This window comes from Desmodus rotundus, chromosome 1, assembly GCF_022682495.2.
Source record: "Desmodus rotundus isolate HL8 chromosome 1, HLdesRot8A.1, whole genome shotgun sequence".
Lineage (NCBI taxonomy): Eukaryota > Metazoa > Chordata > Mammalia > Chiroptera > Phyllostomidae > Desmodus > Desmodus rotundus.
In genome coordinates, this window is record NC_071387.1 from 54,575,735 (window position 1) to 54,647,823 (window position 72,089).

At 37.8% G+C, this 72,089-nt stretch overlaps 1 protein-coding gene across 4 annotated transcripts; it reads left to right on the forward strand.

The window, feature by feature from the left end:
* Nucleotides 1-202: 202 nt before the first annotated feature.
* On the forward strand, nt 203-49,438 carry IL33 (interleukin 33). Of its 4 annotated transcripts, XM_045193760.2 has the most exons (9): nt 203-305; nt 32,457-32,564; nt 37,892-37,987; nt 40,342-40,467; nt 41,203-41,313; nt 42,622-42,729; nt 44,320-44,370; nt 45,229-45,326; nt 46,711-49,438. In XM_045193760.2, exons 2-9 carry the CDS (start codon nt 32,480-32,482, stop codon nt 46,912-46,914), a joined length of 879 nt encoding a protein of 292 aa, XP_045049695.1. In that variant the 5' UTR covers nt 203-305; nt 32,457-32,479; the 3' UTR covers nt 46,915-49,438. The 4 variants fall into 4 exon arrangements, with proteins under 4 accessions (XP_045049695.1, XP_045049697.1, XP_053780402.1 ...); XM_045193762.2 differs by lacking the exon at nt 37,892-37,987 and having other exon boundaries at nt 204-305; XM_045193761.2 differs by lacking the exons at nt 203-305; nt 37,892-37,987 and adding an exon at nt 32,658-32,800 and having other exon boundaries at nt 32,484-32,564.
* The last annotated feature ends 22,651 nt before the right edge of the window (nt 49,439-72,089 follow it).

Genomic DNA, 72,089 nt, shown 5'->3' on the forward strand with positions numbered 1-72,089 from the left:
TACACGTGAGATGATTTTGATGTGAGCTGAAAGAAAAAAATACCCTACAGAATATAAAATCCATTAATTGCTGGAGTAATTTTAAGATGAAGGTGGAGAGAAAGCTGGGGTTCTTATATGTTGGCAGAATTGTTCATTCTATTGCCTCTTTAAAGGCAATTCAAAACCTGAAATCTCATCCACTCAGATCTCCTCTCTGCGGCCGCTTGGTTCTCATCCAAATGTTGGGTAATAAATAGAAGCTGCAAGCTCTCTGAACACAGAGCTGCAACTTTTCAGGGGAAAAATCAAAACAAGATTACAAGGTAAGAATAAAACCACTATTCTGATAGATTTTGGTCAGGCTTTGCAAAATAATATCTTGGGAATCATGAAGAACTGTTTTTTATTTGTATAAAATAAATTAAGCTGATTTGATATTATTATTGCAAATCACAGTATAAATTGATGATGATAGTTGCTACTAACTTATAATTCCATTTTAATTTTCTCTGGGTGGTTTGGAAAATTGAGTCTAGTTGCTAAAATTGAGTCTAATAGTTTTTATAGGAGATGTCCCTCTCTCCCATCATAAAACTTCACAAAGGAAGTTGATAATTCTATTTCATACTCCTAAAGCTTATCCAAGACAAACAACTGTTTAGGTGCTATTCCCTCAAAACCATCTGCTAAAAAATAAACCATTTGTGAAAAAAAATGAGGAATTGAAATTCTAAATGGGTGAATGTAAAAACTCACTAGTTTTGCTACTTTTCTTAAAGATTTTCTTTTAAAGTTCCTATAGCCCTCTTTATTTCTTGCTGTCTCATGGCATTTTTTTCTTCTTCTTGACATTTTCTAAGCCTTATCTTTCCATGCATGAATATATGCCTCCAGGCTATTTTAATAAAGAAAAGGGCACAAAATCCAAAAGCATGGTGGCTGCACACAAAGACCTGCAGAAGGTCTTTGGAGACTTGAGAGTGGAGTGTACAGGATGAGAACCAGATGAATCTTTCTGACTCCCTCCTCAGCACTGTGCTTCAGGTTGAATCGTACCTGTATGACACTGTGAATGCGTTCCCAACATCCTAGCCTATTGCTTCTCACTTCATCTTTCAAGCACTTGATATTTCTCTTTTACTGTCAACCCTGAAAAGGCACAGCTCAGAAAAATTCAGAATTCTCTACTTCCCAAAGTTGGAGGTGCTTGAACTGAATCACATATCTTGGTAGTATACTTTAAATAATTAAGATCTCTGCACAGGTATCACCCTCAAATTTTACATTTTGTGTGTTCTTCTTTGAAAGAGTCCTGGATTTTCTACTAATCCTTGAATGGTAGCTGAATAATTCATTTTCTCAGCAATGCGTTGACCTAGTTATTTCTCTCTTTCCCATCATTAACTCACAATATCAACAGCCAGAATGTACCAGTTTCCCCTTCCCATTTATACCCAGGGAAGAATTCTGAGGGAAATTTTCACTTAGGAGTTGAAATAGGGTTGAAAGTAAGGGAAGAAATTGAGGGATGGGAGCTGCCACTCCTGGCCAGGGTCTATAGGAAGTTAAAGAAGCAGAGATTGCAATTAACTTCAGGGAATGTGCCTGAGCTTCAGTGGTAAGAAGTTTTGCTCTATGGATGAATTAAATCATTTTAAGAAAACACTGCAGGGGTGGGGGGATGTGGCTAGGAGGCTGGTGGGGGTGTGTAGGAGAGTGGGATTTGCCAGCAGCATCAGGGAAAGAAAAAATACACATCAGGGAAATTTTATGCTAGTAAATCTGATATCATGAGGTCTTTTTTGAAGATAAAAGTGTGACTATGTCAATATCAATGTATCTCTCATTCAACAAGTTGAAATTTTGGCACGCACAGTGGGAATTGAGAATATTAATCAATATTCACCTTTATTATATCAGTTTGCAGCAGGGACATTTAGAAACATTAAGACCAAAATTAATCTTGAACAACAGAAAGAAACCTTAATTCTGTCAAAAACTAAAAGGATGCTTGGTTCAAGGACTTTAGGAAATTGTGGAGCCTGTATCCGCTTTTTGGTTTCCCTCTGGGTTCTCTAGTGCTGACGTTCACATGCAAGAGGAACCTTTAAAGGGACACAGCCTTAGAGGACAGGCAAAGTTCATTGGTGGTTGGGGTGTGGGTAATGGTGAGTAAGGAGGTTGGGGTACTTCCTCTCTGTCACAGAATCCTGACAAGATTCACATACTGGCCTTGCAGTTTTTGATCGATCATGCTATATCTGTGAAGGGTTTTGTTTTGTTGTTGCTTTAAGTGAAGGGTGCGATACAGTGTAACAGTAAAAGCACAGATTTTTAGTCACACAGTCCTCAAATCCGTCATCTATCATTGTCTAGCTCGATTATTTCGGATTTTATGTAACTTTCCTGTGCCTGAAGTTTTTTCTCTGGTGCTAAATGTAAAACAAACAAAACAACAACAAACCACCCTGCACTAGAGGGTGCTGTGATGATTATGAAGGTAAAGCAAGTCGGAAGCAGTCACTAATGGTAATTGTTATTAATCACTGAACAGGTACTAAATATGAGATACATTTCCTACATTATCCCATTTAATTTTCATAGAACCTCAGTGAGATAAATATTGTCTTCTACATTTATAGAATTAAACAATGCAATTTGGAAAGATTGTACTAACTCAAGATGACATAATCAGTAAATTTTAGACTAGAGAGTAAAACCTAGATTCTAGTTCCATGAAGGAAAAAGAACCACGAAGAGGGAAGATCCAAGATGTGGTGGAGTAGGTAGAAGCTACACTAACCTCCTTCCAGGACCAAATTGGAATTACAAGTAAATTAAAGAAAAATCATATGGGATAATCATTTGAACACTAGCTGGAGAGAAGCCTTATAACCAAGGATATATGGAAGAAACCATATCACCACAAAAAGACTGGTAGGAAGTGTGGAGGTGCAAGCAGGTTGGCTGGGTTCCCACTGGTGGCAGCTGAAGTTCCAGATGGATATTTCAGTAGCCAAGTGTGTGGGGTTCCCCCTAAAAAGTGTGGGTTTTATACCCCAAGCTGGGCTCCACAGCCTAGAGCACCAGAATAGAGAAAGGAACCTAAATAACATCTAGCTTTAAAAAGTAGCAGAGTTTTTGTCTGCCAGGGAGAGATGGCTAAAGACACAGGGAGCCTCTTAAAGGGCCAACATACAAAATTTTGTTTGTAGACACTTAGCCTGGGCTCTGGCAGAGGGAGGGCAGAGCAGACCGGAGCCATGTGAGGAGAGTGGAGTTGGTGGCTTTGGGGAGAGAGCTAAAAGGTCAGCCGTGATGATCCCTATGCTCAGTCATTTCCCATGCTGCAAGTCATCTTTCTCAGGCAGAGCACTCCCCTCCATGGAGAATCAACCTGGGGATGGGGAGCAATAGCCCCATCTGTAGAAATCTCTCTTGCCTTACACTGTGGAGCTTAACCCCAGCTGCTGAGGATGATAGCTAGAGACTCTTTCAGTGATAAAGCCTAACAGAAAGTCTGCAGGCGGAGGCAGATCTGTGAAAGCTCTGAGACTTTAGCTGACCTTCTCCCAGGCCTAAAGCTGGTAAAAGCCAGCTGTGATGCACAGCTTTACTCTTTCTTAACACACCCAGGCCCAGCAGAGAGAGCCACAAGCTGTGGATCACTGATAGCTCCAAAAGGTTACCCAGGGCCAGGCCCAGGCAGCATCTGAAATAGGACTGCACCAGAGTCTTTGCAGATCTATTTAATATATAGAAACAAACACAAAGAGGCAGCCAAAGCAATTTATCAGATACAGAGTTTAAAGTAATGATTTTAAGGTGCTCAACAGCAAGAAAAAAGACAGAAATCATAAAAAAAATGACCAGTCTGAAATAAAGAATGCAATATCTGAAGTAAATAATACACTAGAAGGAATAAACAGTGGGTTAGATGAAGCAGCAGATCGAATCAGTGATTTGGCAGACAAGGTAAAACAAAAACAAAAACAAAAACAAAAACAAAAACAAAAACACCCAAGCAGAGCAGTAAAAAGAAAAAAGAATTTTGAAAAATGAAAAGAGTTTAAGGAACCTTTGGGAAAACATGAAGCAAAACAACATCTACATCATAAGAATACTAGAGGGAGAAAGAGTGAACAAGGGATTGAGTACCTATTTGAAGAAATAATGACTGAAAACTTCCTTAACCTCGGGAAGGAAAAAGACACACAAGTCCAGGAAGTGCAGAGAGTTCCAAACAAGATGGACCCAAAGAAGTCCACACCAAGACACATCATATTAAAATGGCAAAGCTTAAAGATGAGAGAATCTTAAAAGCTGCATGAGAAATGCAGTTACCTACAAGGTAGTTCCCATTAGACTGTCATCTGACCTCTCAACAGAAACATTTCAGGCCAGAAGGGAGTGGCATGAAACATTCAAAGTGATGAAAAGCAAGGACCTACAACCAAGAAATAACTGTCAACAAAGAAATACAAAGGATTGTAAGAAAATATTATGAATAACTATATGCCAACAAATTGAACAACCTGGATGAAATGGATAAATTCCTAGAAACATACATCTTCCAAAACTAAATCAGAAATTGTAATGAAATCTGAATGCAGATTATGCCTAGTGAAATTAAAGCAGTTATTAAAAAACTTATAACAAACACAAGCCTTGGACCAGATGGCTTCACAGGTAAATTTTATCAAACATTCTGAGAAGAACTAACACCTCTCCTTCTCAAACTATTTCAAAAAATTCAAGAGGAGGGAAGACTCCCAAGCTCATTTTACAAGGCCAACATTATCCTAGATCTGAAACCAGACAAAAATACTACAAAAAAAGTAAGTTATAATATTCCTGATGAATGTAGATGCTAAAATCCTCACAAAACATTAGCAAATTAGCAATACATCAAAAAGATCATACACCATGATCAAATGACATTTATTCTAGGTATGCAGTGTTGGTATAACATTCTCAAATTAGTAAATGTGATGCACCACATAAACAAAATGAAGGATAAAAACCATATGACCATTATATTACATGCAGCAAAAGGATTTGATAATATCCAGCACCCATTTATGATAAAAAAAAAAACTTTCAGCAAAGTGGGAATAGAGGGAATATGCCTAAACATAATAAAGATCATATATGACAAACCCACTGCTACCATTATACTCAACAGGCAAAAACTACAAGTGTTCCCCTTAAGATCAGGAACGAGACAGGGATATCCCCTTTCACCTCTTTCATTCAACATGGTACCGAAATTCTAGCTGCAGCAATTCTCACTTCTTCTTCTTTCTAAGAAGAAATAAAAGTTATCCAATTAGTAAGGAAGAAGTAAAACTGTCATTATTAGCAGATGACATAATACTGTACATAGAGGACCCATAAGATTCCACCAAGAAACCAGTAGAACTAATAAATAAATTCAGTAAAATAGCAGAGTAAAAAATTAATATCCAGAAATCAGTTGCATTTTTATATGCCAATATGTACTATTAGAAAGGAAAACTAAGAAAACAATCCCATTTATAAGTGCTTCACAAAGAATAAAATTCCCAGGAATAAGTTTAATCAAAGTTGTAAAAAGCCTGTACTCAGAAAATTATGACACTGAAGAAACTGAAGAAGATACAAATAGGTGGAATCATATAACATATGCACAGATAGGAAGAGTTAACATTATTAAAATATCCATACTACCCAAAGCAATCTACAGATTCAATGCAATGCCTACCAAAGGTGTATTTCAGAGAACTAGAACAAATATTTCAAAAATGTATATGGAACCACAAAAGACCCTGAATAGCAATAGCAATCTTAAGAAAGAACAAAATTGGAGGCCTCATGCCACTTGATATCAAACTACACTATAAGGCCATAGTAGTCAAAGCAGCGTGGTACAGGCATAAAACAGACACATAGATCAATGGAACAGACTAGAGAGCCTGCAAAGGAAAACATCAGCAAAATAAAAAGGCAACCCACTAAATTGGAGAATATACTTGCTAAGACATCTAATGAGGGGTTAATACAGAAAATTTATAAGAACTTATAAAACTCAACACCAAAAAAATCCAATTAAAAAATGGGCAAAGGACCTGAATAAACACTTCTTCAAAGTGGACATACAGATGACTAATAGACATATGAAAAGATTCTCAACCTCACTAATCATCAGAGAAATGCAAATTAAAACCACAATGAGATAACATTTCACACCTGTCAGAATGACTATAATCAATAAATCAATAAACATCAAGTGCTGGTGAGGATGTGAAGAAAGAGGAACCCTTTGCACTGTTGGTGGGAATGCAGACTGATGCAGCCACTGTGGAAAGCACTGTGAAGTTGCCTCAAAAAATCAGACATGTAACTGCCTTATGCAATTCCACTTCTGGGAATATATATGAAGAAACCTGAAACGCTAAATTGAAAGAATATAAGCAACCTTAAGTTCATTGCAGCATTATTTACAAACACCAAGATTTGGAAGCAACTCAAGTGTTCATCAGTATATGAGTGGATGAAAAAACTATGTTACATTTACACAATGGAATACTACTTGGCTGTAAAAAAAAGAAAGAAAAAGAAAATTTTAATCTTTGTAACAGTATGGATGGACCTGGAGAACATTATGCTAAGTGAAATAAGCCAATCAGAGAAAGACAAATACCATATAATTTCACTCATATGTTCAATCTAATGAACAAACTGAACTACCTAGCAAAGTACAGACAGACTCATAGACTCATGGATAGATAGCAGGCTGATAACTTTTGGAGGAGCAGTATTGGGGGTAGGGGGATTGAGCAAAAAAGAAAAAGGACTCATGGACACGGACAACAGTGGTGATTATGGGGGGAAGAGGGGTGGGTGAAATTGGAAGAAGGTATAGAGTAGGGGTGTCAAACTCATTTTCACTGGGGACCACATCAGCCTCATGGTTGCCTTCAAAGACTGAAATAATTTTAGGACTGTATAAATGTAACTACCCCTTAACTATTAAGGAGTTGAAATTACATTTGGCCCTTTGAAGGCAACCACGAGGCTAACGTGGCCCCCTGTGAAAATGATTTTGACACCTCTGGTATAGAGGGCAAAGGGTGCTAGGAAAAAATAAAATAAAAATGGTTAAACTAAAAATAAATAAATAAATAAATGTTTAATGAACTAGAAGAAAAGAACCATGAAGAGAGATGAATTCCAAACAACTTCATTTAGTGCATCTCTGATCCTCTTTGAGAAGCTATTTTCCATTCAAAGTTTCCATTATTCTTAAACATAAAAATATTAGTGAGATGACATTAAAACAAGACATCTATTTTCTTTAGGGCTACATTCATTGCCATCTGAGGGAAACTGTACCCTGCCAGCCCATTCTCATGAGTAACTTTTATTTGCCATTTCCATTGGTATTGCCAGAACCAAGGGGAGTGCACCAACAAAATTGGCTGGGTGCTTCACTGTTAATTAGCACATTAGTCTACATCCAACATCTAATTCCCCTTCACTTTCAACACCTGATAAATTGGATGATCATCACAATTTCCCTAGCAACACCAGTGTATCCAAGACCTTTTGAAATTATAAGAACATTTTGCTCATTACTTCTCTTGGATTTCCTAGCAAAAATTCAATATTTTCTTAAAGAGTTTGACAGAACATTATAGTTTTTCATGTCTGCTGTGTTCAAATCTAAACCACTCTAACTTCTTAGCCTACTGGCTCTATCAATGGCAGTTAAGAAATGTTATTTTATCTCCTGAAATGAGGCTCAACAGATTAACTGAACTGACTTATTCTCAGGACTGAATGAAATATGGAGCAGTCTACCAATTTAGCTTCTGAAATGTAAAACTTACTTAAAATTTCAAAGGTAGGACTGAAGGAAATCAAAATTTTGCCACACTGAAGTTGTCCTTTGGGATATTGATTTTAAGCTGTTTAATAAGAAACAAGACTCAGAAAGAACTTTTGACCCTCCCTCCTTTCTGCCCAAGAGATTTAGATAGAGAAATCTGCTTTAGAAAGGGAGCCATGGCTCTATCACCTGAAGAATCTTCACCCCAGCAGGAAGACCCCAATCCTACCAGCTAGATACCCCCTGTGTCTCACTGTTTCTGAATTGACTAACAAGAATATCCTGCCATGTACGTTCTGCTCTTTCTCAACTACCTATAAATTGCCCATTCTCACTTCTTGAATACAGTACCCTGTCGTTTCCTTTTCTCCTTTGCCCCCAAATATCTTTTATACCCAATTTTGTCTCACTGTCTTTGGAATTTTCATACTTATATGAATTCATCATGCACATGTATTAAAGCTTTGATTTTCTCCTATTAAAAAAAAAAAGAAATGCTATTTTAAAAGTTCTATTTTCTTTATAAAGAGGAGATTATATGCCTTTTCCCATCTATATAAGAATGCCCACCCTGGCTGGTGTGGCTTAGCAGATCGAATGCCAATCCACGAACTAAAATGTTGCGGGTTAGATTCCCAGTCAGGGCACGTGCCTGGGTTGCGGACCAGGTCCCCAGTTGGGGGCGTGCGGGAGGCAACTGATGGATGTTTCTCTCCCTGTCTTTCTCCCCGCCTTCCCCCTCTCCAAAAATAAATAAATAAAGTCTTAAATTAACTATAAAGTTTCCTTAGAGTGCCAAAATTTTAATTAAAAAAAAAATGCCCAAACTTGTAGAGAATTTTTTTTTGATTGATTTTAGAGAGAGGGAGGAAGAGAGAAACATTGTTTGTTGTTCCACTTATTTATACATTCATTGGTGATTCTTGTATGTGCCCCGACCCCTGCAGAAAACATTTATAAGAATTTATTTGAGCCAAACGGACAACAATGCAGAGAAGCAAGATCTCAAATGCTCCGAAGAATTAGTTTTGCAATTTCCTTTATACCTTTGGAATTAGGGAGGGAACATAAGGAAGATTACATAAAGGTGGAAGAAAGCAGGTGGGGATTAAATTACAGGATAGTTAAAAAGATTATGTGCTCTGTCTCAAAGGCAGTTAAACATTGAGAGGGGTATTGCTTCTGGCATTTCAAAGGTGTGTTAATCTAGATGCACAAGAATAATGGACAGGCTTAAAACCTTTTGCTAAAGAAGTTATAGGCCTGGGGTGAGATTACCCAGCATAACCTGCCCTGTTAGGAATTTATGATCACCTCACCCTGTGAGATTACTTTCGGTTAGCTTTATTATAGCTCCTCTTTTCTTGTCCACATCCCTGTGTTCTTTTCTTGTCCACATCCCTGTGTTCTTAGGGGCTTATTACACCCAAACATGAATTTCCCTCTAACCTGAATATATTAATTCCAAAGTTTTGCCTCCTGAGGTTTTCTCTTTTTCCATGATCTTTTATACATAAATTATGTATTACTTGTCCACATTCTTTAACAATCCTGTTTAAACAATACTTTATCAGTAGTCAGCATGATTACTTCATACCAGTAAAGTAGTAGCAGCCGTAGTGGTGGTAGTAGTAAGTTTCCTTGAGCAATATTTCTTTCTAATATTTTAAAAATATTTTTAATATATTTCAGCCACAAACATATGTGTGAACATTCATTCTAATATAATTTGGTGGCTATTTTCAGCTTCCTTTTTAAAAAATTACTAACTTTTATGAGTATTATCTGAATGTATATATCGCATTACTTTATCAAAGAGGATGCATATCTTCTTTTATTATTATTATTTTATTGCTGTTCAATTACAGTTGTCTGCCTTTTCTCCCCACCCTTCCACCCCACCCCAGCCAAACCCACCTCCCTCCCCTGCTTCCACCCTCCCCCTTGGTTTTGTCTATGTGTCCTTTATAGTAATTCCTGAAAACCCTTCTCCCCACTATCCCTTCCCCACTCCCCTCTGGCTATTGTCAGATTGTTCTTAACTTCAATGTCTCTGGTTATATTTTGTTTGCTTTTTTTCTTTTGTTGATTATGTTCCATATTTTCTTTACTGATTTACTCATGAGCCATATGGTTTTTGAAACCATAATAGTAATTGCCATTATGTGGTGGCCATTTAATAGATAAAGTGAAAGTCATTAACTCAAAGAGTATCAGCTATTTTACTAAGAAATATTAGAGGGTTCCATGTCAAGGACATGACCTGTAATGCTTACGTCCATAGCTGTCCAATTATTGTTATTTATTATGTGAAGTGGGAGGAATTCTCCTTAGTACTTTAACGTCCTTCACACCGGGCTCAGCATTTAAGAAGTATTAAAGTCATTTCCATTGTGATGTGCCAGGTGGGGGGTGGGGGAGTGCCAGGTGTTTATAAATTTTTATATCTCTTAATTCATTAGAGTATAAAAATTAGATAGAAGTCCATTTTTCACAGTATCCAGTTTTCTTTTCTGGTTATTTGTGGCAAGTGCTCCTAAAAGAGCATCTAGGTTTAGACTCATTGGCTCTCCCTACTATCCGGGTAGAACTCTGCAGTGACTGGTATAACCTCCAAGGTTGTGGTTCATTGTTAGTTCCAGATAACTTTTTTTTTCCAGATAACTTTTATACCTATTATATGCAAGGACTCTTGTTGGCAAAGGAAGAGATACCAGTTACATTCGTTTGCTCTGCATTGTTGGGTCATACCTGTTCAGAGAAGGAAAATGATTAAATCTTATCTTGGAGAAAAATAAGACACAGAAAACAGTTTTTAGCAGTTTTTTTCACTTTAGTAGTTCTTACCTCAAACCCAACTACCATGTTACCAAGGCTGAACCTACTTAGAATCCCATGTACAAATGATGAAATCAGCAATTTGGGGAACAAACAGCTGGAGCAGCTCATAAGTAGGCAAGTTGGGAGACAAAGGTTTGCCACACTGCTGTGGTAGGCTCGCTTCTTGCCCTCGCAGTAAAAGATTAAAGGTCAGCAAGCCTATTACCATATTTTGCCATGTATAATGCACAAATTTTTGCCCAAATTTTTGAGGGAAAAATCTGTTCTTGTGTTTTGTAATTATTTGTTACATAAAATTTCTTGTACCATAATATGTTCAAAAATAAGTGCTAAAATTCCTTTATAATACAAAGTAAGTATCTCAATATAAATAAATAATTGAATTAAAAATTAAAATGAAAGGGTTTTTTTTGTGAAAGTTTGAACCAAAAATGTGGGTGTGCATTATACATGGCAAAATAAGGGTAGTATGTAAGCAAAGTTTATTAGTGATACATCATGGAAGAGAACAGGCCTAGCTGAGGTGGGGGAGAAAGGCACAGGCACTCCGTCTCTTTGTCCTGAGGACTTAACATGATTTGTGGGGTGGGGTGAGGGAATTGCATATCAATTTGGTGAGAGAAGGTGGTGCATACTCCTCCAAGGCAAGGGCATGACCTCCTAAGCATAAGTATGGGTGGAGGTCTATTAACTCAGGTTTTTATCTTGCTCCAGACCACCTCTTGTTATCCTGTTAAAAACAGATACCTGGCTGGAGGCAGTTAATCGAAATTATTTATGAGCTTTTTCTCATAATAATTTCTCATAAATGAGCTTATTTATGCAAGTACTATGGACCCCCTCCCATCCCTCTTCCTTCTCCTAAACTTCTATCTAACAGTACCAGGGTGGGCAAGTTTCCAGACATCTGAGCTGTATTTCCTGTTCATTCACAGGGCAGCTGTGTTCCAACTTTTAGGGGAATTAAATATCCGTGGTGTGGATTGTGCATTAATTTATCCAGATCTATGACCAGGAACTCTCACATTGAAAAACTTCCATACTGTTAACTTTTAAATGTCTTCTAAAACTCATATTCAGTATCATCTAATGCAAGATGAAGCATTTAGCTGGGTGGTAATCCTATTTTTGGTTGTAAAAAAATCTCATGGTCTATCCATGGGTAATGTTCAAAATGTTCAATAGTTGGTGTGGCATAAGGATAGATAAATAAGGAAAGAACCAGCCACACTGAGCATGTGTTCATTTCCTTTCTTATCATTTTCCAGTCAGCTCCATTCACTCTTCTTTAAATACATATTTTTTATTTTTTAGTTACAGTTGGCATACAATATTATATTAGTTTCAGGTGTAAAACATTTATATAACTTACAAAGTGATGACCCCAGTAAATCTAGTGCCCACCTGACGCCATACATAGTTATTACAATATTATCGACTATATTCCTTATGCTGTACTTTCACAACCCATGATTATTCTGTAACAACCAATTTGTACTTCTTTTTAAAAAAAGATTTTATTTGTTTATTTTTCTAGAAAGAGGGGAAAGGAGGGAGAAAGAGAGGTAGAGAAACATGTGTAAGACAAATATAGTTCAGTTGCCTCCAGTGTGCCCCCAGCTGGGGACCCTGCCTGAAACCCAGGCATGTGCCCTGACTGGAATCGGACTGGCTACCTTTCATTCCGCATGCCAGCACCCAATCCACTGAGCCTCACCAGCCAGGGCTGTACTTCTTTATCCCTTAACCTTTTTCACCCATCCTCTCAACCCCCTCCTTTCTGGCAATGATCAAAATGTTCTCTATCTATGAGTCTGTTTCTGTTCTGCTTGTTCATTTAGGTTTTTTAAAAAATAATTTACATGTAAGTGAAATCACATGGCATTTGTCTTTCTCTGTCTGACTTATTTCTCTCAATACAGTACCTTCTAAGTCTGTCCATATTGTTGGAGATGGCAAGATCTCATCAATTTTTTTTATGGCTGAGTCATATTTTATTCTATATATGCATCATTTCTTTATCCATCTACTGCTGGATGCTTAGGTTGCTTCCATATCTTGGCTATTGAAACTAAGGTTGAAGTGATCGTACGGATGCATATGTCTTTCTGATTCAGTGTTTTGGGTTTCTTCGGATAAATATTCAGAAGTGGAATTGCTGGGTCCTTCTTTGTGTCTAGTTATAGCTTTTGTTTTAAAGGTTATTTGTCTGCTATAAATATTGTTACTCCAGCTTTTTTGTTTTAATTTGATAAAATATCTTTTTCAATCTCTTTACTTTTAACCTATGATTGTCTTTTGATCTAAATGGGTCTCTTGTAGACCACATATGTAAGGATCTTGTTTTCTTATCCATTCAGCCACCTTAGGTCATTTGATTGGAGTGTTTGATACATTTGAATTTAAAGTAATTGTTGATAGATATGTATTTATTGCTATTTTATTATTCATATTTTTATTTCTTTTTATTTTGAAGAAATCTCTTTAACATTTCTTGTAGTACTGGTTGGAAGGGGTGATGAACTCCTTTAATTTTTTCTTGTCTGGGAAGCCCTTTATCTATCCTTAATTATAAATAATAGCTTTGCGGGGTAGAGTAATCTTGGTTGTAGGTTCTTGCTCTTTATCACTTCGAATATTTTATTGCAATCCCTTTTGGCCTGCAAAGTTTCTGTTGAGAAATCAACTGACAGTCTCATGGGAACTCCCTTGCAAGTAATTATCTGCCTTTCTCTTGCTGCTTTTAATATTCATTGTCTTTAACTGTTGACATTTTAACTATAATGTGTTTTGGTATGGGCACTTTAGGACTCTGGGCATTGCCTGGACTTGTGTGTCTATTTTCTCACCAAATTAGGGATGTTTTCTGTCATTATATTTTTAAATAGGTTTTTGGTTCGTTGTTCTCTCTGTTCTTCTTCTGGTACCGCCATGATGTGAATGTTGGTACGCTTGATGTTGTCCCGGAGGCCCCTTACACTATCCTCATTTTTCGGATTCTTCTTTCAATTTGCTGTTCTGATTAGGTGTTCCCTGCTATTGTATCTTCCAAATTGCTGATTCAGTTCTTTACTTCATCTAAACTACTCTTGATTCCCTCTAATGTATTTTTCATTTCAGTTATTATATTCTTTATTTCTGACAGGTTTTTTTATGTTTTATATCTCAGTTTTTATGTTTGCTATCCCTTTGTTGAAGTTCTCAGTGAATTCATCTACTCTTCCCTCAGTTTACTGAGTATCCTTATAACTAGTATTTTGAATTCTGCATCTGGTAGATTGTTTATCTCCATTTGATTTACTTCTTTTTCTGAAGTTTTGTCCTATTCTTTCATTTGGGACATGTTTCTTTGTCTCCTCATTTTGGCAACCTCCCTGTGTTTGTTTCTATGTATTGGGTAGAGATGCTACATCTCCCAGTCTTGGTGGAGTGGCCTTAGGTAGTACACCTATTCTTAGGTGTCCTGCAGAGCTCAGTGGTGCACCTTCCCAAGTCACCCGAGCTGGGCATTCCAGGTGCAACCCTCTCCCTGTCCCCCCACCCTACATATGAGCTATGTGGACCCTCCTGTTATAGTTAACACCCCTTTAAAAATTTTTTTGAAGACTCACCCAAAGACAATTTTTCATTGCTTTTTAGAGAGAGAAAAAAGGAAAGAGAGAAACATTGATGTGAGAGAGAAGCATCAATTGGCTGCCTCTGGTATGCACCCAGACTGGGGATCCTATGTGCCCAGAACAGGGATCATATATACCTAGACAGGAGGATCAAACCCACAACTTAGGTGTATTCCCTGACTGGCAGTTGAACCCACAGTCTTTTGGCTATGGGGTAATGCTCCAACCAAGTGAGCCACACTTGCCAGGACTATTGAGCCTTGATTGCTGTTGGCACATCAGTGGGAGGGACTGACCCCCTAGGCTGATCAGCTATGAGGAGTGGCTGCTGCTACAGCAAGGAGCTGATGTGCAGGGACCAGTGAGTTCACCCCTTGAGTGTGTCACTTGTGGAGGTGGTTGGGTGGTGCTCCAGTGTGTTCTGAAGCTGTCCACCCGGTTTGCTGGCTCTGCACCCTCCTGGGAGGTGTAGGGCAACAACAGATGCTACCTGTGTGCCCTGCCTGGGGCCACCCAGCATGAGCTACAAAGTGATTTGCAGATGGCTGCTACTTGTGCTGGGCTTGAAGGTGCCCAGGAGAGGCCAAACTGTAAACCAAGGCCAGCTGCTACTAGTGCCAGGCCTTGGGCCATTTCACAAGAAGTATGGGGTACACCAAGGCCAGATGCTGCTTGTTTATGGTTCATGATCCTTTGAGAAATTTTAGGAAAGTGCACCATGAGCCAAGGCAGGCCATTTGTATGAAAAAGCCACTGGATGTGATTTGGGTGAGTCCACAGCTCAGGTGGGTAGGGGGTCTTAGGAAATGGAATCTCCAGGGCAGGCAAACAATGTTAGCCAGGTTGGTGGAGACTCAGATATGGGGCCTACCTGTAGTAGCGATGCTCAGAAAGGAACACTGGCCTCTGTCAGCACTTTTGTTTGGAAGAAAACCATCCTTCCAGCCCTTGCCTCAAAGCTAGACGATTCAGTTCCTCCTGTATATCCCTGGTGCCTTTTGAGCTGCTGCTCCAGCACTGGATCTCAGAGTGAGTAAATCTGAGTAAATCTGTGTGCTGGTCCTTTAAGAGGACCTGCCTAGCACTCTGGAAGACCTCCATCTCACTCAGCCACAATCCCCACTGGTTTTCACAGCCAGAAGTTATGGGGACTTCTCTTCCTGGTACTGGAACCCTGGCCTGAGAGTCCTGGTGTGGGGCTGGGAACCCCTCATTCCTCAGAGGAAACCTCTGCAGCTGACTTACCTCTCCTATTCCACATCCCCACCCCTACCACCAGTCTTGATGTGGCTTCTTCTGTATATCCTTAGTGAGAGGACTTCTGTTCAGCTAGATTTCAGGTAGGTCTGAATGTTGGTTATTCTGTAGTTTAGTTGCAATTTTCATGTGGTCATGGGAGGATGTGAGTGCCACATTTACCTACCCTGCCATCTTGAATAAGAATCTCAATTCACTCTTAAACACAGATGTTGATGCTCCTTTGATTGTTTCAACCATGAAATAAAGTGTTTATTTAATTCTGTCAATGAGTCTCCTTGACCATCATGCTTCAGATTGTTGAATCCATATATTTTGGAATCCATGTAGTCTCTCTTTCTTTTATCCTAAAATAAATTTTATTAACATATAAATATAACACACACAGAATATTGCACAAATTATGACTGTGCAACTTAATGAATTGTCATCAAGTGAACAAACCTACATAACTGCATAAAAGAGTAAAGAATTCCAGAAGCCTCTTCATGCTTCTCTCTACCTCCAGAATAGCCATTAGTATGCATTCTAATGTCATATATTCAATTTGCCTGTGTGGGTTCTGAACTATTTATAAATTAATCCACACATTATATACCCTTTTGTGTCTGGCCTCTTTCACTCAACAGTATGTTTGTGGGTTGCACCTGTGTAGCTGGTTTATTTTCATTGCTAGTTATAATTCCTCTAAATAAATGTGCCACAATTTATTATAATGTCGATAGACATTTGCATTGTTTCCAGCTTAGAGGTATATATGACTAAGACTTCTATAAACATTCCCTTACATGTCTTTTGGTGACATTTTAATGCCTTTTTATTGAGTATATACCTTCAAGTAGAATTGCTGGGCCAAAGACAGCTTTAGTGGATACAACCAAATTATTTTCCAAAGTGGGTGTAGTAATTTACACACTCATCGGCCATGTATACAAATCCCAGGTGTCCAGAATCCTTGCAAATACCTTCTTTTTTCTGTTTTCCTCATTTTAGCCATTCGAACAGGTGTGCCTTGTATAGGCATTGTGGTTCTCTTCAACTTTAATGCATACATTTTTTTTACCCTTTCCTAGAAATATGTTATGTCAGACTGGGGCAACTATTATTTTTCCCAAGACTTGAATTAGCTAGCAAATACACTTTATAAATTATTTTTCCCCCAGGATTGTAATTTTGGAGCTGAGGCACTCCTCTGGCATGTCCCAGTTGAAGGCAACATTAATTAGAGAAAACAAGCCATCATCTTGTATTTGGGTTTCAAAGTAATAGTCAGGAATCACTTTTTTAAAAATGTTATACAGTCCTGGCTGGTGTGGCTCGTGGATTGAGCACCAGCCTGCGAACCAAAAGGTCACTGTTCAGTTCCTGATCAGGGCACATTCCTAGGTTTTGGCCAGGTCCCCAGTTGGGGGCATTAAGCAACCAATTGATATTTTTCTCCCTCTCTTTCTCTCTCCCTTATCCCCTCACTAAAAATAAATAAATAGAATTTAAAAAATAAAAAAATAAAAATGTTATACTATAGTAGAACAAAAAGGATTATTCTCTTAACTCTTGGTCACAAATTGAGTTTTTCTACAATTTTAACACAACATACTTTAAGAAAATTTAGTCAAGTTATTGTTGAATCATTATGAGCTAATAATAATCCACCCTCATTAATTTTCTTAAATAAAACACTGTTCAAATAACATATTTAACAAAGTATATGCTTTGTGAGATGTACCACCAGCATTTGATAAACTTGATCATCTAGAAGTTCTACATGTGACATCAAAGTACTGAATGCTGATTGGTTGACTATTTTTTTTTAAGCACAAAGATAATTTCTTTTCACTTATTGATTTTTATTAAATTTTTTGTTCAGTTATATTTGTTCCCATTTTCCCTCATTGCTCCCCTCTGTTCTGCCCATCCTCCCTCTCCCACATTCAGTCACCCCCTCCCCACCTCATAGTCCTTGTCCATGAGTCCTTTATACATGTTCCTTGACCCTACCTCTTTTTTCCCTGGCTATTCCCCTCCTCCCTCCCCTCTGGTCACTGTCAATTTGTTCTTTATTTCCATGTCTCTGGTTCTATTTTGCTCGATTGTTTGTTTTGTTGATTAGGTTCCACTTATAGGTGAGATCATATGGTATTTGTCTTTCACTGCCTGGCTTATTTCACTTAGCATAATAATCTTCAGTTCCATCCATGCTGTCATGATGATGAAGTGTAGGAGTTCTTTCTTTCTGCTGGGTAGTATTCCATTGTGTAAATGTACCATAGTTTTTTGATCCATTCATTTACTCATGGGCACTTAGGCTGTTTCCAGCACTTGGCTATTGTATTAAGCACAAAGATAATTCTTATCTTCTGGTTGGGTGTCAGAAGCCTTTAAATAGAAAGTTCAGGCAAAGCAAAGTGCATTTTTGAAATTTATCTTTAGTCTTCATAGTATAGCAAGCAGTTTACAAACCCAAAGCAGTTGACTCCCATTCTTGAGGAGAAAACTTTGTTTTTAATGGTTTACTTTTTAAAGCTGGTACATTTATCTTATACCTAAGTTGGTACTTTGGGCTCCCTTTTCTTGGTCCTAGATTTTAGACACTGAGTCCATCTTTCCCCATTTCCATAAACATCTGTCTCATTCTTTTAGAAATTCCTCTTGTTATGTGTTAGTTTTCCAAAGCTGCCTTCAAATGAAATCAACTAGTTCCCAGGATGAATTCCAGAAGTATCTAGTGACATCCCTATGAATTGGGAATGAAAATTAGATATACTTTCCCTGGCTTTAAACATATATGTGTGAAATCTGGAATGAATTTCTTTGTATCAGTGTTTCATATGGTTGAAAAATATACCCAAATCAGCCTTCTTCTTTACAAATGAGCTAATTTAAAGTTATATGTATCGCTCTACCTTGAAGATGACCTTCCAAATCTAAAGATCAGTCTACAATCTCTTATTTCTCTTTAAAAAAAGCAAACAGTAAATCCCCTGATAGAATTTAGGGTAGGTATTTGTTAGGATTTGGAAATGTGTCAATATTAAACCATTTTAAGCTTTGGAATGTGGGCACTGTTCCCAGAGTCAAAGCTGACATGAATGGGCAAGTTCTGACCCTCAGTTAAGCAATCTGTTTTGATGGATTGTATTGCTGCCAATAGCAGATGCCCTCACATTTGTTGGCCTATATTTGCTGAAAATTAGGAAAAATCCAGAAATAATTCTTACATACATATACATACCTACCTACCTACAAATATACATATACACACATAGATGCAATTTCTATCTTTTCATGAATAAACAGAGATGATACATTTTGATGTATCAGCATTGCCTGCCCTTGCACATTGTCTTATTTTGTGGATCTAGTTATAAACATTTTAGAAAGCAAAGCATCCATGTCTAAAGCAGTGAATTACATTGAAACTGTAGATTTTATCTCCAGTTTTACTAATTTATGACCTATGACTCAGATGTATGTGTACATGCTGTGGCTTGGCACCTGCTTTTTTCTGGTCTATTTCTCAGCAAAGCTTTTACCCAGGGTAAGACTTTGCTTCCACCCTTTGTTCTGCTGCCACCTTCTACTGTGGCAGAATGCTGTGCCAGAACTTTTTGCTGTGACCCATCTTCTAAAACCTTTCTCTACCTTCATGTTATCTGACAAGATAGAAGGAAACAAATCAAGGCTATACTCCTTACCCTATCCAAAAAAGTGACCAGTTTCATTGATTTCTAGAGATGGGACATTGCACTATGTAAGAATGTATTCAAAGAGTTATTAAATTCTATGCATGGGACATATGGACAATATCAAAATGTTCCCTGATAAACTGGAACTGTTCCCTGTATTTTCTTCACGTTTTGTTTCTCTTTGCTATTGCTGTGTAATATTTTAAAGAAAAGTTGCAAGATACAGCTTAAAAAGCAGTCGCAGCTGCCACTCTGGGATTTGGGACATCTGGGTTCTGGTCCTAGCTCCACCCTGTACCCCCTCACTGTGTGATTTGAGTAAGATCTGCTATGAGTGTTACTTCCCTCATCTGTAAAATAAGGAGTTTTAACCCCGCTATGCAGTTTTTAATGGTACTCAGCAGACTACAGTGGTGCTTTACTGGTTTTGCAAATAGCTGATGTTAATTTCACAGGTTTTGTGGCTCCTGTAACACTTAAATTTCCATCCATATGCCCAATAAAACTTTCCCTTTTGCTTATCCAAATAGCTTCATTGTCCTCGGTGACTGATGTTACAATCTTCTCTCTCTTTTTAAAATGTTCTGCAATTTCATACTTAATATATCAAGACATGGATTTCTTTCTTTCTTCTTTAAATCTGATTGAAATTTAGTGGGATTCTTGGATCCTAGGATTGGAGCCTTCAATAATTCTGGAAAGTTCTCACCCTTTATATTTTCAAATATTGTTTCTTATTCCATCATGTCCTTCTAAAATTCCAAATAGATACATATTAGACTGTCTTATTCTGTTCTCCTTGTCTCTTATGCCCTTGTACATATTTTCCATCTATATGTGTCTCTGGATTGTATTCCAAACAATACCTTCAGATATATTTTCTAGCTCACGGACTCTTCATCTATATGTAATCTGCTGTTTAGTCAATCCATAGAGCTTTAATTTCAATAATATATTTTTCATTTCTAGGTAGTGTATTTGAATCTTTTTTAAATCCACTTGTTCTTTGTTCATATTTTTAATCTTTTTAGAACTCTAACCAAACATATTAAAATCAGTTAATTTATATGTTATTTCTGATTGTTCTAACATATGAAGCCTTTGCAGATTAGCTTCTGCTATCTGTTTCTTCTGTGGGCTCTCACCATGGTACTTAGTATTCTTGTTTGTTTTATAAATTGTGACTGAAAACAACTACTCATTTGGCCTGGAAATTTTATTGTGTAAATACTTTGTGACTTGGTCTACACCTCAAGATAAGATTTGTGTTTGTCCTTCCCATTTGTCTTGGAACTCTACCAAACTAAAACTACTTTATATTAAATTCTCTATTTCAGGCTTTTGAAAGCACACAGGTAGTGTGATTTCAGACTGCAGTCCCACATGGGAGCTGACTTTTCAAGAGAATATCAGTTCTCAGAGGAATAGTTTTCTTTCCACCTAGTGCCAGAGTTGAGACAAATGAGCTTCCTAGCTGTCCCCTTCTGCAGGTGGGTTTATTTATCTCAATGGCTTTCACATGGTGAGTTTAGCCCTTTGGGCATCCAGGTTTATGCAGTAATTTCCTATGAAAATCCCCATCTTAGCCATATCCTGGGGTTTACCTCCTGGCCCCTGCACTTCATGTGCTTGCTTGTCTGCCCTGTCTCTAGCACTTAGCAGACAACTTTAGGGAGAAGCCAAACTTGCTTCCCTCCCAGTGTTTTATTAGACACTGCATTCTTTACTTTCACTCCAGTTCAACAGTAAGTTTGGAAAAATGTTCTTAAAATATTTTTTCAGCATTTTAGTTATTTTTCTAGTTATATATTTAGTTACTTTAGTTATTTAGGAGGGTCGATCATGGTAACTAACCTACTATTATGCCTGAAACAGAATTTTTTGATTAATAAACTTTATAGTGAGCAAATGTTAAAAATTTAAATATTAAGCCATATTATAAATTAATATTTTTTTCTATCTCTTGGGGTTTTATGTAATATTTGTTTTTCAGAAAAGGATTCAACTTCTTTAAAAGTTTTAAAAATTTCCTCTACCAACAAGAAAGTATAATGATTTCTCCTTATAATGTTGCTAAATCTACTCTCTAGCTAGACGCCACCACCGATGGTATCTGAACTGGGCCTCTGTCTCACTCTTCCTAACAGCGTCATATAATCTGGGACATGTGGGCCCATGACATGTTTTCAAGTATTTAATTTTGCTTTCTTAGTAGCAAAATCTTTCTGTCCTCTAGAAGTTTAAGCAGAAGCCTGCTATGGTTAAGGGATTACTTCTCTAGGTGTGGGTGTAAGAAGGAAAGTCTGAAGCCCAGTAGGTTTGGATTCCTTCACCCCTTTCCAGGAGCACCTCATGAATTTTAAAAATGTTTCCTTGAGATTTTAGCTATGGGAACTTGGGCAAATTACTTGATCTCTCTGTGCCTCAGTTTCCTCATTTGTAAAATAAGGAACATAAGAGTGCCCCCTATAAAGTTTCTATGACAATTGAATGAGTTAAATATATATAGCACTTAGTACAGTACTTGACACAGTCTCAACACTATATAATGGTTAATTTTTAAAAACCACAGAACTTTTTACTTTGCACACTCCTATTGATTTTTTCATACTCTTCTAAATTTTTTTGCAAAATTCATCATTGTATATTGTCCAGTCTTAACTAAAAATTTTAAAAAGTCACCCTGGCCTGTGTGGCTCACTTGGTTGGAGCATCATCCCATAAACTAAAAGGTCATAGGTTTGATCCCCGGTTAGGGCACATGCCTGTGTTGCTGGTTCAATCCATGGTCAGGGCACATACCAGAGGCAACCAATCGAGGTTTCCTTCCCCTTTCTTTCCCTTCCCTCCCCCTCTCTAAAACCAATAAGCATGTCCTCAGGTAAGGAATTTTTTTTTTTTTAAGCACAACTAGCAATAACTAAATCTAAAAAAACAAACTAAGCAAACAAGCCGAGCAGGAACAGAACCACAGATGTAGAGATCATTTGTAAGGTTACCAGCTGAGAAGGGGAGGGAGGACAATGGGAGAAAAGGTGCAGGGACTAAGAAGTACAAACTGGTACGTACAAAAATAGACAGGGGGATGTTAAGAACAGTATAGGAAATGGTGTAGCCAAAGAACTTTTATGCATGATCCATGGACATGAACTAAGGGAGGGGATTGCTGGAGGGAATGGAGGTACCCAGTGGAGGGGGGCAAAGGGAAAAAAATGGGACAACTGTAATAGCAAAATCAATAAAATATATTTTAAAAAATAAAAATTATCTCAACTTTAAATTTTAGAGTTAAACTAAGTGCAAAGACCTGTGTGTTCCATGTTGTTTCTTTCCCACACGTCGTTTTCTTCCAGCACTTACAACTTTCTGAACACACATCCACACACACACACACACACATCTATAGGCTTTTCTTGTCACTGTAGTTTTTCTTAAGGCAAAATGTAGCCAAGTCCTTGGCTTACCTAGATTGCAGATCCCCCTCCTAAAACATGACTACAGGTTATTTAATTCCACCTTTATTCACCTGCTGTAAGATTAGTGAAATGAGAGGAGGAGACCACAGGACTGAGGCAAAGCTTGTACATTTCTCTAAGGGTGGCATCTTTTGGGTGGGCAAGCAGCTGGTGCAGCTGCTTGTATTGAAGTGGGCCCAGGGAGAGGGGATGGGCTTAACTGGGAGCCTACACAGAAGCACAAGGAGGAGAGTCAAAGGAATAGGAAGACTCTGGCTTTCATGCTTCCTCTCCATTTTGGGGATAAGGAGACTGAGACCTGCAGAGTTCCTGGTCCAGGCTTAGGAATGGAGCGTCAATCACTGTACCTCTGCTTCTTTGAAATCACTAAAGACTTGGTCCAACACACAGTTGAGTCTCCGAAGTATGTGAGGCATGAGGAGGGGCACTGGAGGGGAGTAAAACCACACATTGAAATGAATAATTCAAAATGTTTAGTCATACTAAAACTACAGGTCCATGGGCCAAACAGAAAATCAGCTTCTTTAAATGTTTTTAAAAGAGCATTGACTCAAGAATAGGAAGACCTGGGTTTCTACTAGGCTGATTTACACAAAATTGACATTTTTGTAGGTTAAAATGAAGTAATGACAATTACACAGTCCAGCTCCATCACTCTGAATCTTTGCAATTTGAACAGGGTCTCCACATCTGTCCAGTGATACTGGCCATATCTGGTCTGCAGGGCTTTGGAAAGAACTGATCTAAATCACACAACTTCTACTGAGTGCCTGCTACGGATAATTGCTTGGGAAACAAAGATGATGAAAGTACAACCCTTGTTCCCAAGTTGCTAGCAGTCCAGCAGAGGAGACAGAGAACCAAGCAGAGTTGAATATGATAAGCAACTAGAACAGAAAGCAATGCAGCCTGCTTGATTTTGGTCATTAAGGAGACAAAGGCATTTGAATTGTGCTGTAAGGGTTGACTAGCAGCTTTTCAAGCAAAGGACAAGAGGCATCTATAGCAAGGGGAGCAGCCCAAACAAAGTTATGGAGATGTGAAAGTGTGTGATTAATTGAGGAACAATAAGCAGTCCAGTGGCTCTAAAATATACAGAGTATGGAAGGAGTGGCTGTGCGGAGAAAGAGAGGTTGAAGGGGCAGGTAGTACCATTGTATAAAAATGATTAAGGAAAATGGAAAAGCATAGAAGTACTTTACGAATGCTAACTAAGTGCTTTTCACCTTTAAGATGTAAAAGGAATTTCCTCTAAAAACTCATACCCTCCTCTCACAAGGAGGGCTTCCATCATAGATTGATTTGCCAGATTTCTTTTTCAGTGTTTCCTATTCCTAGGAGAATGTTCTGTCCTGGATCCAGGTTAGTGACACATAGGAACTTTCAGAGCGCTGAAGAGTGGGGGGACAGGAAGTGATTCAATTTGGATAAGGAGAGTGGTATTTCATCGCTGCCCAAACTTCAACCTCCCCTTCTTCCACATCACTTATTCTGATCTCCCCCAAGAAAGAAGTGAAACCAGTACACCCAAGGAAGCAGAGGATCAGTGTGAGCACCCTTCCCTCTCACCCCCTCCTTTCTGCTTCCCTGAAAAATCTCCCAGAATGAAGTCATATAGTGTTGCCAGGCTTAGTCATATACCCCATTTCCTCTCCCTCCTACCAGCCAGGACCAGTTTGGAGGTGCTGTCTTCTTCCAGTAAATTTCTAGTACCTACACAGTTTAGTATGATCCTGCCATACCCTCACAGATCCTTTGCCCCTGTGGGAGCACACAACCTTGACAAGGCAGTGAATGAAATTTAAGGCCCAGGAATTCAATTACATCTCATTCTTCCAATGGCTCCCATGGAGTAATTGAAAGAATCAGGTGTCTTGAGTTCAGATGCTAGCTTTGCTACTTATTAGCTATGTGGCCTTTTGCAAGACACTTAATTTCACCTCGAAAATGGAGATAATCATATGCAAATACCAAGGTCATGGTGACAATTAGAGATAATGCATATAAAGCAAATGACCCGCAGAAGATGTCATTGCTATCACCATTATCATCACCACCAACACCATTATTTAGAACTTGAATTAATGTAGACTCCTTGATGGTTTCATTTCTTCCCTCTTACCACCCTCCATGTATTCCTCACAAGGCAGCCAGAGCACTCTTTTAAAAACCTCCCATATTACTTAAAACCCTTCTTTGGATTCCCATTGCACTTTCAATAAAATCCAAGCTCCTTCTCCTGGCCTCCAGGATGCAGCCTCCCCCACTTCCCCTTTCATCCCCACCTTCATTACATTATACTCTCCCCATTGCCCACTCTGCTCCAGCCACACTGGCCCTTTTAGTTCCCTAAATATTATAAGTTCTGTCAGGACCTTTTCCCCTGAGGTTTTCTCTGCCCAGAAGCCACTCTCTGTCCCTTCCCTTCCGTATGTTCTTTATATACCCTTTGGGTACAGCTTCAATGCAACCTTCTGTGACCACACACTACCTTAGTACTGCCCTCCTTTATCTTTTTTTTTCCAGCCTAATTCTTATTTATCATTGTTCATAAATGATTTATTTGTATGATTATTTGCTCAATATCTATATTTATCTCCCCCAAAGAGAAGAAACTCTAGGAGGGCAGGAAACAATTAGGTATGCAACTCCAGCCTCTAGCCCAGCATGAGACACATGTTTAGTTTATTATTGTGGTTATTGTAAGACAGCACTTTGCGCTGGGGTACAAGCAAGTACAAATCCAGCATCGTTTGTGACTGTGGGATCTCAGGAAGGTTAGGATTTCCTTACAATGTTATGAACCATGTTTCTTTTCAAAGCACTAAACCACTTATTAGGGTGGTGATTTTCTACCTTTCTCATCTCATGACATGCATAAGCTAATTACTAAAATTCTGTGGCACACCAAAAAAATTTATTTTTTCCTGAGCTGACAAAAAACAGGTATGATTTTGATTGATTCACACCAGAAGGCTATTGCTGTGTCAGCCATTATCATTTTTTTACTTGACAATCTAAGGGAAAAGAGGGCACTGCCCCTGACTCAGTAGTCAGGTACTGCATGTTTTAAAAGTCCTTGTGGCGCACTGGGTGAAAATCTCTGTACTGGGGCATCAAAAGTTGAGCTTCCAATTTTCTATATTATCCAAATTGTCCATAAGAAGATATATTTTTAATAAAAATATCTTGTAAAGTATGTATTAACAAGACTCTTCATAGTAAACCAATCTGATTAATTAGATGAATTTGTTTTACAACTAAAATTCACAGTAAGGAAAGAAAGACCAACAACCAACTTAACATTCTTATGGGTATCAGTATTTTAAAATAGGCATTATCTGACATATAAGAGAAGGTTAGTGATTCAATAAATTATTTTCCAGTTGGTCAAATGTAGATAATATGACAAAATGAAGTGAAAATTTTCATACAGTGTCCCATGGGTTAATACTGATGGAATACCTAGTCCCTGGCAAATAATGAGAACTCAATATTTGTTCAACATAAATTCCTGGAAGCATTTTCCAGCCACAAAGGCAACCACATACACTGCAACTTTGGAAAGGACTATAGCCCATACATTTTTCTTGTTGTTACTCAGAGGTACATTACCAATCACTGAATTTCTATTTAAAATGGTAGTTCTTGATAGATTAAAATCTTCTTTCAGGTTTTTTAAAATTTTTTAAATTTTTATTGTTACTCAATTACAATTGTCTGCATTTTCTCCCCTTCCCTCCACCATACCCCAGTCTGTCCCACCTCCCTCCCCCACCTCAACCCTCCCCCTTGATTTTGTCCTTGTGTCCTTTATAGTAGCTCCTATAGACCCCTCTCCCCACTACGCATCAGAGAGAAGGAAGGAGCTTATAGCCTTTGCAACAGCATGGATGGAACTGGAGAGCATTATGCTAAGTGAAATAAGCCAGGTGGTGAGGGACAAATACCATATGATCTCACCTTTAACTGGAACATAATCAACAGAAGAAAAAAGCAAACAAAATATAACCAGAGACATTGAAGTTAAGAACAATCTAACAATAGTCAGGGGGGAGTGGGGAGGGGATAGTGGGGAGAGGGGTCTATAGGAGCTACTATAAAGGACACAAGGACAAAATCAAGGGGGAGGGTAGAGGTTGGGGAGGGAGGTGGGACTGGCTGGGGTGGGGTGGAGGGAAGGGGAGAAAATGCAGACAATTGTAACTGAATAAAAATAAATAAATTAATTTTTTTTAAAAAGAATTCCATTGCGTAAATATATCACAGTTTTTTGATCCACTCATTTGCTGATGGGCACTTAGGTTGTTTCCAGTATTTGGCTATTGTAAATTGTGCTGCTATGAACATTGGGGTGCATAGGTTCTTTTGGATTGGTGTTTCAGTGTTCTTAGGGTATAATCCCAGCAGCGGAATTGCTGGGTCAAAGGGCAGTTCCATTTTTAGTTTTCTGAGGAAATTCCATATTGTTTTCCACAGTGGCTACACCAGTCTGCATTCCCACCAACAGTGCACTAGGGTTCCCTTTTCTCTGCATCCTCTCCGACATTTGTTTGTTGAATTGTTTACGTTGGCCACTCTGACTGGTGTGAGATGGTACCTCATTGTGGTTTTAATTTGCATCTCTCTGATGGCTAGTGATGCTGAGCATCTTTTCATATGTCTCTGGGACCTCTGTATGTCTTCCTTGGAGAAGTGTCTGTTCAAGTCCTTTGCCCATTTTTTAATTGGGTTGTTTGTCTTCCTGGAGTGGAGTCATGTGAGTTCTTTATATATTTTGGAGATCAGGCCCTTGTCTGAGGTATCATTGGCAAATATGTTTTCCCATACTGTTCCCATAGGTTCTCTTTTTATTTTAATGCTGTTTTCTTTAGCCATGCAGAAGCTTTTTATTTTGATGAGGTCCCATTTGTTTATTCTTTCCTTTATGTCCCTTGCTTTAGGGGACATGTCTGTGAGGATGTTGCTGCTTGGAATGTCTGAGATTTTCCTGCCAATGTTTTCCTCTAGGACTTTTATGGTGTTACGACTTATATTTTAGTCTTTTATTCATCTTGAATTTATTTTTGTGTATGGCGTAAGTTGGTGATTGAGTTTCATTTTTTTGCACATAGCTGTCCAGATCTCCCAACACCATTTGTTGAAGAGACTGTTTTTGCTCCATTTTATGCTCCTGCCTCCTTTGTCAAATATTAATTGACTGTAAAGACTTATTTCTGGGCGGAGAGCCCACTATATTTAAAGGACTTTCTCCAAGGTCTCTAATCTCCAGCTGGGTCTCTGTGGTGCTCATTGCGAAATGTTCCATTTTGAGAAGATTTTCTCCCTTAGCCTTCATAATATGAGCTTTTTTCCCCTGGTCTTCTTTGCTAACTCTTTTCTTGCTCCTTAAATGTAAGATTCCTCATAGTTCCATGTTGACAAAGCTTTCTCTTCCTGCCCCACTCCCAGTAAAGACAATCTTATTTATTCCCACATCATCAACTCCTATGCTTTCAGAAATGAAGACCAAATCCTCCCGGCTAATTTTGGCCTCCCCCAACCATAACTCAGTTCTAGCTCTCTGCTGAAATTTCCATATAATTGTGCTTTAAGAACTTCCAACACCACCTGCCCCACATCACACTCATTAACTATCCCTGCCAATGAACACCACACTGGAGTTTCCTACCCTGAACCACACTGTTGCCACTTTCACTTCCCTTCATTTCTCATCTTCCCCAGTCCAGAGCTGATTCACCTACATCCAAAAAGAGCTGTGGAGGCTCTCTGGAAGATGCAACCCTGAACTGGGAGTGAAAGTTGGGTTCTAACCTTACCTAGCCACTAGGAACTGTGTGACTTAGTGGAGCTGCAACAGACATCTTTTGGACCCTTTCTCATGCTAATATCTAGTGATGCAGGCTAATAAGCCAGGACAAGTGGAATAAGGAAACTGAGACAGATAGTTAAATGGCTAAGCTTTACAGCCATCTAGTAAATCCCAAATTCTATCTTCTCTTACCAAGGACACCAGAGTAAATGATTTACACTTCCCAACCAGAAGATAAATAGCTTAAGTCACCTTATTCAGGGAGATAGATAACAAAAATCCAATTAGTGCCATTGGTGCCAACTATACCCAAGGATGGATAAAGTTAAGGGAATAAATCTCATTTTGGCTCATTAGCATAAAGCTGATGAATATTGTATTGAGATCCTCCCTTAAGATCTTCCCTAAACTCCCAGGCTTTAAAACATCAAGATGAAGAACCCAGAGTGCACTGTGCCCCTCAAGAGTACAACCTTGCCTTTCCTTTTCCCATTTTCTTTCCCCACAGGTTTGTATCTCCTAAACTCTAACTGACCCCATGAGACTTGAAACCTGGGGACCAATGGGCAATGACAGCTTGTCCTGGACTAACTTCCTGAACCTGTTTCCAAGGCCCCTTTTCTCTGACTTTCCTTTGAGCTGACAGCAACCCCGCCTCGGCTCACTTCTTTCACTATGACTTTTATTTCTCAGTGAGCCAAACAAAATAGCCCTGCCTAGGTTCTCTCCTGTTTGTTCTTCTGTCTTAAGCCCTGTCTTGTTTCACTGTCCTTGGCTTTAATAAACACACTCTCAAAATCACTTAGACTTGTGTTGTGAATCTTTTCTGCACGAAGTCAAGAAACTACATACTACCAGCTGGCCGGAGGCAGACCTGGTTTGGCCTGGCCCTTTCTGGTGAGACTAAGGCTATAGGAAATGCCCGCAGCACTCATTACCTTCGACATCTCCTTACGAGTCTCGCTAACTTGCTCTAGAGCTGTCCTCTCTGATTTTAGCCAGACTATTTTAATTGGCCTCCTAACTAGCCTTCTTTCCTCTTTCCTTTCTTTTCTTCCTTCGGATGGTCCTTCACACAGCCATAAAATTACATACACAATACACAGTTTTGATATTTCACTTGCTTCACAAACTTTCAAAAGGTTCCTGCTAGCTACTGGATAAAATTCAAACTTCTTACTTTTGCACTGACAGCCCTCTGCATGGTGGTCCCTATATCAGTTTGGTTACATATGTGGTTGGCATAAGCACTTAGGGGAAAAAAATCTCTTATTTATTCTTTATACTAAAGGTAATTGTGAATCAAACATTTAGGTATTAATAAACTATAAATGTTTTAGAAAATGGCATAATAAACTTTTTGTAATCTTGGAGGAAGGGAGTTGTTTTGAAGCAGGACACAAAACCCAGAAGTTCTACAAGAAAACATTGATTAAATTTAAGCACTTAATGTTTGAAAATGTATGTATGAAAAAGAAATGCCATTAACAGATTCTACAGACAAGAGGTAGTGGGGAAAATTTTTCAACACACATCACAGGCTGGGGTTTTATTTCGTAATTTATAGAGTTCATATAAATCAATAATTTATAGAAATTGACAACAAACACGTTTTTAAAAAGATGTTCAACTCACTAAATAAGAATAAAATTTGAAGCTATGAGATATTTCTGCTAAGGCAATAGAGAAAAAGGCATGAACCTTGATTGGTGAAAAAGTTATAAATTAATACAAATTACTAGAAGTCAATTGGGTAATATCTATTAAAATAAAAGATACACATACTGTTTGATCCTGCAATTCCACTGCTAGGAATTTATACTACCAACAAATTTTAAAGATTTACCAAGAATCACAAAGCATACACACAGCTGTTAGTTGCAACATTGGTGATACAGAAAAAGAAAAGAAAGGAAAAATTGGAAATGGCTAAGGTGTTAATAAAAGATAAGTTATATATTTTTATATGATTGAATACTATTAATATAATAATGCTTCCTGTAAAAGAATATTTCTGACATGTTAAGTGTTCATGATGTAGTGTTAATTGAAAAATTAAAGAAGGCAGTTTACAAAATATTTGCGGTGTGATTCCACTTTTTCATAAAAAGTAGATATGCATAGTATTTCTACATTGAAAAAAATCAGATCTATACCATATATGCTTCCCTTTCATTTACACATTTTATAAGTGCATGTACATCATTTTTATAAATAGAAAAAATACTTTAAAAGTTACCAACTTTGTAGAAAAGAGAAAGGCAATTATACGATCTGCGCCTTTATATGCTCTATATTAAGCTAAAACACTAACTAGAGTCCATGTCATAGAGGTTTGATAAAAATTAATAATTAACTAAGAACTCATTGAAAGCACTCCAGCTAAAATAATGTAAAAGCTCTGTTTAGAATTTGCCTGTGGGAACAAGATATGCTCCCACTCATCTAACCTACTCAACTGGCTCCATTGCATTGCCTCAGTCATCAAATGCTGTCATTCAATGTTGCTCAATCCAAGTGTGTCTGTATAAATAGAGTTGGAATATAACTGTATCAACTACTATCAAGTGTTAACAGCAGGAAACCTCATCACTTGAAACCAGTCCTTGATGTTTATAACTTATGTGAGTATCATAACGAGTGTGCAAAATATTTGCCATATGTTATGGGAAAAGCAGTGTAAAAGGACCAATGATGTTTATATTGCTATATAGTCTGAAATACTTTGATTTTAAAGTAGGAGAGTAAAGAGTAAACTTTTAATTCTCAAAAAATATTGAAAGGACTGATCGTGTTTTTAAGGTAAAAAAATTGTAGATTGTTTACAGAGAATGCTTTGCTTTTTAGAATAGGATTTGGAAATGTTTCCTGACTATGCTTTTGACTTATCATGTGATTCTTAAAAAACAGCCAACTTTCTCTGTGTCGATGACTGTCGTAAATGTGATATTTCAATTTCTTTCTTTTTAATACTAACCTAAGTATTCTATTTTAATATTTAAGTTGTATTATTCTTTTTTTAAAATATATTTCATTCATTTTTTTCTTGAGAAATGCTATGGACTTGTGGGTTTATTTTTTCATCAAATGCCTTATAGTCAATTACCATTATTACTCTTTTTGGTGCTCAAATTGTGCCAAGTTTGCCCAGCAGGAGATCCTTCATGTGGCCTTTTGACACAACCTCAATAATTTTTAAATGACTCATTTTTAAATGACTCACTGCAGCCCTGGCTGGTATTGTTCAGTGGGTTGAGTGCTAGCCTGAAAACAAAGTCACCAGTTCGATTCCCAATCGGGGCATGTACCTGGGTTGCAGGCCAGGTCCCTGTTTGGGTGCATGTGAGAGGCAACTGATCAATGTTTCTCTGTAGAAAATTTTTTTTAAAAGCTTTAAATAACTCACTGCTTTCCAGCACCACAGGATATTCCATGTTCACTTCTATTTTCCTAGTCCATATCTAGTCCCAGTTCCCTTTAGTGAAGAAAGTACTTAGAAACTAAGGTATGGGCATGCCAATGTTACTGATTCAAACTTAACATCCCAGGAATTTGCCTTTGGCCTTTTTAAATTTTATATTTGTATCTCCTTTTCCCTACAGTGAAAATCCTATGATATTAATACATCTACTTATTTGCTGTATCTTTAGCAGAGGAAACAGTGTCAGAATTCCAAAACCAATATTGCCATTAATAACAAAACCACTAAGTAAAACTTAAGATTTCTTTGCAATTCTTTTTGTCCTATGACTATATTCTAGCAGATATATATTCAGAATACTATGTTCAAATATTAGTAAAATAATTATTTCTCTTGGTGGTTATGTTATCGATTTTATATTGAGTTAGCCACAGTTGTTTCTGTCTGTTTTCAAGTTGAGACAATTGAACTAATACTATATTTTAATCCAACAGAAGCCTGAAAAATAAAGCCTGAAATGAAGCATTCAACCACCAGAATTTCCCCAGCAAAGGTGAACAACTTAGCAGGAAAAGCCCTGGTAAAATCTCCCAGGTTGAGAAGTAAGGACTTAAGCATTTCTGATTGTTTTACACACTATTTTTTAAAAATTTGTTCTCAAACCTTTATTATCCAATGTTTATATGTGCTATCAGATCACCAAAAGTTACTAAGAATACAAGAGCTGAAATTGAAGGGATGACTACTAAGTGTGCAATTCTACAGCATTTGGTTTTAAACAAACTACATACAGCCAACTTTTACTTACTTGATGCATCACAAGACAGGAATGGCTCAGGTAATTTAAACCTGCTAATACTAATAAACATGATTATAGCCCTTTATATCAATTCCTTCTTTCCACCCATACGTCCTGCCACCAAATCCCAATTTTTTCCCAGATTAATTAACAAAATATAAACTGATCCATTTTCATTCAACAAACATTTATTAAGACCTTTGCTGTATCGAACTTATGGTCTTAACTTGCAATTTCTGGTAAACAAGAGAATGCATGTGAAGATGTTTGAATAATCCAGGCCCCAAATAAGCAGAATTCACCAAATGATGCTCAAGTCTATCCAGTTACAAACTCAAAGTGTTTGGAATAAGCTGAAGGGTAAAAAGACTCAGATAGTAGTCATAGCTTCAAGATGAATGGGCAATATACCTCTCTGATCCTCATATTATCCTGGACAATAATTATACAAATCTATACTCAGATTTTTCATACAGGAACAGTTACAAAGAAGAGTTAACAGACCCCTGGTAGACTAGAGCAAAAACAGGATGAGGAATGATGATGGGGACTGCATATCCTTGTCCTTTGGACTCCTTTCCACTTTCCTGAACATTTTTAAGGCTAGAAGAGAAAGCATTTCATTCATTTCTGTCCTCCTTAAGGCTCCAGCCCACCCATGGTGTTCTTTGGTCACCAGGGAAAACAGTAATTTGAGTGTGATTTCTAAATGGCCAGGAAATCAGTTGTTAGTCTTCTTATCTGAGTCTGAATCAAAATGCCCTGTACAGAAGCAGTGACTCAGTGAAGTGCCTCTGAATCCCCAAATACTCTCCTAATAATAAATGTATTGTCTTTGTACCTCAGGAAATTCAGGTTGTTGTTTTCGTCCTCACCCAAAGATACAGCCCTGCCTTATCTTATCTTATCTTATCTTAAGAGAGAGAAAGAGAGAGACGTTGATATGAAAGAGAAACATTGATCTGTTGCCTGCCCAACACACCAGGACCAGTGATCAAATATGCAAGCTAGGTATGTGCTCTGACAAGGAATCAAACCCTCAACTTTTTGGTGTACAGAACGTATTACTATTCCATCCAACTGAGCCACCCAGCCAGGGGTATGATGTGGGTTCTTTAAGATACTGGAATAAGGAAGCAGACTGGAGTTTACACCAGAGTTACTGGCATTGATGCAAAAATTAAAATGTAACTTCTCCTTTAAGGGTACAGTGGCCTATTTGCACCATTTAGAAAAACAGTGATAAAAATTGCTTATATGATTTTGAAAAGCATTACACTATTTTTTCAATATATTTTATTGATTATGCTATTACAGTTGTCCCATTTCCCCCCCTTCACTCCACTACATCCTGCACACCCACTCCCTCCCACATTCCTCCCCCCCCACTATAGTTCATGTCCATGGGTCATACATATAAGTTCTTTGGCTTCTACATTTCCTACACTATTGTTACTCTCCCCCTGTCTATTTTCCACCTATCATTTATTCTACTTATTCCCTCTATCTTTCCCCCCTCTCTTCCCCTCCCACTCCCCTGTTGATAACCCTTCATGTGATCTCCATTTCTGTGTTTCTGTTCCTGTTCTAGTTGTTTGCTTAGCTTGCTTTTGTTTTTGTTTTATGCGTGGTTGTTAATAACTGTGAGTTTGCTGTCATTTTTACTGTTCCTATTTTTTATCTTCTTTTTCTCAGATAAATCCCTTTAACATTTCATATAATAAGGGCTTGGTGATGATGAACACCTTGAACTTGACCTTACCTGAGAAGCACTTTATCTGCCCTTCCATTCTAAATGAAAGCTTTGCTGGATACAGTAATCTTGGATGTAGGTCCTTGCCTTTCATGACTTGGAAAACTTCTTTCCAGCCCCTTCTTGCCTGTAAGGTCTCTTTTGAGAAATCAGCTGACAGTCTTATGGGAACTCCCTTGTAGGTAACTGTGTCCTTTTGTCTTGCTGCTTCTAAGATTCTCTCCTTCTGCTTAACCTTGGGTAATGTAATGATGATGTGCCTTGGTGTGTTCCTCCTTGGGTCCAGCTTCTTTGGGACTCTCTGAGCATCCTGGACTTCCTGGAAGTCTATTTCCTTTGCCAGATTAGGGAAGTTCTCCTTCATTATTTTTTCAAATAAGTTTTCAATTTTTTGTTCCTCCTCTTCTCCTTCTGGTACCCCTATAATTCGGATGTTGAAATGTTTAAAGATGTCCTGGAGGTTCCTAAGCCTCTCCTCATTTTTCTGAATTCTTGTTTCTTCATTCTTTCCTGGTTGGATGTTTCATTCTTCCTTCTGTTCCACGTGGTTGATTTGAGTTCCAGTTTCCTTCCCATCACTATTGGTTCCCTGCGCATTTTCCTTTGTTTCTCTTAGCATAGCCTTCATTTTTTCATCTAATTTGTGACCAAATTCAACCAGTTCTGTGAGCATCCTGATTACCAGTGTTTTGAACTGTGCATCTAATAGATTGGCTATCTCTTTGTTGCTTAGTTGTATTTTTTCTGGAGCTTCAATCTGTTCTTTCATTTGGGCCTTTTTGGGGGGAGGGGGTCTTGGTGCACCTGTTATGTAAAGGGGCAGAGCCTGAGGTGTTCACCAGGGTGGTGCAACCCATGTCACTGTGCTGTGATGCTGTATGTGGGGAAGGGGTCTGAGAGGGAACAATGTCACTTACTCTGCTCTCTACCAGATTTCAGTCACTTATCCTGCTACCCACAAGCAAAGTGGGCCCTTCTGATGCTGATTCCCCAGTGGGTGGGCTTGTGTACATTCTAGGACCCTGTGGGTCTCTCCAAAGAACTCTCCTGTGAGGCTAAGAGTTTCTCCCACTGCCTCTTCAACCCCCACAGATGTTTTCAATCAGTGGTTTGAGGCTTTATTTCCCACGCTGGAACTCTGGGTTGCGCAGTCTGTCACCCTGTCTACCAGCTGCTGCCTCGCCAGCCAGTCGCTGCCTTGCCTTGTGTCCTCTCTACCCGGCTGCCCATCTTCGCCCCTCCTACTGGTCTGGATGAATGTTTGTTCTTTAACTCCTTGGTTGTTGGACTTCCATACAGTTCGATTTTCTGTCAGTTCTGGTTGTTTTTTGTTTTTAAATTGTTGTTGTCCTTCTTTTGGTTGTATGAGGAGACACGGTGTGTCTACCTATGCCTCCATCTTGGCCAGGAGTCTGCATTACATTATTTTTATTGTTCTTTAACAGATATTCCTTTCCAAAAATATTAGCTCAGTTTAATACTAAAATTGTCATTATTTAAACACTCCTGGTAAGAAATTCAATGGATAGCTGTGAGGTGTGTGAGAGGTATGAACCACTTCTCAGAACTCAAGGTGCACTCTAGCCAGATAGCTCAGTTGGTTAGAATGTCATCCTAATACACCAAGGATTACAGTTTGATCCCTGGTCAGGGCACATACAAGAATCAACCAATGAATGCATAAATAAATGGAACAACAAATTGATGTCTATCTCCCTTCCTCTCTCTAAAATCAGTAAACAAATTATAAAAAATAATTTAAACTCAAGGTGCAAGAAATGTCATTTATCTTTCTAAAGAAAATGCTCTGAGCTCCCAAGAAAGAAAACGAGGAAGCTCATTTTAATTCCTTTTCCTCCCTTGGGCTAGCAGGATCTGACACAATCCACAGCTCACAAAGCCACTAAACTCATTACCCAACTACTACGGGTATCCATACAGTCAGGCCATTTCATTTGTAGTGCCACCGGAGTACAGGAGGACTTCATGAGCAGGAGGAAAGCCCCTCCTGAAAATCATCCCATTCCAAGTTTCCAGAAAGCTACTCCCCAGGGTCAGTCCATTCTTTTCTGCTACTTCTTCTCCTCCACATCCATCAGTTTTTTCCCTTCCCTGACAATTTAGCTTTTTTATGTATGTAGGCAGAAATCATAGCACGGGAACCTTGAGACATGTGCACCCCACAGAAGTGTTTTATTTGGCCTCAACACTATTATTATGCTATTTTTTAATTGAGGCCACAATTTAAAAATAGGAAATTTTGCATAAAAATCTGAATGTGTGGTTTGAAAAAAATCTGAAGATCTAGTAACACTGGTTCATATTCTTACACGGCAACATTTGGGGATAGAACTGAGAAGAGATCACACTCTTCAGTTTGGGTCTGTCCATGGAAAATCTTCCTTTACAGTGAAGGAGCTTGCGGACAGGAGGGAATTACTGAAAATGTATAATTGGGGAAATTATAAGATATTCTCATTTTAGAGAAGTCACATTGAGGATAGAACTGAGTAGAGATCATACTCTTTAGTTTGGGTCTGCCCATGGAAAATCTTCTGTTACAGTGAATTAGCTTGTGGACAGTAGGGAATCACTGAAAATGTATAATTGTAGAAATTACAAGATATTTTTATTTTAGAGAAGTCACATTGGGGATGGTGTGAAGAGAGAGCTAGGGGGGAAGAGTAGAAACTAAAACTGGTCAGAAGTCTATTAAATACATTCATCTGCAGGACTAATAATGAGAGCATGACCTAAGATAACTGAAAGGAAAGGAAGCACTAAATTTCACATACATTCAGAAAATGAAATCATGAGGATTTAATAACAGATTGGATAAATTGAGGCATGGAGAAATAAGGAAAAATGGATGATTCTCAACTTTCTGATTTAAGAATTGGATAGACAATGGTAGATAGTGGCACTGTCTTTCAAGATAGGGAATTCCAGAAGATTATTTGGGGGGTAAGAAAAGGCAAAAATTTTTTTAATGAGTATATTTGAATTTAGAGGAGGTATAGGTCCATCCAGGTAGAGATGTCCAGAATTCAGGAGGCTCTACATAGACAGAGATAGAGATGCTTTAATGTAGCTGAAGTCAAAATGCCCTGTGGAGGAGGAGCAACAGATACACAGCCCAGTAGAGAGACTAAAGGAAGAGTTACAGCTTGAGGAGTCATCAGCATATATAAAGATGACTGAAGTCACTGGAGTAAGCAAGATTGCTCAGAAAGAAAGCCTCATGCAAGGGTGTCTGACCTGTGGCCTGTGAATGCGACAACACAAAGTCGTAAATTTACCTAAAACTTTGAGATTTTTTTGTGATTTCATGTCACAATGTATTTATTTGTGGCCTGAGACAACTCTTCTTCTTCCAGTATGGCACAGAGACTCCAAAAGTTTTGGCACCCCTGGTAGAGTGAGAAAAAAGGCAAAGGACAAAATCCTGAGGACCATCAACATTTTAGGAGCAGGTAAAGGAGGAAGAACTAACAGAAAGCATGACAGAGATGAACTGATCAGAGATAAATAAGGAGACTGGTGACATGACAGTAAGGGAATAAGGGTTCAAAGAAGAATGTGGTCCCCAAAATCAAATGCCACAGATAGGTAAAAGGTACTATGCTGTGAGAAGACACTTGGTGAAATAAGTGTTTGGGGAAGAAATGAAAGATGAAGTGATTCACTTCTGTAGTTCCTGCCAGCCATAGGCTTGCTCTCCAAGTGCCAAAACTACAGGTAGCTTTCCAGTCCCCTTCCCATTTACTCACCAGAAATGCCTGAGGGAAATTCATTGTGCTGTTGCTATAGTGAAATTAGTTATTCACTTAAAAGCCATAGTTAGACACTGTCCTCAGACAGCAAACATGATGGAGACTTAGGAAGCAGCAGCAGTCCTTATGTAGGCTTGACCTGGCCCTGGAAACCCCGTGAAGCACTCTCTCCAACAGTCTCCATGGCTCTGCCAGATTTGAGTTTTCCTTCTGAGAATACAACCCTCACACCACATTTCCAGGTGCCCTGAATACCAAAGTATACCTTCTTCCAAATACTCCCAATGTAAGGTATCTTTAATTCTTTGACTGAAGCCACCCCAATGAATTATAGCCAGGGTTTGTCCCACTAGATACTAGCCTGCACATCCACATCTTTAGCCCATCTCTTCTTCTACTTCCACAAGACTTCCTCAGTATCATGACCCTCACTTCTAACTACCCAAGACCCATAGCCCACTCCTGACAGAGTCCACTGTTAATATTAGACATGCCTGTCATGTCCCTGTGGGATGTCATGTCCCCATGGGATACTGATAAGCATATAAGGAATGAGTATGCCTACAGTATCATCTTACAGCTTTTAGCTTTGAAGAGAGAATGTGATACAGTAAACAAAGTATTGTACTAAATTAGTTGTCAGGAGACAAAGTTCAAGGCTGGCTCTAGCACAGCTTTGTAAATTATCCTTCTAACCCTAAAAACATTATATGAACATGAGATACCATAGTTGATATTTCTGAATTGTTAAGCAATGTTAGGGAGTTCCAGGGTGAATGTGAGTATAATTAAGTGGCCTTGCCCCATTCAGACAGTTGAAGATACTTAAAAGCAGAATCCTATCTAAATTGAAGGCAAGATATAGATAATTCAAAATAGTAGCTTATAGATGTTCATTCCTCTTAACTTGGAAAAGCATACTGGGAAAGCAAATCTTCTAGAAAATAAAAATGTATCATCAAATGGATCCTAAAGTCACAAGTAATTATTTTTATCTTCTGAATTACTGTGAATAATTGAAATTTGGCTATATTATAAAAATTATTTGATAGTTTATTTACTATAATGTTGAAAGTTGAGATCCTATGACTCAAGTGTTACAACTTTCTTTTCTATTTGACTCTGAAAGTCTTTTTATGATTTCCAAGTAGCAAATTTAATTTTTTTATTTGAGACTTTAATTTTTCTTTGGATAATTAAATTAAATTCTAATGAAATTAGAATTGTTGAATAATTAATTTTTTTTACTTCAACTGATCTATGAGTTTGTATTTTGTCAGTCCCTAAAATTGCAGTGCAGTATTTTCTCAGGTGGAGGAAGATGGAAAGAGTGGCTTTGATATTAGACACACTTGAGTCACAACTTCTCACCAGACCTGTGACCTTGGGCAAGTGTCATGACTGCTAGATCATCATCTGAAAAGTGAGGAGGATAATACCTTTTTTGCTATATTATTGTGAAGGATTAAATGACATAGTATGTAAAATTATTAGCACAGTGGTTGGTCCACTGTAGACACTTAGTAAATGACAGCTATTTCTAAAATCAGTAACATTTATAGACAACAGCCATGGCTCCAAAATTATTACAAGTATATTCTAGATATGCAAAAAACATTATAGACTTCATATGACCATAAGAGTTCCCCCTCAGTTAGGCGAAGATTGATATATGTTAGATATAGATCCACAGGCATTTGGCAGCAAAATATGACCCAAGCTCACCTGACAGGTAAAGCCTGACCTGAACCACCATGAGGCCTTTATTCCACTTTATACAAAATTTCCTGTGTTTCACTATAACATCATTAATTTTTGAATTTGGGGTACTGCCCTAGGTCCTTCTGGGATTGCTAAATATATCCTATGTATCTTCTACATGACAATACTAAAATCTAAAAAACTCTGAATCTTGAAACACAACTGGCTCCAAAGTTTCTGCTAAAATACTATGAATCTGTGGTTGCTTTCTTGATCTGCTACATTCAGGGTTTGTAAAAGGATAAAAATGGATGGAATGAAACAATATCACTTTTTTTTTTTAATTTGTTTAGAATCCCAACAGAAGGTCGAAGATGTTTGCCAGATGTACTTTATGAAGCTACGCTCTGGCAATATCATAGAAAACAGGGCCTGTTACTTTAGGAAAAAAACCATCAAAGGGCATCCACCAAAAACAGGTAGGTGGAAACTAAATTTCCTGGTAATTCTTCAATACGGTGATGAGCCTCTATTTGTCTTCAGTTACTACATCTAGATATATAATTTTTTCCCTCACCCAAATTTTTCTTTTGGAAAAGAGTAAAGATGACAAATTATTTTAGGCCATTTTTAAAAGGTATATAACAAGTTTTTAATATAATGGGGAAAACAGTTACTTCATAATGTTAAGTAAAAACAGAGCATATAAAATTATATATACAGGCACACCTCAGAGATAAGTGAGCTTGGTTCCAGACCACAACAATAAAGTGAGTATCACACTCAAGTGAGTCATAATCTTTTGCTGGTAGAAGGTCTTGCCCTTGATTTGTAATAAATGCAACATTTGTAAAACACAGTAAAGCAAAGTGCAATAAGGTGAGGTATGTCTATTTATTTATAATATCTTTTAATTGATTTTTTCATTTAAAAGAAGTGAACTAAAATGTTAATAATGGTTGCCTTTTGGATGTTGAGACATGGGTGACTAGTTTTCTTGCACCTGGAATCCAACGGGCATGTTCTTCTGGGGTGTAAGTGTGCCAGGAAGTATTGATCCCTTCAGACAATGGAGCAGTTGAAGCCCCGGGGCCAGCCACCACCGTCAGCAAGCAGCTTTGACCCACACTCCAAAGCAGGGGATGGGGGTGGGGAGGGGATCTGGGCAGAATGTGGACTGATAGTCCACTCCTAACTCCATCCTTGTCCTGCAGCTAGAAAGTACGAACCACAACTGGTATTCAGTCCCTGTCAGCAGCCCTGTGAAAGGTCTTCAGAGAACCTTGCCTTTGATGTACAGCAACGTAACAGAAGAAGTGCTTCAGGTACCCAAGTGTGACTGGTGACAGGGGAGGTGTGAGAGTAAGGAGGGAGGTAAGACATGGGACCCTGGTGAGTGCTACTCCAGGAAGCAGCCCAAGTCTATGTCTTCATGTGTATTAGACACTTCTGTCCATTTTCTGTTGATGTGCTCATTTGTGGTATCTAAAATAGGTGCAAGGTAGCTGCTCTAACAACGCACGCACATTTTATAGTTAACAGTCCATTGTTATTTTGAAATAGTTGCTATGGATTGGAATCCCATATACATTATTCCTGGGAAAAATACATTATCCTTGGCAGAAAAAAACCCTCAATACATGATCCTCCCAAATTTCAACATTTTGACAATGAAAGAAAGGAGGTGCTGTTATATTTCTTAAGTATAATTTCAACTCAAACATTTTAAATAGTTGTTAAAATGTTTTAAAATTGTATCACCTACTTGAGCAAATAAATCCAAGTTGATGGTTACTGTCAAGAAGTGGAGAGATCATTAAGAAACGTAATTAGGAATTGCATGTTGCCATTGCAAGCATTATTTCTGACACAAATATTTTAAGTTCCCAAGAGCACACTGAAATATTTTACTTGAGAAGTTCACATACAAACTCAATTATTTAACATCTCCTTAATGTTTATATATTATCTTAGCATAATTTTATAATGTAAAGAAAATGTAATAATTTTTTTCTCCAGGACCCCTATAGGTAGTTCCTAAATTCGCTTCAGTTTACCCCAGCATTCCATTGAAATATTATCATTTTCTATGTGCGTTGGAACATTTTTAAAGATTTGGGAGTACTGCTCTAAGTGTCTCCATTATTTAGCCAGAGGACAGAATGGAGCTCATACCTGTATTCTCCAGGACTGTTGGAAGTCTTGGAGTAACTCCACACCTTACAGATGGGTATTTATCTATCCCATGACTATTCAAATGCAGTCTCTTCTTGCCCACAATCCCATAGTCCACGGGGAGCCAAGAAGCAGAGGTTTTCTTCAGGCACTGTCTATCAGTTTCCAGCCTCTTTCTTCCCACCAAAACTTCCCATAAACATACTAGCATGGCCTCCCATGGCCTTCATGCAGTAAATTAGCATCTTTAATCCCATTCAAGTGGTGCACTTCAGCCTTTGAGCTAAGTTTAACTTGCACCAAAGGCTTTCATCTGTCCAACAGTTATGGACAAAGTACAACTCAAAGTGAAAAAAAAACACAACAACTTTGAGTAGGCATTTTTTAAAAATTGCTAAAAGATTGTTTATGAGAACAAGTGTTTGAATTCTTAATAATGAGATTTTTACTTATTACAGAGGATTCTTTTTCCCTGAGCACCTACAATGATCAATCTGTTACTTTTGCTTTTGCGGATGGAGGTTATGAGATCTATGTTGAAGATCTTGGAAAAAAACAAGAAAAAGGTAGAATATTTCCTTTTGTCTGTAATGATATGATGATGACTAATAAGTAAACAATCAATTTACCAAACCATAAACAATGGATTAACTGAGACAGGGCAAATAGATTTTCTGCTGTGTGCTAACTCCAATATATTGGTAATGGATGCCTGAATATCACTGTGTTGAGGATTCAGAAGCTTAGTTAGTGTTTATCAGGAAAGAACACTGATACTGTGTCGGGGGGCTTTAACGCAGCCCCTGTCCGCCATGGATGAAGAATAAGTCTACCAAGACATGATCTGCTTGGGGAGGAGAGGTGGCTGATCTCTCAAAGGAGAAGGGCCCAGAGCCTTTCCCTCCATGGGCTTTTATTAGGTTCATTCACACAGGAATACAGATAAAGCTCATCAATCATTGTTAGGCAGTAAGGGTTAAACAATACATGATTTACAGAGAACTTTGAGGGCTTATTCTGAGTTACAGCCAATTAGTTAGAGGCCTATAAAACTTTAGGTGCCAGACTCATCTCAGGTCTGGACCCTTATCTTTTAAGCTGAGGGTACAAATTAAGTAGGTTTCACAGGAATGTATGTATTTTTCTTAGGCCTGATTCCCCAGGGAATCCGCCCCTCCCAGCACAGGACTTCACTGCCCTCTGTTATTGCTTCAGGCTTAAGTCAGGCAAGGGAAGTAAGGCAGCCAAGAGATTAGGAGACTTCTTGCAGACAGAATGAGGACTCAGGCTATTTCAAAGCTGAGGGGCGAGGGTCCATCACCCCCTTTTTCCACAGCCCCCTGAGTCCTTCTCTGCGAGCTTATTCCTGGTGACCAGAGCCTGTCTTAGGTTGATCCTCCCTTGAGGATTCTTACCCGTCATTGGCTAACTGGTCAAGCTCAGGGCCAAGCAGGGTGAAGTAGGCAGAGGTGGCACACCTGCCAGGGAGATAAGCTTTGTCTCCTTCGTGGCTTATGGTCCCAACTCTGACTCAGCCTTAACCATGGGGGTTTACAGCCTCTGAAACCAGGCAGGGCGGTTCCCAACAATACTGGAAAGTGGTATCAGTTGTGAAAGATGGAAGGAGGACCATACATACATATTTGATATCACTAACTTACCTACTAGATCTTTCCAACCTTATCAATACCACCAAAGTAAAAACTCTAGTAGTCCTGGCTGGTGTGGCTCAGTTGGTCGGAGTGTTGTCCTGTGAACCAAAAGATCATGGGTTAGATTCCTGGTCAGAGCATGTGCCTAGGTTGTGGGTTCAGTCCCAAGTTAGGGCATGTATGAGAGGCAACTGATGGATGTTTCTCTCTCACATAGATGTTTCCCTCCCTCTCTCTCTTCCTTCATTCTACTCTCTCTAAAATCAATAAGTGTGCCCTGAGGTGAGGATTAAAAACAAGAGTATACCAGTGTTGTGAACAATTATTTTAAATATTTTATGAAGAATTCATCAGAGCACACATTTTGAGACCTCCCTCAAAGCCACAAAAGTTTTGCTTTTGTTAGTATACAATAAAAGAAGAGCATATTTTCTGACATTATGTATATGTTGGAACTGAAACCTTTTGATAATCACCAAAGGAATTTTATGCATTCTCTTTCAGACAAGGTGTTATTCCGTTACCATGACTCACAACCACCTAGAAGTCCAAGAGGTAATTTGGAGGTCTGAGTAGCTGTAATGCTTGAATTCTTAAATTTGGGTAAAGTCAAATCCAAAAATGCTCCATATGAGAAAGTGTTCTCTCCAGCCCAAGCTCATAGTAAAATTGTAGATTTTTAGAGAATTTACTCCATCCCAACCATTTTGCAGTTTAATAGAACAAATGTTTGGCTGTACTTAATAGAGACCCATAATAATAGTGGCTTAAGCTATGCAAACCCTATTTCTGTCTTAGCCAGGGCTGGAATGGCAGCTCTGTTGAACAGGTTGTCCAGGGACCCAGCTTCTTTCCTCTTTGTGGCTCTGCCAACATCTGCATGTTTCAAGATTACTTGCCACCATGACGATGTCCAATTGGCAGGACAGAGGAACATGGGTACATGAATTCTCTTTCCCATTAAGGACATAACCTGGAAGTTGTACCTGACACTTCTACTTGGTTCACATTGGTCAGAACTTAGTTACATTTCTACACTTAGCTACAAAAAAACACAGGCTGGAAAATATCCTTCTATAATACAAGAAGAGAAGTTGAATGTTAGGGACAACTATGTGTGGCTTTACATGCAGACAGGGAAGCTGACAGCCAGAGAAATACTCATTAGAGTCACAATTCTATAATTCAAAAGCATGTGATAAAACTAATCTCTTTTTCAAGGGGTTTAGGATTATCTCCTACTTGTCCAATGACACTTTAGTTTCATTTGGGTGCAAATATTTCTAAGAGACATGTTGCTGAATGAAGTAGATATTTGAGGACATCTTAGACTCATTTTCTGGGTGTTAAATTCATTTAAATTAAAATGAGTTACAATATTAACTTTATAATTTATATATTTTTAATTGCAAGATGATGTTGTTGATGGTGAGAGATTAATGGTAAGCCTGAGTCCTTCAAAAGACAAAGACTTCTTGCTGCATGCCAACAACCAGGAGCATTCTGTGGAGGTAACAGAAAAATGCACTTAACTGTCTTGATACCACTCATTTGTGCAGATTTGGGTATTTGGGGTATTTTGAAGGACTTTTGTTTGTGCTATTGCATTGTACATAAGACACAATCAGTTACTACCAATAACTTGCTTCTGGAGTAGGAAAGAGGAGGGAAACGGTATGTATAGCCTTGCTACTGAGATTCTGGTCTCTGCCAGCAGTACTGCATTACCTGGGAGCACATTATTATAGAAATGCAGAATTTCAGGCTCCCTCACAACCAAAATAGAATTAGCATTTTAATGAATCTCCAAGAGATTCATATGCACGCTAAAGTTGGCGAAGCACGGCTATATGGAATGATCTCAAATTCTTCCTAGTTGGCTTTAGAAACTATGCTCTTCCAAGAAGGGGTTCTTTGTAACATAGAGTTTTCCTAGGCTAATGCAGAAAACAAAAACAAAACCAAAATAACCCTATATATTCCAGGCCTTTTAAAAGGAAGGTCATAAGTATTTCCATATGCCAAGATTTAGAGATAGCATGTCAATCTACATTCTAATCATAGGATTCACTGCATAGTCTTTTTCAGTTAGTAAATTACAGAATTATGTTGGTCATGGTGAAGAATTATAAACATCTTAAGGAACAAAGAAGCCAAAGGTGGAGACAAGGAAGAAAACCTGAGAGTATAATATAGAAGATAAATTATATAAATACACACAATTATCAAGCTAACTCATTCAGCCATGCAAGGTATTAACATAAACACTGGATGATAACCAGCATCTCTCTTAACAAAACAGTATTTGGCATATATAAGTACTCAATAATAAGAGATGACCCATACTGAGCTCTATTAAATACCAAGTACTAAATATTTTACAAGCACTATCTCATTTAATTCTCATAGTAACTCTATGATAGAGTTAATGTATTGGTCAGGTATTGCTGTGTAACAAACCATCCCTGAACACTTAGTGACTTAAAATAATAATCATTTATATCACTCACACGTCTGTGTGTAAGTTAGTGTGACTGATCTAGAAAATTGGTTAGACAAAAAAGCTGAGGATTAAGAAGTAAAGCAATGTGCTTAGGTCTCAGGGAAAATATGTGGCAAAAGAAGGGTACAAATCCAAAACTGTTGCATGTGGATCCAGTCATTCTAAGCCGCATGTCTCTCAAAGTATACTATTAGTGAATCAAATCAAATCCTCCCACTTTGACCCTCAACTTCTTTCCCCTTCTACCCTCTCCCATCCCCTACTCAGTAAGCACTTTGCTAAAAATACCAAGTTATAAATAATTATTCCCCTTTCGTTTCTAACAGAGGGATATGAAGCTGACTCTGGACTTCCTATTCATGTATTGGTTGCTCTCTCTCTTGTTTCCTCAGCTACAAAAATGTGAAAATCCATTGCCAGACCAGACCTTCTTTTTCCTTCACACGGAGCCCGGGTCCTCTTCATGTGTTTCATTTGAATGTAAGAGCAATCCTGGAGTGTTTATAGGTGTAAAGGATAATCACCTTGCTCTAATTCAATTAAAGGACAAAACTGAGCATTCAAGAAGAGAGAATATCAAATTTAAGCTCTCTTAAAGTTAATGTGATGGAAAGCTATGAATCCTGGGTTGGGTAGCCTAAATAGCTACCATTGAAGAGGTTGTCAAAAAAAAAAAAATTAAAAAGAGAGAGAGATAACATTTGAAAGAAATACTGCTTAGCATGCTGTGGAATGTGTTTCTTATTATGTTAAAAAATACATTTGTTGTAATCCTCAGTTCTGTTTTTTATTTTCCTGTGTATCACTGCAAATTCAATACAAGTATTGGTATATTAAATAGGGTATTGGTAAAAAGACCTGCAAATATTCTGGAGACATATAGACCTCCAATTTTTTCTACTTTCAGCCCAGAGAGAACTTCATATTTAGAGCTGAGACCTCTGGGGAGACACAAGGGCCCTAGTCCAAGTCTCATTTTAGACAGAGATCCATTTTAAAGAGCTACATACAGGCAAAATTGTCTCAAGTTCCAAACAATGGGCTCAATTACTAGAGCTGCTAGTAAAAACCTAGATTGACTATTTCACAAACACCAAATTTGTTGATGCCCAAAACTTCAGATGCCTGCATGGCTAGGCAGATAATATAAATATGGTAAAAAGGCAAAGATAATTTTAAAATTAAGAAAAGTAAATGCAGTCTTTGTAAAGTGAATAATTTCACCTCTAATTGTTTCATTTTTAAAATTCTGATTTTTATAGATCAAGTTAAGCAAGGCATTCTTTTTTTAATATATTTTATTGATTATGCTATTACAGTTGTCCCATTTTTCCCCCTTTATTCCCCTCCATCCTGCACACCCCCTCCCACCTGCATTCTGCCCCTTTAGTTCATGCCTGTGGGACATACATATAAGTTCTTTGGCTTCTACATTTCCTATACTATTTTTACCCTCCCCCTGTCTATTTTCTACCTACCATTTATGCTACTTATTCCTTGTACCTTTTGTCCCTCTCTCCCCCTCCTATTCCCCCACTGATAACCCTCCATTTGATCTCCATTTCTATGATTCTGTTCCTGTTCTAGTTGTTTGCTTAGTTTTTCGTTTGTTTGTTGGTTTGTTTTTTAGGTTTGGTTGTTAATAGCTGTGAGTTTGTTATCATTTTAATTATCATATCTTTGATCTTCTTTTTCTTAGGTAAGTCCCTTTAACATTTCATATAATAATGGCTTGGTGATGATGAACTCCTTTAACTTGACCTTATCTGGGAAGCACTTTATCTGCCCTTCCATTCTAAATGATAGCTTTGCTGGATACAGTAATCTTGGATGTAGGTCCTTGCCTTTCATGACTTGGAATACTTCTTTCCAGCCCCTTCTTGTCTGCAAGGTTTATTTTGAGAAATCAGCTGACAGTCCTATGGACACTCCTTTATAGGTAACTGTCTCCTTTTCTCTTGCTCCTTTTAAGATTCTCTCCTTCTCTTTAATCTTGGGTAATGTAATTATGATGTGCCTTAGTGTGTTCCTCCTTGGGTCCAACTTCTTTGGAACTCTCTGAGCATCCTGGACTCCCTGAAAGTCTATTTCCTTTACCAGATTGGGGAAGTTCTCCATTATTTTTTCAAATAAGTTTTCAGTTTCTTACTCTTCCTCTTCTCCTTCTGGCACCCCTATGATTCAAATGTTGGAATGTTTAAAGATGTCCTGGAGGTTCCTAAGCCTCTCCTCATTTTTTTGAATTCTTGTTTCTTCATTCTGTTCTGGTTGAATGTTTCTTTCTTCCTTCTGCTCCAAACCATTGATTTGAGTCCTGATTTCCTTCCCATCACTGTTGGTTCCCTGTAGATTTCTTTTTATTTCACATAATGTGTCCTTCATTGGTGCCTGGGTCTTTTTTATGCTGTTGAAGTACCCAGTGAATTCCTGGAGCATCCTAATAACCAGTGTTTTGAACTGTGCATCTGATAGGTTGGCTATTTCTTTGTTGCCTAGTTGTATTTTTTTCTGGAGCTTTTATCTGTTCTTTCATTTGGGCCATTTTTTTTTTGTCTTGGCATACCTGTTATGTAGTAAGGGGCGGAGCCTTAGGTATTTGCCAGGGCAACCCACCAAGCTCTTCACCAGGTAACCCACGTGGCTGCATTGTGACACTGTATGTGGGGGAGGGATCTGAGAGGGAGCAATGCTGCTTGCTCCACTCTCTGCCGGCTTTCAGTCACTTCCTCTACTACCCACAATCACATTGGGCCCTTCTGGTGCTGATTCATGGGTGGGTGGGTTTGTGTACATTCTAGGACTGTATGGGTCTCTCCAATGAACTCTCCTGTGAGGCTGGGAGTCTCTCCCAGTGCTGCCTCAACCCCCACAGGTTTTTCAGTCAGAGGTTCTGAGGCTTCATTTCCCCAGTTCAATTTTCTGTCAGTTCTGGTTGTTTTTTGTATTTAAATTTGTTGTTGTCCTTTTGGTTGTGGGAGGAGGCACAGTATGTCTATCTATGCCTCCATCTTGGCCAGAAGTCAGCATTCTTATATTAGGAAGTGAAATAAATTTTAGTTCAGACATAGAAATGGAATCATTAGAAATATCTAAGAAACTTAAAACTTTTTTTTTTTTTTTTCAGAAAAAGCACTGAGCCACAGCATAGGTTAGGGCATTCAAGTGCCATGGTGGGACCAGAAATCTAAATGGGATACAAGATTAATATTACAATTTCAATAACTGGCTATCCCTTATGTTTGTGGCATACCATGTCCTTCTAACCTGGGCTTCTAGGGATCAGTGATTTTTAATATACTGGTCACCTTGGACACAATTTTTCTAATCCTTTCTTCCTATGTGCACAAGTCTTTTTGTTATCCAGCACCTCAATGATCCTGTTTATTATGAAATATTCATTTGATTTCTGTTCTACCTTCATTTCTTTTGATCAACTGTGTTCTTGATATAGCTTTGGCATCCCTGAGCTTCACTCCCAAATCACCTGACATCTGAATGCTAACACCTTTATTCTGCTTTGTCTACCTGGTGTCATAAAATTTTACAGAGATCTATTGATAATAATATTTTTATTAGACATCTTTGTGTTTTGTTGTTACTAAGGAAGTAAAATAATTTATACTCAACCATAATCATAACATTTTCAACTACTAATGAAATAGTTTTTACTTATCTTAAGGCCTTAGCAATTTCTACTACAATTTTTCATAGCTTTACACTGACAATAAATGATAAACATAATAACAGAACACTTATGAAATACAACTTTTTCTGAAATTGTAGGCTTTTTGATTTCTAATTTGTTGAGCTTCATTGGATATAATTGCTGGTGAACATAAGATAAACAAAGCTGAGAATTACTGTATAGACGCAAACAAGTGTAGAACAATGTATCTTTGTTTCATTACTTTGTCAATAATTTTACTATAGAGACAAAAATAAAAGAATTTATATCATTCCTTCTGAAAAATACTAAATGTTAATCATGTGCATCTGTATGAAATACTTAAAATGATTATTATTAAGTGACCAAATATATACATTATATGGCTTATATTCTTGAATAAACTGTATTTTTCAAAACTATATAAGGCCGTAATGATTTTATCATAAACTGGCTCAATATTCTGAAATTCTTAAGTGAAGGTAAGTATATTTCAATCCACCAATGTTGGTATCTGGAGTAGGTCATTTATCTGATACTTTTGGTGATTCAAAACTAAGGAAGATTTTCCAGATTTCTGGTCAAGATGGTGGCATAGGTAAACATGGCAATCATCTCCTCACACAACCACTACAAAATTACAACTAAACTACAGAACAATCATCATTCAGAACTGTCAGAAATGGAGATGAATAGAAGTCCTACAACTACAGAGTTAAAGAAGAAACTACATCATGACTGGCAGGAGGCGCAGAATGGGCTGGTCCCACACCCACATGTGGTTGATAAAAATAGGGAGGGATGTCTAAGGAGTGAAGGGTCCCAGCCCTATGCCAGGCCCCTCAGCCCAGGGTTTTAGTGGAAGGAAGACAAGTCCCCATAACTTCTGGCTGTAAAAACCAGGGGGTATTAAGACTGGAAGACAGGAACTGCTCGATTCCCTGGCAGTTCCTCTTAAAAAGCCTGTGCATGGACTTACTCAGAGTCACTCTCTCTGAGCTCCAGCACCAGGGCAGCAGCTTGAAAGGCATCATAGACATTTGAGGAGGAATTGTACAGCATCAGGGTGAGAGCTGGGTGGCAGCTTTCTCCCAGACAGAAGTGCTTACAGAGGCAACTGTTCCATTTTTGAACCCTCCTTCACAGACCCACAGAGCCAGGAGGCAGGTGCCATATCTGAGATTCCATCAACCTGCTTCACAGTGTCATCCTACTCTGGTGGTTCCCTGAGGTCCTTCCCTACCCAATTTTCAGGCCCACCCAAGCTCTTTCCAGGGGCTTTTCCACGTGAATGGCTAGTCTTGGCCCATGCTTCATATTTTGCTAACTTATCTCAAACAAGCAGCATCTGGGTTCAGCAAGCACTGTACCTCTTGCTAAGTTGCTCCAGGCCCGGCACTAGCAGCAGCCATCCTTGGTCCTCTGATTGGCCTTGTCTGGGCACCTCCAAGCCCAGCATAAGTAGAAGCTTTCTGCAGATCATTTTGTAGCTTATGCTGTGTGACCCTGGAGAGAACACAGGTGGTAGCTGACCTTGGATGTGCCAACAGCAATCAAGGCTCAACTACAACAGGAAGGAGTGCCAGCCCACACAGTGGGTGCACCTTGAGTATCTAGCTTGGGTGATAGGGGAGGCTGTGCCAGTGGACCCTGTCGGATATTTACTACATTTGGCCACTCTATCAAGCTTGGGAGATCTAGCAGCTCTACTTAATATATAGAAACAAACACAGGGAGGCTGCCATAATGAGGAGACACAGAAACATGGGCCAAATGAAAGAACAGAACAAAACTCCAGAAAAAGAACTAAACAAAATGGAGACAAGCAAGCCACTAGATGCAGAGCTCCAAACACTGGTTATAAAGATGCTCAGTGAACTTAGTGAGAACTTCAACAGCATAAAAAAGAGCATGGAAACCATAAAAAAGAACCAGTCAGAAATGAAGGATACACTAATTAAAATAAACATTTTACAGGGAATCAACAGTATAGTGGATGAAGCTGAGAATCAAACTAGCTATTTGTAATATAAGAAAGCAAAAAACACCCAATCAAAACAGAAAAAAGAATCCAAAAATAATGAGGACAGTGTAAGGAGTGTCTGGGACAACTTCAAGCATACCAACAGTTGCATCATGGAGGTGCTAGAAGGCGGAGAGAGAGGGCAAGAAATTGGAAACCTATTTGAAAAAAAAATGACAGAAAACTTCCCTAACTTGGTGAAGTAAATAGACATACAAGTCCATGAAATGCAGAGAGTTCCAAAGAAGATAAATCCAAAGAGGCCCACCCCAACACACGTCATAATTAAAATGCCAAAGGTTTAAGACAAAGAGAATCTTAAAAGCAAAAAGAGAAAAGAAGTTAGTTACTTAAAAGGAAGCTCCCATGAGACTGTCAGGTGATTTCTCAAAGGGAACTTTTCAGGCTAGAAGGGATTGGCAAGAAATATTCAAAGTGATGAAAAGCAGGGACCTATGACGAAGATTGTACTCTACCCAGCAAAGCTATCATTTAGAGCTGAAGGACAGATAAAGAGCTTCCTAGACAAGAAAAAACTAAAGGAGAATATTGCCACCAAACCAGCATTATATGAAATGTTAAAGGGTCTTCTGTAAGCAGAAAAAATATCAAAAATATGAATAATAAAATGGTGACAAATACATATCTATTAACAATTGAATCTAATAAACAAACAAGCAGAACAGAAACACAATCATAGATACAGAGAACATTTTGATGGTTGTCAGATGGGAAGGGGGTAGGGGAATGGATCAAAGAAGTGAAGGGATTAAGCACTACAAATTGGTAGTCACAGAGTAGTCATGGAGATGTAAAGTATAGCATAGGAATTAGAGTATCCAAAGAATACATATGCATGACCTATGGACATGGATAACAGAGTGGGGATTGCCTGAGGGAGTGGGCAGAGGCTGGGTGGAGTGGGGCAAGAGGGGGAAATTGAGACAACTGTAATAGCATAATAAACAAAATATAATTTTAAAAAATTGGTTTTAAAAAAAACTAAGTAAGATTTTCCCTAGTGGGGATTGTATCTTTTTCACCTTTGTACTCCCCATGCCCATCATGGTGACCAACACATAGGAGGTATTCAGTGACTTTAATCCAAAATTAAATACCCAACATGTATCTGCAATACAACTTTAACCTGAGACTTCTGACCCCATATTTAGATACCTTTCAACCTGGCTACCTTATATTCAATGTTTAATTTTTATCTCTCATTTTAAAATACTTTCCATCACCCATATGGTCAGTATGATTTGATTAAAATATCAAATGTATGGTGGCCTTTGTCATTTACTTGAATGTGTTTTTTTGGTCCATAACACATTACTGGAAGGAGTCTGTCCATTTTATTTTACCAGAAATGACAATTATGTCCAAACTTATTTTCCCTCATTTTATTTTTACTATTTGGGTTTTTATGTATTTATTGAATATCTTGAAATAGTGTCAAGAAAATTTTATTTGAATGAGTAAAGTTCCTTGGAGCTGGAAAAGAAAACAGAGTTGAGATTTGATGGATTTAGAAAGAAAATTGCTAATTTAATTAGGATGCAACAGCTTTATTAAAGTCTTAACAGATTGATTCATATCCTCCACATCTGTAGCACAAAACAAGCCAAAAAAAAAAAAAAACCCAACAACAACAAAAAACAATGTCAACCTTTGTACCTCATACTGAGAAATTCTACAGTAGATAGAGAAATCTTAAGCTGCAGTACTCTAGTGGGAGTTGGGACAGATTTTTCCCAAAATTCATTCTTCCCCCATACTATCACCTATATAGTCCAGAAATCTCATCATCTAGCAGTTAAATACATGTCATGTTTACTAGACTCTGCTAGGCCCTGGGAAAGCACAAAGGAAACCCTAGCTATGCTTCTTGTCCACATGGAACTTAAAACACATACAATATGTATTAAAACTCTAACTCTGCAGTACACAGTTAAACAAAAGTGAGAGAGATCAGTGTGAGTTTCCCACAAGGGAAAGAAATAGAACTGAATTCTCTACCCCCATACCCTACCTAGTACCCGCCCCTGATCTATTCATATATTAACTTGAAGGTCATGTTAAACAGGTTCCTTCTGCGGGTCTCAGACAAAAGGGAGTAAATTCAGTTGTTCCAAATAGGCATTGTTGGGGTTAGGGGGCCTAGGAATCTGAGGAATTCAAGAGATGAAAGTGAAAGCCATTTGTAAGAGATAAAACCAATGAGCTATTTCTTGTTTAGGTGCCAACATGATGAGATACTTGTCCAAGTCCAATTACAGTCCCTAGCTCAGATGACAGTCCCATAAAGAGAATGCATGAAGCACTGCCCAGCATATTACACAGGTTTGGTTTACAACATACAGTCTGTGCAACTTGAGCAAATTATGTAAACTCTCTCAAGCACTGTTTATCCTCTCTAAAATGGGGAGGTATCAAATGCGGTAGTAGCTTACCTAATATCCATTGCCACTAGTCCCACTTCCTTACCAACAGATCCTCATTTTGTCCTGGGAAGCAATATGCCCAACTAAAAATACACTCCTTCCCAGGCTCCCATGCAGTAACCATTTGACATTGCTCTGGACAATAAAATGTAGGCAAGATAACAGTTTAAGAAAAACTTTTTAAAAGGAGACATATTCCTTTTTTTCTTTTTTTTTAAATTTTATTGTTATTCAATTACAGTTGTATGCCTTTTCTCCCCATCCCTCCACCCCACCCCAGCTGAACCCACCTCCCTTCCCCACCTCCACCCTCCCCCTTGGTTTTGTCCATGTGTCCTTTATAGTAGTTCCTGTAATCCCCTCTTCCCACTGCCCACCCCCGCCCCGCTATAGTTAGATTGTTCTTAACTTCAATGTCTCTGGTTATATTTTGTTTGCTTTTTTCTTCTATTGATTATGTTTCAGTTAAAGGTGAGATCATATGGTATTTGTCCCTCACCTCCTGGCTTATTAAAAGGAGACATATTCAACTGACATGATTTTTTTTAGTCTTTCACTCTTTCCCCTTCTTCCTACCTAGACCAAAGATATGGGGTTGAATGTAGAACAGCCAACTTCTTCTGACCGTGAGGCAATGAGCATGGGGACAAAAGCTTACACATTAAAAAATGGCAGGAGGAAAAGATGGAAGAACTCTGGTGTAGTGAACAATATTGGTATTCTGCTCAAATACAGTTCAATGCTTTTATAGTGGATTCTTTGATAATATTTCTATGTGTATCCCACACCCACACCACCACCCCTGCCCCCCCCCCACACCATCTTCTATGTGTTTTCGATATCCATTACTTGCAGCTCTTCTTACAAGGATTGCTTTTATATACTGATGCTGCTTTGCCCTCTTACATAGAAAAGTGAAAGTTTCAGTGAGTCTGCATTCTTCCCTCAGCCTCACAAGGTTTTTGAAAACCCAGCTCCCTTGTCTCAAGTGAATAAACTCTCTCCTAAATTTCACTCAAAAATTCCCATCCAGGGTCCATGCTGAAGCTACCCTCTGCTCGACTTCAGCATAAGATCACATTCTTGTCTTGGACCTGTCCATTCTTGCCCTGTCCCCACTCCCTTAGCAGCCTTTGTTGGGAACATTTCCTTGCTAAATTATATACTGATAAATCCCTAACTCAGGGTCTGCTTCTAGGGAATCTAATGTAAGACACCACATCACATATGACACTTTTGCTGCCATGCTAGCCTTGCAGTATAAATTGCAGACTTTCTTGTTGAGAGAGAAAAAATAAGCCCATGTGTGTTTATGTTAGTGTCGGGTTTTCTGTTGAATTTGCCTGAAAGCAAACTTCACCCATAGAAGACAGAATGGTAATACCTGCTTATTAGGATACTGATGAGAATTGCCTTGCACATAGCAAGCACTCAGTGAAGGTGAGCTTAGAAGGAAAGGCAAACCTAATTGACATTAAATCAGAAAAGTTTTTCTTAAGTACAGTTAAACATAGAAAGATACCAACAACTCCCTCTACAACTTTAAGAGAAGTTACCTTGTAAGAGATAAAGTGAGAGAAAAGTCAGAATAGATGAAATCTAATAGGTATAGAAGTAACCCAGTAAGTTAATAGGTGTTTATTTGATTATACCTCTTAAGCTATAAATAAGTTATATATAGTCTTTTATATATATGAAACATTACATTATAAATATAAAAAGATTTAATAGTAAAACCAGAAAAATGACCTATATTCCTTCAAAAGATCAGTGGACATATGAAAATAGTCACTGGTGTATAAAGTATTATCATAGGGAATATAGTCAATAATATTGTAATAACTCAGTATGGTGTCAGGTGGGTACTGGACTTATTGGGATGATTACTATGTCTAATCATTATATTGTACACCTGAAACTAATGTATGTCATTATATTGTACACCTGAAACATATTGTATGTCATCTGTAATTGAAATATAAATTAAAAAAAATTTTTAAAGATCACTGGATAAAAATACAGATGTTCCAAGATATACAAATGGGATAACTAAACAATTATGTAATAATTTTTTTTTATTCAACAGGTCAGAAAAACCATAGAGAAATCAGTGAAACCAAAAGCTGAGTGTTGGAGAAAGCTCATTAAAATCGACACACCTTTAGCCAGGTGTATCAAGAAAAAAAAGTCTGTTGAATGTGCCAATATTAATAATAAGAGTTATCAATATTAACAATAAGAGAGTAGGCATCACCATAGATTCTAAAAATATTAAAAGGATAAAAAGAGACTATTCTGGACAATACTTTAGCAGTTTTAATGAAAATAAGACAAATCCCTTGAAAGGCACAAACTATCAAGAACTCGTTCAAGAATAGACAATATAAAAAAAATAGACAATATGAATAGCCTTACATCCATTTTTTAAAAAATGTAAATTTGCAGTTTAAAATCTAGTCTTTATTGGTGAATTCTTCTAAACATTTAAAGGAAAAGACGGTATCAATTCTAAACAAACTCTATCAAAACATTGAAGAGGAGTAAATTCTATTGAACTCATTCTGTGAGGCAAGCATTACACTGATATCAAAACCAGACATTACAAGAAAACTACAGACCAATATTTTTCATGAACATAGACACAAGAATTCTAAAACTTTTAGCAAATGAAATCCAACAATATAGAAAAAGGATATATGATGTTTATAAAGAATATGTATGTTTAAATGATATAAAAATACATAATGACCAAGTGGGGTTTATCCCAGGAATACAAGGTTGATCTAATAATCAAGTATCAATCAAGATAAATTACTATTTTAACAACATTATTATTTCAATAGGTGTAGAAAAGTAGTTGACAAAAACCTAACACCTATTCCTCATAGAAATACTCAATAAACTAAGAATAGATGGGAACCTTCTCAACCTGATAAAGGTCATAGACCAAAGCAAACTGATAGCTAACATTGCAATTAATAAAGTCTAACTAGGAAAAGACTGAATAGATCATGAACAATAAAAGAATGTCTACTCTTACCACTTCTATCTAGTATTGTACTGGAAGGTCTAGTCATTGCCATAAAGCAAGACAAAGAAGTAAATAATCCAGATTGGAAAATAAGAAGTAAAATTGCCTTTATTTCAAAACTGCATGAACATCATGTTGAAAATTCAGTGGAATCTACAAAGAAGAGGACAGAATTAATGAGTTCAGCAAGAAAGCAGGATGCTAAAAGATCAAAGCACAAAAACAATTACATTTCTACATAATAACAAAAGACAATTGGAAACTAAAAAATTTAAATAGCATTTATAGTACAACTACATTTTAAAAAAATATTTAGCAATAAATCTGACAAAAACATACAAGACCTATACACTGAAAGCTACTAAACACAACTTACAGAAATTAAAGGAGAACCAAAAAAAAAAAAAAGAGAGAGACATAACTTGTTCATGGGTCAGAAGACCCAATATTGTTAAGATGTCCATAGTCCCAAGTTGATATATAGGTTTGGTGCAATCCCAATCAAAATTCCAAGCTGACTTTAAAATTTATATGAAAATGAAGAGGACCTAGAACAGCCAAAACAATTTTTTAAAAGAACAACACTAGTAGTCTCTCATACTTGTTTTCAATGTTTCCTAAAAAGCTACATATATGTAGACAGTGTGGTATTTCCAGGAAGACAGACAGATACAGGAGTAGAACAGCTTAGAGAGTTCAGAAAGAGACTCAATAATATATAAAAAATGATTACTTTCAAAGATGTAAAGGCAATTCAATAAAAAGAACAGTCTTTTCAACAAATGGTGATGAAACGATTAGATATCTGCATGAAAAAAACCTCAAACAAAATAACTGAACTTCAATTCTTATCTTGCTTCCTATATAAATAATAAATCAAGATGTATCACAGACCTAAAAAGTAAAACCTAAAACCATAAATCTTCTAGGTGAAAACATAGGAGAAAATCGTTGTGACATTGGGTTGGGCAAAGATTTTTTACATATGACATCAAAAACATGATCCATAAAAAAATCAATAAATTAAAAAAATCAATAAATAGGAATTCATCAAAATTTAAAACTTCTCCTTTTAGAAAGGCCTGTTAAAACAGTAAAAAGACAATCCACAGACTGTGAGAAAATACGGGGGGGGGGCAAAAATAGGTTTGTAGTTGTTCATACGGAAAATAATACAATAATTAATAAATAATACAAGAATAAACTCTAAGTTTCACATAGTCACCACTGTAAATCTACTTTTTCCCACCTCTGTATTTGCAAAATATATATCTGATGAAAGGCTTGGTATGTATCCAGGAAGATTTTATGTATTTAGAATACATAAAGAACTCTCAAAACTCATTAGTAAAAAAACCCTGACTTCTTTTTCACATTGTTTTTTGTTGTTGCTCAAGCACAGTTGTCTCCATTTTGCCCCCACCACTTCCCCCACACCCCGGCCCCAGCCATCCCCACTTCCTACCCTTGATCCTATCTACCTTTGGTTTTGTCCATGAGTCCTTTATGCATGTCCCTGAAAACCCTTTCCCCTTTTCCCCCCATTATCCCCTCCCACCTCCGATCTGGTTACTGTCAGTTAGTTCTTAATTTCAATGTCTCTGGTTATATTTTGCTTGCTTGAAAAACCCTGACTTTTCAAATAGAACAAAATATTTGAATAGACACATCATCAAAGAAGATATGTGGATAACAAATAATTCCATGAAAAGATGCTCATTATCTTGTCATTAAGGAAATGTAAGTTAAAACCACAATGAGAACCTACTTCACACCCATTAGAATATCAATAATCAAAAGACAAGTGTTGGTAAGGATACAGAGAAATTGGATCTCTCATACATCGCTCAGAGGAATGTAAACTTGTACAACTACTTTGAAATACTTATTTTTTATTTAATAATTTTGTATTGTATTTTTATTACCATTTAGTCCTCTTATACCCCCCTGCCCCCACAATCACTACACTGTTGTTCATAGCCATGAGTCCTTTTATTTTAATCACTTCACCCCCTCACATCCCCATCATTAGCTTCCATCCCACTATCTGAGTCTGTCTCTATTTTTGCTTGTTAGTTCAGTTTGTTCATTAGATTCCACATGTGAGTGAAATCATATGGCATTTGTCTTTCTCTGACTGGTTTATTTCACCCAGCATAATGTGTTCAGCTCTCTCCTTTCTTTTTTTGAGCTGAATAGTATTCCATTGTATAAATGTCCCATAGTTGTTTTATCCACTCATCTATTGATGGACACTTGGGCTGCATCCATATCTTAGTGATCGTAAATAATGCTGCAATGAACATAGGGGTGCTTATGTTCTTTTGAATTTGTGTTTTGGGTTCCTTCAGATATATTCCCAAAAGTGGGATCACTGGATCAAAATGCAGCTCCGTTTTTAATTTTTTGAGCTATCTCCACACTGCTTTCCACAGTGGCTGGACCAGTCTGCATTCCCACCAACAGTGCAGAAGGGTTCCCCTTTCTCCACATCCTCACCAGCACTTGTTTGTTCATTTATTGATGATAGCCATTCTGACCTGTGTGAGTTGATATCTCATTGTGGTTTTAATTTGCATTTCTCTGATAATTAGTGAGGTTAAGTATCTTTTCATGTCTATTGGCCATCTGTATGTCTTTGTTGGAGACATGTCTATTCAGGTCCTTTGACCATTTTTCAATTGGGTTGTTTGTTTGTTTGTTTTTGGTGTTGAGTTTTGTAAGTTCCTTATAAATTTTAGATATTAACCCCTTATCAGGTGTATCAGCAAATATGTCCTCCCATTATGTGGGTTTTCTTTTTATTTTATTGGTGCTTTCCTTTGCTGTGCAAAAACATCTTAGTTTGATGTACTGCCATTTGTTTATTTTTTCTTTTATTTCCCTTGCCTGAGGAGATATATCTGATAAAATATTGCTATGAGCTATGTTTGAGATTTTGCTGTTTATGTTTTCTTCTATGATTTTTATGATTTCAGGTCTAACATTTAAGTCTTTAGTCCTCTTTGATTTTCTTCTTGTTGTTGTGTAAGAATGTGATCTAGTTTAATATTTCTAGCATGTATCTGTCCAATTTTCCCAACATCATTTATAGAATAAATTATCTTTAGCTCACTGTATATGCTTGCATCTTCTGTCAAATATTAATTGACTATAAAGGTATAAGTTTATTTCTGGGTTCTCTATTCTGTTCCATTGATCTCTGTGTCTGTTTTTATGCTGTTTTGATTACTACGGTTTTAGAGTATCATGTCATATTAGGTAGCATGATTCCTCCAACTTTGTTTTTCTTTCTCAGGGTCACTGTTGCTACGCAGGGCTTTTCATGGTTCCATGTAAATTTTTGAAATATTTGTTCTGGCTCTGTGAAATACATCATTGTAATCTTCAAGGGATTGTGTTGAATCTATAGATTACTTTGGGTAGTAGGGACATTATAATGATGTTAATACTTCCTATCCATGAGCATGGTATGTGCTTCTACTTATTTGTATCTTCTTCAATTTCTTTCTTCAGTGTCTTATAATTTTCTGAGTACAGGTTTTTTTATGTCCTTGATTAAACTTATTCCTAGGTATTTTATTCTTTTGAAGCACTTGTGAATGGGATTTTTCTCTTAGTTTTCCTTTCTGATGGTACATTATTGGCATATAAAAATGTAACTGATTTCTAGATATTAATTTTGTATCCTGCTATTTTACTGAATTTGTCAGTTCTAGTAGTTTCTTGGTGGAATCTTAAGAGTCCTCTATATGCAGTATTATGTCGTCTGCTAATAATGACAGTTTTACTCTTTCCTCTCCAATTTGGATGCTTTTTACTTCTTCTTGTCAGATCGCTATGGCTAGGACTTCCAGTACTATGTTGAATAAAAGAGGTGAGAAGAGACATCCCTGTCTTGTTTCTGATCTTAAGTGGAATACTTGCAGTTTTTGCCCATTGAGTATGATGCTGGAGACAGTTTGTCATATATGGCTTATATTATGTTTTGGTGTGTTCCCTCTATTCCCACTTTGCTGAGTGTTTTGATCATAAATGGGTGCTGGATTTTATCAAAAGCTTCTTCTGCAGCTATTGATATGATCATGTGGTTTTCATCTTTCATTTTGTTTTTGTGGTGAATCACATTTTGATTTGCAATATTGCATTCCCGGAATAAATTCCACTTGATCACGGTGTGTGACCTTTTCGATGCATTACTATATTCAGTTTGGTAATATTTTGTTGAGGATTTTAACATCTATGTTCATCAGGAATATTGGCCTATAATTTTCTTTCTTTTTAGTGTTTTTATCTGGTTTTGGAATTAGAATAATGCTGGCCCCATAAAATGAACTTGGGAGCCTTCTGTTGTCTTGAATTTTTTGAAAGAGTTTGAGAAGGAGGGTGTTAGTTCCTTTTTTTTCTTCAAAAAGATACCAGTTTTATTGAGATACAGTTGTCAAAATAATAAGGTCATTTGTAATGCAATGATAAATGTGCTGTTTTGCAGTTTATGGACTTTTATTTTATTTTATTTCATATTTAGAGGTTTGGTTTATTTGGGAGAGGGAGAAAGTGGTGATGGGCAAATGGAGACAACTGTACTTGAACAACAATACAAAAATTTTAAAAAGAGAAAAAAGAGAGGTGTTAGTCCTTCTTGGAATGTTTGGTAAAATTCACTTGTGAAGCCTTCTGGTCTAGGGTTCTTGTTTGTGGGGAGTTTTTTGTTACTGTCTCAATATCAGTAGATATAATCTGTCTATTCAGATTCTCTGATTCTTCCTGATTTAGTTTTGGAAGATTGGAGGTTTCTAGAAATTTATCCATTTTGTCCAGGTTGCCCAATTTGTTGGCATATAGTTGTTCATAATATTGTCTTACAATCCTTTGTATGTCTTTAGTGTCAGTTGTTAGTTCTCCTCTCTCAATTCTGAATTTATATTATATATTTGGGTCTTTTCTCTTTTTTTTCTTGATAAGTTAAACGTTTGTCAGTCTTTTTTATCTTGTCAAAGAACCAGGTCTTGGATTCACTGATCTTTAGTATCATTTTTTAGACTGTTTTTCATTTATTTTTGCTCTGATCTTTATTATTTCCTTCCTTCTACTCACTTAGGGCTTTGTTTGTTTTTCTTTTTCAAGTTCCTTTAAGTGTAAAGTTAGATTGTTTATTTCAGCATTTTCTTTTGACATAGACCTGTAATGCTATGAATTTCCCTCTTAGGATTGCTTCCCCTGTGTCCCACAGATTTTGGATTGTTGTGTTCTCATTTTCATTTGTTCAAGGTATCTTTTAATTTCTTCCTTGACCTCATTGTTGACCCATTCATTGTTTAATAGCATGTTATTTACCTGCCATGTCTTTGTGTGTTTTTCAGTGTTCTTCTTGTGACTGATGTCTAGTTTCATCACATCATGGTCAGAGAGGATGCTTGATATTATTTCAATCTTCTTAAATTTATTGAGACTTATTTTGTGTCCTAACATATGGTCTGTCCTAGAAAACATTCCATGTGCACTTGAAAGGTATGTATATTTTGCTTCTTTGTGGTGAAATGCTCTGAAGATATCAATTAAATCCATTTTATCTAGTGTGTCATTCAAGGCTCCTGTCTCCTTATTTTCTGTCTGGAATATCTATGCTTTGATGTCAATGGAGTGTTAAAACCCCTGACTATGATGGTTTTTCTATCAATCTTTCCCTTTATGTCCATCAAGATTTGCTTCATGTATTTAGCTGCTCCTATGTTGGGTGCATAAATGTTTACTAGGGTTATATCCTCTTGTTGGAGTGTTCCCTTTATCATTATGTTGTGTCCTTCCTTGTCTCTTACTATAGCCTTGGTTTTAAAGTCTTTTTGTCAGATGTAAGTATTACTACCCCAGATTTTTTCCCTTTGCATTTGTATGAAATATCCCTTTCCATCCCTTTACTTTTAGTCTGTGTGTATCATTCAATCTGAGGTGGGTAACTTGGAGGCAGCATATATATGGGTCTTTTTTCTGGTCCATTCAGCTACCCTCTGTCTTTTGGCTGGAGTATTTAAGCCATTCATTTAAAGATGATTTTTTAAATTTAATTATATTTTATTGATTTTGCTATTACAGTTGTCCTGATTTCCCCCCCTTTGTCCCCCCTATACAGCACTCCCTACCCCCTCAGGAAATCAGCCCACCATTGTTCATGTCCATGTATCATGTATATAAGTTCTTTGGCTATTTCATTTCCTATACTGTTCTTTACATCCCCATGGCTACTCTGTAACTACCTATTTGTACTTCTTAATCCCCTCACCTATTCAACCATTCTCCCCCTCCCCCTTCCCATCTGGCAACCATCTAGTAACTAACTTCTATTCTCTTGCTGCTTTTAAGAGTCTTCTTTATCTTTAACCTTTGACCTTTTAATTATGATGTGTCTTGGAATGGACCTCTTTGCATCATAATTGGGACTACTCTCTGTGCTTTCTGGACTTGCATGTCTATCTCCTTCAACAAATTAGAGGAGTTTTCTTTCACTATTTTTTCAAATAGATTTCCAATTTCTTGCTCTTTTTCTTCTCCTTCTAGCACCCCTATGATGTGAATGTTGGACTTCTTGAAATTGTCCAAGAGGCTGATTGTATCATCCTCATTTTTTTTGGATTCTTTTTTCTTCTTGTTGCTCTGATTGGTTGTTTTTTGCTTCCTTATGTTCCAAATCATTGATTTAATTCTCGGCTTCTTCCACTCTACTATGTTTCCCTGTAAATAGTTCTTTATTTCAATTATTGGAAACTTTGTTTCCAACAGGGTCTTGTTTATGCTGCTGACGTCCTGTCTAAAGTCCTTGAACATCCTTATAACCAGTGTTTTGAACCCTGTATCTAATAGATTGCTTATCTCCATTTCATTAGGTCTTTTTCTGGAATTTTGATCTGTTCTTTCATTTGGACCATGTTTCTTTGTCTCCTCCTTTTGGCAGCCTCCTGTGTTTGTTTCTATGTATTAAGTAGAGCTGCTTTGACTCCGTGTATTGGTATGGTGGCCTAATGTAGTAGGTGTCCTGTAGGGTCTGGTGGCACAGCCTCCCCTATCACTTAGTCTGGGTACTCAAGGTGCTCCCTTCATGTGGGCTGAGTACATCCTCTTCTTATAGTTGAGCCTTGGTTCCTACTGGCAGATCAATGGGAGGGATTTAGCTAGGCAGGTCAGCTGCAAGGACTGGCTGTGACCACTGACCACCACCTTTCACTGTCCATGGAGGATTAGCTTTGCAGGGGTAGGGTAGTGGTGCTCCAACGTGGTTTGTGGCCAACCACTGGGTGTGCTGGCCCTGGGGTTTCCCTGGGGTTGTACAAGCCAAGGCCAGGCCCAACCTGTGTTTTGCCCAGGGCACCCTGCCTGAGCTGTGCTACTTGTGCTGGGCTTGGAGATTGCCAAGGGAAGCCAAGCTGTGAATATAATCTGGCTGCTGCTAGGGCTCACTGAAGCCAGCTGTTGCTTCTTTGATAGGATTTAGGAGTCAAGACCAGCAATTCTTATGGAAAAGGGGCTTGGGTGTGCCTGTAAATTGGGTAGGGTAGAGCCTCTGGTGATCTCCAATGTGGGTCAAACGGTGTTAGTCATCTTGATGGGAGTATCAGATATAGCACCAGCTTGCCAGCTCTGTGGGGAGAGAGTTTAGCAAAGGGGCAATGGCCTCTGCTCACTTGATGCCAGACACTTCAGTTTCTCCCTGTATACCCCTGGTGCCTTTCAAGCTGCTACCCCACTGCTGGAACTCAGAGGAAGTGAGTCTGAGTAGGTGAATCTTTGTGTGTGTTCTTTAAGAGGAATTGCTTGGGGCTCCAGAAGTTTCTACCACTGACAATCTCTGTGGATTTTTGCAACTAGAAGTTGTGGGGACTTATCTTCCTGGCACTGGCATCCTGGGCTGGGGGCCTGGTATGGGTCTGGGACTCCTTGCTCTGGAGAAATGGTGTGGGACCAGCCTGTTCCATATCTGTGCCCCTCCTACCAGCCTGGAAGGATATAGGGTCTTTTTTATCCTTTTTTTTAAATTAATATTCAAATACAGTTGTCTCCATTTTCCCACCACCAATTTTCCCCACAAGATGAGGTTTCTTTAATTCTGTAGTTGTCAGACTTACATTCAGCTTGACCTCTGATGTTCCTGAGTGATGGTGGTTCTATATTTTAGTTGCAATTTTGATGTGGTTGTGCGAAGAGGCAATCCATGTCTGCCTATGCTGCCATCTCTAAGGTGATTATTGATAGATATGTGTTTAGTGCCATTTTATTTTTAGACTATTTTCCTCTGGGTTTTTTTTTTTTTCCTCTCTCTTTTTATTCTTCTAAAAGCAAGCCCTTTAACATTTGTTGCAGTACTGGTTTGGTGTTAACAAACTCCTTTAGCTTTTTCTCGTCTGGGAAGATCCTTATTTCTCCTTCAATTTTAAATGGTAGCCTTGCTGGGTAAAGTAGCCCCAGCAAGGGGCTTTGTAGGTCCTTGCTTTTCATCACCTTGAATATTTCACACCACTCCCTTCTGCCCTGAAATGTTTCCAAGTAATCAGATGACAATCTAATTGATGCTCCCTTCTAGATAACTGCCTGCTTTTCTCTTACAGCTGTTAGGATTCTCTCTTTGTCCTTAAGCCTTAACATTTTAATTATGATGTGTCTGGGTGTAGGCCTCTTTGGGTCCAACTTGCTTGGGACTCTCTGAGCTTCTTGGACTTCTGTGTCTTTTTCCTTCACCAGATTAGGAAAGTTTTCAGTCATTGTTTCTTCAAATAGGTTCTCAATTCCTTGCTCACTTTCTTCTCCTTCTGGTATTCCCATGATGTGCATGTTGTAATGCTTCATGTTGTCCAATATGTTTCTTAAGCTCTCCTCGTTTTTTAAAATTCTTTTTTTCTTTTTACTGCTCTGCCTGGGTATTTTTTTCTACCTTGTCTTCCAAATCACGGATTTGATCCTCTGCTTCATCTAACCCACTATTTATTCCTTCTAGTGTATTATTTATTTCAGATATTGTATTGTTTATTTCTGACTGGTCCTTTTTTATGGTTTCTATGTATTTTTTCATGCTGTTAAGTATCCTAATAATCATTACTATAAACTCTCTATCTGCTGAATTTCTTGCCATCTAGTTCTTCTTCTGGAGAATACTCTTGTTCTTTCATTTGGGGTATGTTTCTTTGTCTTCCCATTTTAGCTACTTCTTTGTATTTGTTTGTATGTATTAGGTAGATCTGCAAGATTCTGGTGCATGCCTAAGTCAAACCATGCTTGTAACTGGCCCTAGGCAACATTCCTGAAGCTATCAGTGATCTACAGTGTGTGCCTCCTTCTGCTGGGCCTGGATGCATGGAGAAAGAACCAGGGTACACACCAAGGCTGGCTTTTTCCATCACCAGGCCCTGGGGGAAGTCAGCTGAAGCCTCAGATCTCCCAGTGATCTGCCCCTGCCTTCAGGCTTTCTGTAGTGTTAAAGAGTGAAAGTCTTGCCTTTTTACTCCTCAGTAGGACTACAGGTTGGGGCAGAGTAATGCCTGCAGGTGGGGATATTGCCTCCCCTCAGGGTGATGCCACTTGGAGGGGATTGCTGTGCCTGAGAAAGATGGCTTCTGCAGTATGGGGAATGACTTAACATAGGGATCCTGGCAGGTGTTCCTTCAGTTCTCTCCCCAGATCCACCAGCCCCAGACTCTTCTCAAGCATCTCTAGTCCACTCTGCCCTCCCTCTGCCAGAGCCAAGGGTAACTGGCTTCAAACGGAAGTTTGTGAGTTGGCCCTTTAAGAGGCTTTCTGAGTCTCCAGAAGTCTCTCCCTGGCAGACAGAAACCTTGCTGCTTTTCACAGCCTTGTGTCATTTGGGTTCCTTTCCCAGATCTGGTACTGTTGGCTAGGGAGATCAGCTTGTGGTTTAGACCCGATACTTCTCAAGGGGACCCCCAGCCACTGAGATATCCCTCCAGGACTTCAGCTACCACCCATGGGAGCCCAGCCAGCCCTCTTGCACCTCCTCCACACTCCGTACAGTCATGTTGTGGTGATGTGGCTTCTTCCATCTGTCCATGGTTATAAGGCTTCTCTCCAGCTAGTGTTCAGTTGGTTATTCAGGATGATTTTTCTATAATTCAATTGTAATTCCAGCTTGGTCCTGGGAAGAGGTTAGTGTAGCTTCCACTTATTCCTCTGCCATCTTGGGTCTCTCTTGTACAACTACTTTGGAAAATAGTTTGGCACTCTCTTTAAAAACTCCCTTAAGAGCCTGGCTCAGTTAGTGAGAGCATCATCCAGATATGCCAAGTTTGTAAATTCAATCCTCAATCAGGGCACATACAAGAAACACCTAATTAATGCATAAATAAGTGGAACAACAAATTGATGTCTCTCTCTGTCTCTGCTTCTCTCTCTCCTCCTCCCCCTGTCTCTCTCAAATCAATAAATAAAATTTTGTTAATGTTTCTTAAAACGTTAACAATAAATTCACCTTATAACCTAACATTTCTGTTCCTAAGAATCTTTCCAAGAGAGATTAAATATATATATAGCCACATAAAGACTTGTACACATGTGTTTATAGAGGCATTATTCATAACATCCAACTACTGGAAATCCAAATTTCCATCAACTGGTGAATGCATAAACCAAATGTGGTCTATCCATATAATGAAATGTCACTCAGCAAAGAAAAGGAATGAAGGACTAATACATACCTCAACATGCACGAATCTCAAAAACTTTATATAAAATTAAAGAAGCCAGATGTAAAATATTACATATTATATGATTCCATTTACATGAAATATCCAGAAAAAATAAATCCATAGAAACAAAAAGTAGATTAGTGTTTGCCTGGAGCTAAGGGTAGGAGCAAGGAGCGACTGCAAATAGAGACAAGGGTCTTTCTGAGTTGACAAATTTTCCAAAATTGGATTACGGTTATACAATTCTGTAAATTAAAATTCATTGAATTGTACATTAAAATAGATGAATTTGAAGGTATGTAAATTATTTCTCAAGCTGTTTTTAAAAAAGATTTAAAAAATAACCCATCCCACTCTTAGGTATTTACCCATGCGAAATGAGAGAATAGTTCTATACAAGGACTTATACATCAATGCTTGTGCCTGTTTTGTTTGTAATAGTCAAAAACTGGAAACAACCCAAATGATCATCTGCTGGTGAATGGATAAGCAAATTATATCCATACAATGGAATTACTCCTCACTAATAGAAAGGAAAAAATTATCAATATCTACTACAACATGGATGACTCTCAAAATAATTAAGCTGAGTGAAGGAAGCCAATTTAAAAAGAGTGCATGCTGAATGATTTTATTTATAAAACCTTTAGAAGATGCAAATTAATTTATAGTGGTAAAAAGTACATAAGACCTTGGCCAGGTGGCTCAATTAGTTGGAAAGTTGTCCCATATACCAAAAGGTTGCACATTTGACTCCTTGTCAGGGCACATACCTAGGTTATGGGTTCAATCCCTTGTTGGGGAGCATATGGGAGGCAACCAATCAATGTTTCTCTTTCACACTGATGTTTCTTTCTCTCTCTAAAATCAATGAAATATATCCACAGGTAGTGATTTTTTTAAAAAGCACATCAGTAGTTGTTTGGGGTTGAGGTGTATAGGAGTGAGGAAGAAGGGAGTAATTACAAAATGGCATGAGGAAACTTCTGGGCATGATTGTTTTGTTCATTGTCTTGACTATTGTAATGGTTTTTCAGGTGTATTCGTATTTCAAAACCTATCAAATGGTCCATCTTAAGTATGTGCAGTTTACTGGCTGTCCATTATGCTTCAACAAAACAGAATTTTTAAAGATATTTATAGGTCTACAGTATCAATATTTAGTAACCATATTTTTTAAATGTGTTTTCTCTCATTCAGTTTCATCTTGTATTGTCCTTATAGTTATTCACCACTAATTGCTTAAAGTATGTGATTAACTGAATTAATAAAAACCTGTAATAGAGTAAAGAAGTAACTAAGCAAATGATGTTGCATGTTGACATTTTAAAAAATTGAACAGTTTTTCAATTGCCAGACCTGGGTTGGCAAATCATGACCTTAAATTTATTAGTAAGCTACTTTTTAACATCCTCCACTTCAGTCTGTGGAGTGGAATGATAATAAGACTGTCCTCAAAGAGCTGTTTTGAATTAAATAAGGTAATACAAGGAAGGTGTCTCAGTACCTTGCTGGCATCTCCTAGAAGCTGAGTCTATGGTTATTCCTTTCCTGACTTCTAAGGCATAATCTGGATGGCAGAAGCATTTGACTAAATAAAACTGTTTCTAAGCAAATATCTGAACATTGTGTGAGAGATGAGAAGGGTGGGCATTTTCCAAGAATCGGGCAGTATTTACCCAGAACTCTGTCAAAAAAGAATTTCAGTCCTTACAGAGATAGATATATAGGGTCCGGCACAAGAAATGCCTGCTTGAGTGCAGTTGGTAGAGTAATAATATGAGTGTAATAATTTATAGTTTTAATTTGAACATTTCACCTAAAATGTCACATGGTGTGCTTGAGTGTGATATTGTTATGTGACAGAATTACATGCTTATGATTTTGTAATTGAAAAGGGGTGCTGTTTGTGCTGGACCCTGTATATTCAACAGTGGAGTTTTTGCAAGGCCTAGCTGAAATAGTTGCCAAAAGTTAACAGTAGCTATCACCGGGTGGATGAAGTTATGGACAATTTTCATTTTCAAGAGCTGTTTGTATTACCTGAATGCATTACAATGAGCAAAGATATAAAAATAATAGTCATTTCATTTGGAAATGAAATTATTTGAAAATAATATTAATTTTAAAAAGTACAATGAGATACCACTTCGTATTTACTGGAAAGGATATATATATATTTTTAAAGACAAATAACAGGTATTTGCAAAAATGTGGAGAAATTAAGACCTTCATACAATGCTCATGAGAAGGTAAAATTGTATAACCAATGTGGAAAACAGTTTGCTGGGTCCTCAAAAAGTTAAATATGGGGTTATTATTTGACCCAAAAGTCGTACTCTTATTTATTACATCATTCTTTATAATAGCCAAAAATAAAACAACCTAAATGTCCCTCAGCTGATAATATCCATACAATGGAATATTATTAAGCCTTAAAAAAAAAATGAAGTACTGACATGCTACAATGTAGCAAACCTTGAAAGTATTGCGCTAAGTGAAAAAATCTAGACACAAAAGACCACATGTGATGGAAGGAGACTTGACTTGGGGTGGTGAACACACAATACAATATACAGATGGGGTATTATACGATTGTACCCCTGAAACCTATATAATTTTATTAACCAATGTCACACAATACACTCAATAAAAAAATTAAAAACTTAAGAAGCTAAAATAAAGTCCACATATTATGTGATTCCATTTATATAAAATATCCAGAATAGGTAAATCTATAGAGACAGAAAGTAGATTAGTGGTTTCCAGTGATGGAGAGAAGAGAATGAGAAATGATTGCTAACAGGTAAAAAGTTTCTTTCTGGGGTGATAAAAATGTTCTGGAGTTAGATAATGTTGATGGTTGTACGACCTTGTGAATATGATAAAAATAGCCCCCATCTGTGTTTTGCCCGAGGCCACCCTGCCTTTATAGAGAGCTATAGAGCAATCTGAGATGGCTGCTATTTGTGCTGGGCTTGGAGATTCCCAGGCAAAGCCAAACTCTGAATCTCCTGCCAGCTTACTTATTTCTACTGGCCAATCATCTCTGCTACAGTTTTTGAGCTTTCCTAATTCCCTCTCCTTGCTTACACTCAAGTGCCTCTGCTGCCTCTGTTCAGTCCTGAATCAAGCCTAACAATTTCAAAGGCTGAAGTCCAAAGAGATGTCAGTATTGTGGAATGCCAAATGTATCAAAGACCAAAATATCCAGGTTCTGCTTAAAGTACACTGTGTAATCAAAGCTTTCCTAAGACAATGAATCTAAAGAGAAAGATGACATTTTAGGGACTCAGCTGCCAAAGCAGGTTTATAGTTGGTCATATGGAAAATAATACAATAATAAATAAATAATAATATAAGAATAAACTGTGATTCAATACTCACAACTGTAAATCTACTTTTGCCTCACTCTGTATTTGTACAAGACCATTACAGACACTACAGAACTAACCAATAAAAATAGCCATAGACTGTATGTTACTTTTGTGTCAGACCTCCATACTAATGGAGCATGACAGACAGCAAAGAGCATGAACTTTGGTACTGGAGAGGTTCTGGTTCTAATATTAATTTATGCTGGGTACAGAACCTCATGCTGCTCTATACCTCAGTCTCACTGCCTGTAAAATGGGACTAATATATCTCCCAGTTTGAGCTCTAGAGATGATGGAATAAGGAAATGATTGTAGACACCTAGCACAATGCTGGACTTATATTATTAGGTTAACCAAAGTTAATCCTATTTCTCTCCCTCCACATGCATTGTAATTTAATACCAAATAGGACTTTTTCTTTTTCCTCACCAAACGCCTACTTCTCAAAGAATCACACTCAAGGAAAACAAACAAAAATGGCTAAGTTAGTGTTGCTTGGATTCAAAAGAACTGGCAGATGCTCCCTCAGATCAAAACATTTCAGCTA

Excerpts from the sequence above, each read along its gene's own strand:
- IL33 (XM_045193760.2), top strand. The coding sequence starts at position 32,480 with ATGAAGCATTCAACCACCAGAATTTCCCCAGCAAAGGTGAACAACTTA. Across the intron at positions 40,468-41,202 it reads AGGGCATCCACCAAAAACAG|CTAGAAAGTACGAACCACAA; the intron begins GTAGGTGGAAAC and ends CTTGTCCTGCAG. Across the intron at positions 42,730-44,319 it reads TGGAAAAAAACAAGAAAAAG|ACAAGGTGTTATTCCGTTAC; the intron begins GTAGAATATTTC and ends ATTCTCTTTCAG.